This window comes from Urocitellus parryii, chromosome 9 (assembly GCF_045843805.1).
Source record: "Urocitellus parryii isolate mUroPar1 chromosome 9, mUroPar1.hap1, whole genome shotgun sequence".
In the NCBI taxonomy this organism is placed as follows: Eukaryota; Metazoa; Chordata; class Mammalia; order Rodentia; family Sciuridae; genus Urocitellus; species Urocitellus parryii.
The window spans coordinates 31,826,200-31,898,288 of record NC_135539.1 but is presented as its reverse complement, the minus strand read 5'-3'; the positions used below and the strand labels follow the sequence as shown (position 1 = coordinate 31,898,288).

Sequence of the window (72,089 nt, the reverse complement as noted above, 5' to 3'; positions counted from 1 at the left end):
ACAGTAAGACTTATACACTGTTTGTGGGATTGTAAACTAGTTCCATCACCATGGAGACCTGTATGGAGTGTTCCCCAAAAGACTAGAGATGGAACCACTGTATGAACCAGCTTATTATTTCTTGGTATTTATCCAAACAATTAAAGTCAGCATATTATAGTGATGCATGCATACCCATGATAGCACTACAATTCACAATTGTTCAATTATGTATGTATGTATTTACTTTTTGTGGTGCCTCACACATGCCAGGCAAATGCTTTACCACTGTGCCTCATCCCCAGTCCTACAATAGCCAAGTTATAGAATCACTCTAAGTGTCTTTCAACAGATAAAATGAATAAAGAAAATGTCACACACACACATACACACACACAATGAAGTTTTTAAAATGTTTTTTAATTGTGGATGAACACAATAACTTAATTTTGTTTATTTTTTATGTAGTGCTGAGGATCGAACCCAGGGCCTCACATGTACAAGTCAAGCATTCTACCACTGAGCCACAACCCCAACCCCACAATAGAGTTTTACTCAGCCCTAAAGAACAACAAAATTGTGTCATTTGGAGGAAAATGGAGGCAATTAAATCATATCATACTGAAATTATGGTTTTTTGAGACCATAGGTTTTTTGAGAGAAAAGAGGGGAAAAAAATCCCCTCATGGATAAACCAGCAGACTATTGGAAGGTGATCTGGGGATGGTGGGGAGAGAGGAAGAAAGTGAAGCAAAGGAGGGAAGGAGGGAGTATGAGACCAAACTGTTAGTTGTGCATGCATGAATGTATCACAACAAATTTTAATATTGTGCATAATTACTATGCATCATTAAAAATTGAAAATAAGTTGGACATGATGACACACCTTAATCCAGTGACTCAAGAAGCTGAGGCAGGAGGATAACAAGTTTAAGACCAGCCTCAGCAACTTAGACCCTGTTTCAAAGAGTAAAAGGACTGGTGATCTAGCTCAGTGGTAGAGTGCCCCAGGATTCAATCCCCAGCACCACAAAAAAGACACCCTCAATTTCCTCCAAAATTCAAAATAAAGGTATAGGGGTAGGTGCTCTGATATCTGTTGCCCTAATGAAAAGGCTGAATCATATTTCCGGAGTCCTGGGTGCTATGTGTTCTCTCTGTAGTAATATCTGCCATGACACTTGTTGGTAAGGTGTTTCATTATATTTGGTCACACAGGTTGCTGTTATCTTCTTTCTTATTTAATTTTTTTAAAAAATTATTGGGCTGGGGATGTGGCTCAAGTGGAACACACTTGCCTGGCATGCGCAGGGCACTGGATTTGATTCTCAGCACCACATAAAAATAAAATAAAGATGTGTTCACTGAAAAATGAAAAATAAATATTAAAAATTCTCTCTCTCTTTAAAAAATCATTGTTAGAGTTATACATAGCAGTGGGGTTCATTTTGATATAATCATACATGCATTAAATATAATTTGCTTCATTTCATTCCCCAGTGCTTCTTCTTGCCCTCCCCTCCTCCCTGCCCTCTTTCCCCTTCCTCTACTCTACTGGTCTTCCTTCTATTTTTTTAAAAATCGGTGCTTTATAGATATGCATAAAGGTGGAATTCACTGTGGTATATTAATATATGTACATAGCACATTTGAGTTATATCATGGGCCGGCCAGCACCTCTCCAGGGTAATTTTTCCTGCAGGTGGGGATAAACCACTTGAGAAAATAAACTCTGAAGTAATTAGTGAAGAAATAAAAGACAAAGTCAGAATTATAGTTTTAAGGGAGTGCCTGATAGATTCTTCCAGTCCTGGTACTAGCTAGAACAGAACAATTAGAAAATGCTTCTGGTGGTTTATTTAAGGGGGTACATCAAAGTCAGGGATAAGGTTTCAGGGGTGGAGTCTTGCAGTCAACAGGTTGATTGGCATCTTGGGAAGCTACACCCATGTCTGGGAGTCTGTGTGGCTAGGTGACTGCAGCAGGTTACCCCATCTTCTGCGCTGTATGGGATATAATTGAGCTGAATAGAAATTCACATGTATCTGGGTGGTCTTATCCAGCAGAATGCCATTGGAAGTTCCCAGATACAAGATTTTCCTATTCACTGGCTATGATGCAGGTTTGGTCCATACAAAGTCCACAAATGGTTCTTGACAGTGTCAATTTCATTCTATAGTTTCTCCCTTTTCCCATTCCTCATAGCGCCCCTTTAATCTCCTTCTTCTTCTCCACAGACTTCCCTTCTACCATGGGATTTCCTTATTTTAGTCTAGCTTCAACATATGAGAGAAAACATTAGACTCTTGACTTTCTGAGTCAGCCTTATTTTACTTCGCATGATGTTCTCCAGATCCATTCAATAGCTAGCAAATGTCATAATTGTATTCTTCTTTATATCTGAGTAAAACTCCATTGTGTATATATACCATATTTTCTTAATTCATTCATCTGTTGACAGGTGGCTGGACTGGTTCCATGACTTGATTATTGTGAATTGCACTACTATAAACATTGATGTGCCTAAATCTCTATACTATGCTGATTTTATTTCTTTTGGATAAATACCAAGGAGTGAGAAAGCTGGATCATGTGGTGGTTCCTTGTCTTTTGAGGAATCCCTATACTGCTTTTTAAAGTGATTGTACTGATTTGCAGTCTCACCAATAATGTATGAGTGTATCTTTCCCTCCAAGTCCCCTCCAGAAGATGTTTTTATTTGTATTCTTGATGGTTGCCATTCTAAACATAGATGAAATCTCAGTGTAGTTTTTATTCTCATTTCCCAGTTGATAGAAATGTTGAACATTTTTGTTAGCTATTTATATTTCTTCTTTTGAGAAATGTTTATTTAGTTATTTTCCCCATTTATTGATTACATTATTTATTTATTTTTGGTGTTAAGTTTTTTGAGTTTTTTCTACATTCTAGATATTAATTCTCTATCAGAGGAGTAGCAGAAAAAGATTTTTTCTCTTTCCGTAGGCTCTTCTTTCACATACTTAATTGTTTCCCTTGCTAAGTACAGAAGCTTTTTAATTTGATGCCATCTCACTGATTCTTGCTTTTATTTCTTGAACACTTAGAGTCTTGTTATGGGAGTTTATGCCTTCTCCAATATATCCAAATGTCACATCTGTTTACTTCCAGCCATTAAAAAGTTTATGGTCTTAATTCCTAGGTCTTTGGTCTGCTTTGATTTTGATTTTTATGTAGCATGAGAGATAGAGGTCAACTTTCATTCTTCTACATACGGGTATTTATTTTCCCCAGCACCATTTGTTAAAAGTCTATCTTTTCTCCAACATATATTTTGGGCAACTTTTTCAAGTATCAGATAACTGGAGTATATGAGTTTTTCTCTGTGCTTTCAGGTTTTTTCATTCAATGTGAATTTGGGCCAAGGACTAGATGGCAGTGTTGCATCCCTTTTAACTTCCTGGTTTTATGGCCATGATGTGGTAATGCAGTGCAACATCCCATTTACAGGCATATAAGGTATCAGATAATGGGTTGGCAGTTCAGTGTCAGAAGAGTCAGGATAATTGTTCTTTAAACAAACTTCTCTGTGATTTTTTTAAGGGAGGAAAAGGAATACAGGCCTTTGTTGGTTGACACAGCTTGCCCCTGTCTCTCAATTTTACTGATTTTGTTCCTTTAGCACAAGGAAACAGCACCACATAGTGATTGAGGGTGTGGGTCCTGAAGCTGGAGATCCTGGGTTTTGAATCTCAGCCAAGTCCTGACTAATCACTGGCTTTTGTCCCTGAGAAAAGGGTGCTCATCCACATGATGTGGTCTGCTGAGTTTGGGCTGAATTTGAGCTCCTAAATGCCAGTGAATGCTAGCATGCACCAATTAGCACTTGATAAGCCACTGCCAGAGGTCAGGGTCCCTAAAAGCAGAGCCTGTTATGGGGGTTCTGGTGTACATGGTTTCTTGAAAGAATACTCATAGGAGAAATGAAATGAGGGGAGCTGGGCAGGATGGGAGGGAAAGCTGAATAAAACTGTGGTCTCAGGGGAGATTCACTTCAGTCTAACCCTATGGGGAGCTCTGAAGTCAGGCTTGTATTACAGAGTTGAACTCACTTTGAGTTAAGGGGATGCTTTGTACCTATTTGATCTGTCATAGGTTGTGTTTTAGATAGCCTTTTCACCACTCTGATCAAAAGACCTGACCAGAACAATGTAGAGGAGGGAAAGTGTATTTGGGGCTTATGGTTTCAGAGGTCTCAGTCTATAGATGGCCAAATCTGTTGCTCTGGCCCCTGAGGTGGGGCAGAACAACATGGTAAAAACAAAATAAAGCAACTCAAGTTGTGGCACCAGGATCCAGAGTGAGAGGTCCATTCACCAGGGACAAAATATATACCCCAGAGACATACCTCCTCCAACCACACCTGCCTACAGTTACCATCAAGTTAATACATTTGAGTGGATTAATGCACTGATTAGGTTAAGTTTCTAATAACCCCATTATTTCACCTCTATTTTTCTTGTATTTTCTTACAGCCTTTTGAGGGACTTCTATTTGGCCATCTATGGACTCAATGGGGAGCAACCACATTTCAAGAGCTCAATCATGAGGTCCTACTGCATCAGACAGTGCAGGACTAATTTTAACTTGGAAATGAGAGGAATCCTAAGGAGAGTTGAGAATTGACCAGGGATAGGACAAGCAGTGATAGGGTAGAAAAATCTTGGAGGTTAATTTCAAGTGACTATGGCCACAGATTGAAAGTGAGTGTAGTAAGAGACTGTGTACAGATTTCAACTACTGCAAATATTGTCACAAGGGACATCTTTACATAGATGATTTTGAGGTCACATCTATTGCTCTGGCATCTGATACCCTGAATTTGAATCATGTTCCAACATGAACCAGCTGTGTGACATGGGAGCAGTTTATTTACTCTTCTGGGCCTTGGTTTCCTCATCTGGAACATGAGGATGGTAATAGTATCTACCTCATAGAATTATTTGGGGACTCAGTGAATTAAACACAAAAAGTATATAAAATGCTTCCTGTTGTGTAGTTGATGTGGCCATTGTGTGTTTTTCTTTGCTAAATTATTCCTGAGAATGCATTCCCTGAAGGGAGGTACTGGACTGATTTTCTACAAGAGTGTGGTATGGACGGTGTTTCTGTCCTTGAACACTGCTAATATTTCACTTCTGTTAGGTTGTCCTCCTAAAGAAGAAAATGGTGCTGAATCAAAAGAAAATTATTCCAGTTTTTGCAGAGAGACCTTGCAGTCACCTGAGCAGCCCACCCATCTGGAGCGAAAGAAGGCATTATTCTTGAAAGAAATCTGCCTGTGCCAGGTATGCATTCCTCTTGGAAGTAATAGATTCTGTGAAAACAGACTGGCACCATCTGGAGTATCTTGCATGTTTTCCTTAGAATTCCAGAATTTGATTTATTCAACCCATATCTGTAAAGTTCTACTGTGTGTCAGGTGCTTTGTCCATGTTGAAGACCCAAAGGTAAAATAGATAAAAGATCCCTGACTCAAAAGGGTCACATGCTAGCGTTGAGAGATAGCCAATAGGCAGGAACACAAATTCAGTAACTAATTATTGCTTAATTGCCAGGAAGGAAATGAATAGGATGTTGAGAGAGCAAAAAATAGGGCATCTAGTTGCCTGGGAGAGTCAGCGGAGTCTTTCTGAGTACAAGGTATTTTAAGGTGAGACATTAAGTATTAGGCATCTGTCCCATTAGCAGTCAGGGAAAGAGCATTCCAGAAAGCAGAATCAGCAATGCAAAGGGCTGTGTTTTTTCTCTGTGTTTCTTTCTCTGGAACAGGGTTGAATCCAGTTTGTCATGGTGTATATTATCTTTAGATAGTGCTACTGGGTTTGGTTTGTTATTTTGTTTAAAAATTTTGCACTGAGCCTCATGTCAGAGACAGGCAATTAGTCTGAATTTGTTGTTATGTTTTTTTTATTTTGTTTTGTTTGTGATTTTGATCTAGTTTCTGTTTCCCCTAGGATGAGTTGGTCACAGTGCCCTCTTTTTCAAGTCTCTGAGTTGATTGACACTGTGGTGTCTCTTGGCTTCACCTGTGTATTCATAGCCTCTAGATGGTTGCCCATGGCACTGTGTCCTAGGACTTATGCCCCTGTGCAATTGCTTCTCCTTTGCTGTAACCTGGTGGTCCCTAAATTCTGTATTTTTTTTGAAATATAGAAACCCATGTACATTGAGTTTAATGTGAATCGTGAGTTGACTGTCACTAATAGGACCTGTGGATGAGCAGAAGTGGGACTCTCCCTATCAGCTGCCTGCTGAGGCAGTGGAAGTGGGTGTTGGAGGAGATGATGTCCTGCTTCACTCCTGAAGGAAGAACAGGAATTCCCCAGATAGAAAACTGTTTGGGTCCAAGTCAGGCTCTAGAACCATCTGTGCAGACATAAAGAGACAGGGACATGCCACTTTTGGGGACTGTTGCAATTGGCAAAATGTGCCAGTTTCTTAAAACATCACATATCTCTGAAGAAACCAGTTGTTGCCAGTTGTTGCCAGTTGGAGAGGGGTCTGGTGCTATGATTCTGAGGTATTTACATTTTATCTCATGGGTTTGGGGAGCAGTTGGAAGGATTTGAGCAAATAAGGAATGTTATAAGATTCTATATTTCATGAGGCTCTGACTGCAGACCGAGCAGAGAATTCCCTGGATATCTCATCCTGGGGTCAGAAAAAAACTGATTAGGAGGTTACTGTCAGAATGATTGCAACCAGAGTTTTGAGATGAGACTGGATTCCCCATTTCACCAATTTTCTTCTGGGTTCTTTTCTCACAAATTTATTATTATTTTTTTTTTAAAATTTTTTATTTTATTTTATTTTATTTTATTTTTTTATTGGTCGTTCATAACATTACATAGTTCTTAATACATCATATTACACAGTTTGATTCACGTTTTTTTTGTTTTTTTTAATTTTTTATTTTATTTTTTTTTATTGGTCATTCATAACATTACATAGTTCTTAATACATCTCACAAATTTAAAGAATAAAATCCATGGACAGTAATGGAAGGGAAAAGTAAATGGTGTGAGATTTATTGAAGTGAGAAGAGATAGAACTCCTGATGTGGGAGGGTGCAAGAGAGCAGGAAAACCCATTTTAGAGTGCTAGCTTAGGGGTTACAAGCATCAATCAAAATCTATGTTAAAAAGGCATTGAAAAAATATCAAGGCTATTGGTTGTGATCTTTAGCTTGAGTTTTAATCCTTCCTGTAAATCCCATCAGGGTTCACTCCCACCTTCCATTCCCACCCACCACCTCTCTGGGAAAAAGGAGTTGACTGGAGTGTTCTCACAGGTGATCTTCATAGTCTTTTCCATTTGAAATAGGCCTTGATGGTGCCTAGTAATATTTCTACTGGTTAGCCTCCTGGTAGAGACTCTGCCTTTGAATAAGACCTTAATATGAGCCGAGTCTGACCATTATCTATCCTTATTCATTATATGGGGAGGGGGCACATACCTTAATGCTCATCTTTTTCTTCAAATATTGCCTATTTATTTCCATGTGGTTTTCTGAAATTGACCAACACTCCGTTTTTTCTTTGACTTGTTGATTTCATCACCTTTTATTTTATGCTCTCCTGGCACCCTAAATGATTCTGGTTGGGAAATATAACTGTTTGCGATGTCTGTTTTTCTCCCGATACCAGGAGTTCAGGGAATATGCAAGTTCATAGTGGGTTTATGTTTATGTTTGTAACATCTCGGTAACATTTTGTAACTACATTGGATGTATTCTGTGAGGTGCATAAGGAAATATTTATCCAGTTGGGGAGAGAGGTAACTTGCCAGGTTATTCAGGAGGCTGCTTCATATGCAAACAAGCATAATAGCAGCACAATTTGGAATCACAAGGTCTGGTTCCAGGACCTGGATTCTTGCTTTAGTTCATTGGCAGGTCTATCTCCCATTTCTCTGTTTCCACAACTGTAGGTGCTCTTTAAAATAATCCCAGTTCTATTCATGATGTAGGACAAAAGAGGCTGAATACCCAAGGAATTTTCAGTTAGCAGGTTTATTGGCTACAGGGTTCAGAGAGGCTATCACCTGTAAAATTCTCTGGACCTTGAGTCTGGAAATTCTTGGAACTTTGTATGAGAGAGAGGTTGGCGGTGTACATGAAAAGTGCTTTTGGTCCCATTTTTTAAGATTAGTCAGAGATTTTCCAAGTTTTATCACAAAAGCAGAAGTAACACCATCAAGTCTTTAGCCAAACTTAACTTTTCAAGACAGAGCAATTTAGTCCTCAAAAAAATAGGAAGTTCTTTCCCAAATTCAGTTTTTTCAGATTTTTTTGTTTATGTTTTGTTAATAAGAACAGTTATGGTAAGGGTCTCTGGAGAAGCTTAAGATTCTTTGGTGGAAGAGGGGGAAACACCATATTTAGCTCATGGAACCACCATCAGGATCCATGAAGGGAGATGTGAAAGCACTTTGTAAACTGTGAAGTGCTGTGGAGGTGTTAGCAGATAGTTTATCAGAATAGACACTGGATGGAGTAGGAGGTGAGCAGCCATGAACTTCTCTTTTTATTTCTGTTGGCTGCTTGGCAGCTACTTTTAGAGGGAATCACCTATGCTTGTGGGGACAGGGGAATCTACCGCTCTTTGAGTAATTGTTAATAAGCTTTCTGTGTTGTTCTGCATTAGGCCCTACAGTAGAAAATCACAAAGAACCTGCCAAACCAGCCAAGGCAGTTCAGCTCCTCTTTCAGGTGAAGTGAAGTAAACTTTTCTCATTATAATCTCCTTATAAAGCTTCCTTCCACCACATCTTGAAATTTGATGCATGAATAGGCAGGTATGTCACTAAGCCTGTGCAGGACTGTGCCCTGCTCTGTGATGAGGAGTCTTCCAATATGAACAGACATTCACTTCCCCAATAAAAGACCCTCTCTTTTTGTTAGGGGAGACATTGCTTTGGGATTTGTCCGTATCCAGGATGCTCTCCATACTTGCTGCAAGTAATGAACTTTTCTTTACCATTTCATCTCTGCATTGTGCTTATCAGTTTTCCAACACCAAAGTCCAAAGCCATTAGGTTTGGTTCCATTTTTTTGACAGAAAATCAATAGAAGTGCTTACCCTCCAGGGCAAGGGGGTCAGAAAGGACAACCCTCTCACTCACTCCATCCCTAATTAGTGAACATACTGTAGTTCTTCACGCTGACCTGTGTATGGGCAGAGGTTAGTTCATAACCCATTCAGAAGGCATGGGCTAAGGTGCTAATCATCCACTAATTCTGGGTGGCCTTGGGCAAGTCTGAGCTGGTGTTAAAAGATCAAGACAGGGCATTCTAAAACTAGACTATATAAATTTGAATTGTGACTCTGTTTGGAATTACCTATATGTCCTTGCAAGGATCAGGTGATATTACTGGAACTTCATTTCCTTGTCTGTGAGTTCTTAATAGTACCTGTCTTTTATGGTTGTCAGATGGATTGCCTCAGTGAATTAAGGTAAATTTTTTAGACACAAATTTCACCTATTGTAACAGTGATCCACCTCATGCTTTGAATACAGCCTTTGGCTGCTCTGCCACTAAGGCTTACTTTAAAATGGACATGATTTTATTTTCCTCTCCTCCCTCTCTCCCTCTATAACCTGGGAGTGGGAAACTATCTTTTTCCCATCCTAGGTGGAGTGATCTGTCTTTAAGCACACACCCACCACAGGAAACAAGTAATTCATACCAGAAGAATGACTCTCTCCCATTAACAGGTGAATTGAACCTCTCACAGGGAAGACCTGGAATGGATAATTTCTTTAAAAACCCTCTTTTCTTGGACTGGGGCTGTAACTCAGTGACAGAGCACTTGCCTAGCATATATGAGGCACTGGGTTCAATCGTTACCACCACATAAAAATAAACAAACAAAATAACATCATTCTGACTATCTATAACCACAAAAATAAATAAAATCCCTCTGTTTTCCCTGATGGGCAGAATCATAGCCTCTGTGATAGGAGTCCCCTTTGCTTCTTTCCTAGTAGAGCAATAAAGCTTCCTCCTTTGTCTAAAATCCATCCTTGTTATTGAATTGGCATCAGGAACAAGACTGAGCTTTTGGTAACACTGTTGTTACTTGAGATAAATTCTGTGAGTGTACTGGGCACAGTGGTGCACATCTATAATCCCAAGGGCTCTGGAGGCTGAGGCAGGAGGATTGCATGTTCAAAGGTTTAAGCAACTTAGTAAGGCTGTAAGCAACCTAGTGGGACCCTGTCTCAAAATAAAAAATAAAAAGGGCTGGGGATGTGGCTCAGTTTTTAAGCACCCTTAGGTTCAAAAATTGATACTAAAAAAATTCTCTGTGTGTTTGTGTGCAAGTGTGTGTGTGTGTGTGTGTGTGTGTGTGTGTTGCCCTTTCCTCTGTACTCCTAGTTGAGAAACCAGTCTAGAATTTTAAAATTAGGACCTCCTTAGCAGATGTCTTCTCCAAGGTACAGTCTATTCCATCTTTATGCTTGATCCTGCTCCCAAGAGCTCTTGATTCCTGGCTGTACTAGAGGGCCTGGGGAATTCTCAGTGATATGCAAGATAAAGAGAATAATGAGAAGATGGTGTGTTTTTGAAAGTTCAAGAGAATTATAGAGTAGAAAGAGGCCGGCAGTCCTGTGGGGTCCTATGACTTGAAGGACCTTGACTGAGCCTCTTCCAAAGATGAGAAAACAGAGCTAGGCACACCCAAGTGCTGACACACCCCATCCCTCAAGTCCTGTGGATTCTGCTTTCATAACTTTCAAAGTAGGAGAGAGTTAAGGGGTAAAGTAAAAGTCATGATATGATTTTGATCTGGTATGTTCCTAAAGGCTCAAGTGTTAAAAACTCAGTTTCTAATGCAGCAGTGTACAGGTGGAGGTGGAGCTTTTGGGAAGGTTATTGGATTATCAGCTTCTCTAACCTTATCTGTGAATTGATCCATAGATGGATTCATAATTTTATGGCATTATCAGTAGGTGGTAGAGAGGACAGGGTCTAGGGCCTAGATGGAGTTAGGTCACTGGGTGCATATCCTGGAAGAGTTTATCACATCCCTGGCCCCTACCTTGCCCTCCCTATGCTTCCCATTCACCATGAGTGGAGTGACTTTGCTCCGTGGTGCACTTCCGCCATGATGATCTGCCTCAGTACAGTTCAGAATCAATAGATCCAAGTGATTATGGACTGAAATCTCTTAAACTGTGAGTCCAAATATATCTTTCCTTCTTTACTTAGTATTTCTCCGTTATTTTTTCTCTTGTGGTTTTAAAATTTTATATTGTGCGTTATGATTATACATAATAGTGGCTTTCATTGTGATCTATTCTTACATTCACATAGCATACATTGGTTTATTTCATTCTCATGTACCCCCTTCTTTTTGCACCACCTTCTCCCTCCTCTGATCCCAATTCTCTACTCTATTGTTCTCTCATATTTTCATTTTCTTTCTCTAGCTTCCCCATATAATAAAAAGGTTTAACCCTTGACTTTCTGAATCTGGCTTTCACTTAGTATGATGCTCTCTGTTATGGTTTTGATGTATGGTGTCCTCCAAAAGTTCAGGTGTGAGGCAATGCAAGAAGGTTTGGATGAGAAATGATTGGATTACATAGCATAGCCTTAACCCAGTCAGACAATTAGTTCTTGATGAGTTTAGCTGAGTGGTAACTGGAGGGAGGTGGGGTATGGCTGGTGGATATGGTTCACTGGGGATTTGGCATATATATTTGTATGTGGCAAGTGAACACCTCTCTCTGCTTTCTGATCATCATGTGAGCTGGGTCCCTCTGCCACACTCTTCTGCCATGATATTCTGCCTCATCTTGTACCCTGAGAAATGGAGCTGGCCTTCTATGGACTAAGACCTATAAAACCATGAGCCCTTAAATAAAAATTTTCTCCCCATACAATTGTGCTGGTTGGGTCCTTTAGTCACAGAAGCAAAAAAGCAACTAAAACATTCTCCATTTGTATTAATTTTCCTGCAAATGACATAATTCCATTTGTGTTTATGGCTGATAAAAATGTGGGTATATATACCACATTTTATTTATTCAATAATCTGTTGATGGACACCTAGGTTGGTTCTATAACTTTGTTATTGTGAAGTATGCTGTTATAAACATGTATATGCATGTGTTGCTATCATGTGCTAATTCTGTTGGACAAATATGGAGGATGGTATAGCTGGGTCATATATTGGTTTCATTCCTAATCTCTTATCACAGCAACAAAAACCTGACAATAGAGGTCACCTGTGTCAAACACTGCTGGGAACTTCAGCAAAGTTTCTTTTATTTCAAAATAATTATCTCAATTTGTAATTTAATATTATTTTTGTCTTTATTTGGTTAGCATCCCTCACCATTAATCAAGGTTGAGACCCATAAGGGCAAAGATTCTGACTGGCTTGTCAGTAGTATTTGGCACATGTCCTGAACACAGCAGACAGGCAACCCTGCCAATCCACAGTGACACTGAGGTGTAGCACACATCTCCTCCAATGCCATGAGGAACTGTCTCTGGACCCAACATGTTCCTTGGCACTCCCAACCATGAGACCCCATAATTCATCCACCAAAGCTTAGATACCACCTGGTTCCCAAAATTAGCAAGATCAAGTTTTACCCAACTGAGAAGAATGTGCACTTAGCTAAGTTAGACAAGTAATCTTTTTTTTTTAGTAGCTTTATTGGAATATAATTCACCTATCATAAAATTCACCCATTTAAAGTATACATATCAGTGGTTTTTAATATATTCACAGAGATGTACAATCATCATCACTGTCTAATTTTAGAACATTTTCATTACCCCTCCCAATGAAATCCCATACCCATTAGCAGTTATCCCCAATCCTCAACCGCAGCCCTAAGCAACCACTAACCTACTTTCTACCTCCAAAGATTTATCTCTTCTGGATGTTTTATATTGTAGGAACCCTAAGCTATATGATCTTTTGCAACTGCATTCTTTCATTCAGAATAATATTTTCAAGATTCATCCATGTTATAACATGAATCAGTACTTTGTTCCTTTTTATTGCCAGACAGTATTCCATTGTATCATTATACCACATCTTAATTATCTATTTTTCCACTGATGAACATTTGGGTTATCCCCACATTGTAGATACTATTAATAATAGCGTGTGTGGAAACATGTTTTTCATCTCTCATGGATATATACTTAGAATTTCTGGGTCATATGGTAACTCTCTGTTCACTTTTTTAAGGAACTGTCAAAGTGTAAAATGGCTGCACCATTTTACATTTCCACCAGCAATGTATGAGGGTTCCAATTTCTCCAGGTCCCCACAAATGTTTGTTATTGTCTATATTTTTTATTATAACCATCATAATGGTAGAAATGGTGTAGTTGTATCCTAGGCTGTTGTAACATTACCATGATATGAGAACTTAAAGCAATAGAAATTTATTCTCAGTGTTTCTGGGACCTAAAAGTCTGAAATCAAGGTATCAGCCTGAAGGCTCTGAGTAAAAGCTGTTCCAAGGTTTCTCTTGGTTTCTTCTGTCATCAAAAATCCTAACCATCTTTGGTTTAATCAGGCATGTTTCCAGTCCCTACCTTTATCACCATTTAGTGTTCTCCTTTATGTCTCTGAGCTTATTCTCCGGTCATTTTGGGTTAGGGTCCACCCTAATCCAGTATCACCTCATCCTGACTTGATTATATCTGAAAAGACTCTGTTTTCAAATAAGGTCATAATCACAGGTACAGAAATAAAGCCTTCAAAATATTTATTTAGGAGACAATTCAACTCAAGGCAAGAAGTATTATCTCACTGTGGCTTTATTCACACTTCCCTATTAGCTAATGCACATCTTTTCAAATAATTATTGGCTATTTGTATATCTTCTTTGGATAAATGTCTATTTAAATGCTTTGCCTTTTGGTGGTGGGGGGCTGTAGGTACCAGGGATTGAACTCAGGGGCACTCAACCACTGAGCCACATCCCCGACCTATTTTTTTTAATTTTTATTTAGAGACAGGGTCTCACTGAGTTGCTTAGTGCCTCACTTTTGCTGAGGCTGGCTTTGAACTTGAGATCCTCCTGCTTCAGCCTCCAAAGCTGCTGGGATTATAGGCGTGTACCACCCACCTAACTACTTTGTCCATTTTTAATTGAGCTATTTATCTTTTTATTCATGAATTGCAAGAATTCTTTATATAGTCTGGTCTTTTATCAGATACATGATTTGCAAATATGTTCTGTTCTGTGAGTTTATTTTTCACTTTCTGTTAGAGCACCTTGAAACACACATAAAAATTTCATCCTTTATTTTATTTTTGAAATGTACAGTAGTACATAGTTGTTATCTATAATCACCCTACTGTGAAATAGCACACTGGTACTTCTTGCTTTTTTTTTTTAAGATTTTTTTTATTGGTTGTTCACAACATTACAAAGCTCTTGACATATCATATTTCATACATTAGATTGAAGTGGGTTATGAACTCCCAATTTTACCCCAAATGCAGATTGCAGAATCACGTCCGTTACACATCCACAATTTTACATAATACCCAATTAGTAATTGTTGTATTCTGCTACCTTTCCTATCCCCTACTATCCCCCCTCCTCTCCCCTCCCATCTTCTCTCTCTACCCCATCTACTGTAATTCATTTCTCTCCTTAGACAAGTAATCTTGCTTGCATTTTTCCATAATCACAATTATGAATTGTGGAATTTGAACCTCATACACAAATTATTCCAGAGCACTACTGTGCCTCTCTATACCCAGAGAAATTTACTCAGTGCAAGTCAAGATAGGCTTCCCATGAGAGGAACCACCTGGGCCACCATTATGAAAGAATGGAAATGCCATAATGATTGTACACCTTACATTACTGAGCTGGTGGATCACCTGTTCATTTACACTTATATCAGCCTGATGCCTCCCTGAATGTTATCTGAGATGGAACTTTTACCTGTTATCAATGAGAACAAGAAAAGAGATAAACCATTCATATTGATAAGGACTGTATGTTTCTAATACCTGTATGATTCATTTTATGTGGCTGGACTGTCCTTATTTATGCTACATCCTCATTTGTCTCTATCTGTAATCAGAATAATAACTGGGCATTAGTCATCTGAGTACTTAAATATTTAGAACAGACCTTTTAAGGTATGTGGTAAGTGTTTAACTAAATATGTGTGAGGAAGAGAGGCCAGAGGTCATGAGGGCACTCTTGTGGCACATAATGCTTTCCTGTCTTGGTGCAGCACAAATTTAGTATGCAAATCATTTCGTGTTTGAAGATATTACCCTCTATGGAATTAAGTTCATGAGGAATCTCTCTCTCTCTCTCTCTCTCTCTCTCTCTCTCTCAGTGTGTGTGTGTGTGTGTGTGTGTGTGTGTGTGTGTGATAACTTCTCCCTTCTCCCTGTGTTGCCTGGCCTTGAACTTCTGGGCTCAAGTGATCCTCCGGCCTCAGCCTCTTGAACAACTAGGACTACAGATGTTTGCCATCCCTCCTGGCTAGAGCATGGCTTCTTTGATTGCCTTTGCAGAACAAGAACCTTTGCATAGGTTGGGCCCCAGCACTGGATGTGTTTTTCATCTCAAGGAATGACTAACCCATCCTTGTTGGTAGAAATTCCAACCAGTCCAACCAGGACCAGAACTAAGCAGGACAGGGGGAAAATCATATTAGCCGTGGTTATTTCATCATCTTAGCCAAATATGTGTCTTGAAAAAAGATGAAATTATATAATTCCATAGAGATTTTACATACAAAAAGTATAAAAAAGATTTTGGGTTATGGTGAGATTGTTACTGACAGCCTAACCCTGGGACCTGCCTTGATCCTAGCTGGTTGGATTTGGCTGTCCGCCCACCTAATAAATAGACAGAAGATGGTAAAATGAGTATTGAACTTGATGCTGTTTGATCAACCTGGGAGGAAGCAGTTAGATTGCTTCTCCTTACCTATCCCACAACACAATTATAATTTACAGAAACAAAAGCCAGGTGATATACATGTGTAGATTCGGTTGATCTGAAGAGGGAGCAATCTGGAAAAAAAAAAGCAAGAAATACACACATACAGATTTAGTTAGTCTGTGTTAGTCCCAGAAGGAAGGAAATCCCCACTTCCATCTTCTTTGGTGCCTGTCAGGGTGGGAGGTGGAAGCCCCATGGCCCCCAGCTTCTATTCTCAGCATGAGGAAGTCATTCCCAATGTCAGATGGAGTGCCTCCAAATTCAGTCTGTTTCAAGATTATTAATTGTCAATAGTTCTCAAATGACACTGTAATCTCTCCTTGTTTGAATGCACGCCAGAGATGTAGGAAAGGTTGGTGAAGGGTGAGTATCAGTTGGCACAGAGTCAGAAGAAATAGAGAAGGAAGCACACAAGCACGGCTTAAATGTCTTCTCATTTTGTTATGTTTTGAGAACTTGGAGACTTTGTTACCTAATCCTCAGTTTCTCAGCCTAATCAGACAAAGAATTTAACTCAGAGTTGAATTGATGGCTGGTATGCTGGGGTCCTGCCCTAGTGGGGTCCAGGGAGTCCTGAAGATGTGTGGCATTGGTGAAAAGATGAGACAGGCATCGTTCCATTGGAGCAATCTCCAGAGAGAGAGAGAGAGAGAGAGAGAGAGAGAGAGAGAGAGAGAGCTAATGCAACTTTCTCTGGGTCATCTTTTATTACAATTTTTCTCATCATTATAGATTCAGAATATGTCATTGATTATATAATTTAAAACTTTGCCAAGACATGACATTTCCTTAACCATGATTGGGGGTACAAAAAATGTAACATTAATTTACATTTTTCCATGATATGACCTTTAGTTATTTAATTATTAAAAGTACAGAATCATTATTAAAATACATCACTAATTTACATTTTTTAGATTTTCCCAAGATTTACTATTTTCCCCAAGTTATGCTATTTTCTTATTAACTAATGCCAAACTATGTAGCCAGAATCTAAGTCTCCTAACCAATCATTAACCTTTAAGTTTAAAGTACACTTGTACTTTATTTCTAATCTAAAATTCCTATCTAAAAAAGTCCCCTTAAATCTTATACTTAAAACATCTTAAAGTTTATAAATCATTCTTAAAACATATCAGAAACCCATACAACTAAAAACTTAAGAATTTCTAAACTTAAGAATCTAAATAAAATAATATTTCTAGCATTATTCTAAAACTGTATCATAAAGCTATTTTAATTAATTCTTAAATTTATCCTCATAAAACTGGTTGAGCTGCTTTCTCAAAGAGTTTCTTTGTTTCTCAGTCAAGGTGCACTAGTTTTCATATCTTTATAATCTTTCTCAATAGAAAGTAAGTTCTAAACATCAATCCACTTTCCACCAATATTAACTATGCTCATCATAATCCCTATGTAAAGTAAAAAAGGGTTTATAAAAAGAGAAGAATATATCTTTATTTGTTTTAACTTTCCTAAGTGTATAATATAACTTTCCTTAATAAAAAATGAGACTATATGTGGTGAACTTTGTAAAATAAGCATAGGTTCTAGTTGATATAATCAATGTGGTGCCTAAAATTCTCATGACCTTTCAGAGGATGATTGTTGTCTATTATCAGATTTGTCCACAATGTACTGAGATAGAAGAACAGCCTTCTACTTTGTCCTTGATATGCTGAGGAGTAGTAGAATAGCCTTCAAGGAATGAACTACATATTTTGTTCTAGCCATCTGAAATTTAATTTGTTTGGCTTTTAACATGCTCATGTCTCCTGTCAGAAACATAAGCATGAAAATGAAAAGTCCCAATTACATAAAAAAGGGTCTCATGGTTTCGGTTTCCCACCAACCAGTGTGGCTTTGCCAGAATTCATCCTCACTGTGACCCTGTCAAGACATTGGGAGAGCGGCTTTGCCAGCACTTTTTCTCACTGTGACCCTGTCAAGACAGTGAGTGGGGGATCGCCTTCACCAATTCCCCCTTTTTTATTTTTTAAATGAAGTATTTTTAGTTCCAGATGGGCTGAACGAATTCCATGACTCAGCAATTTGAACAGGACTGGAAGGACAAAAATAAGGACAAGAATAATTAAAATACTTACACCACTATTGATTAAAATAGAAAATAAGGTTTTGCTGGAGACTAAAGAATTCAATTTGGAAACAAAAGTGTCAGCTAATTCTGGAATGGTTGTTTCTGAAATATGTGCCTGGCTAATGTCTTTAATCTTTTCCTGTAATTCCTCTATATCTAGAGTTAAATTAGTGTTTTTCCATAATCCCCATAAATGACATTGTATCTGGGACCATGTTTTTTCAGAATAGTGCCTTCACCACTGGTATAATTTCCAAACACTCAGACCTAGCATCACTCACATCAGGAATCTGCTGAGGGTCTCACAATGACAATTGTTCTAAGTCTCCTCCTAAACCAGCTCCCAGGGTTTGCTCTCCACCCACAACCACCCATTTACCAAAAAGCAGGAAGCCACCTGCTCAGACACCTCTTGGCATAATGAAAAATCTGGGATAATCTTTTTGGAGTTCTGGTGCTGGATGTGCTCTCTGTGGTGATATCTGCCATGAGATGGGTGGGTAGAGATTTGTGGTTCACCTGGCCATGCAGACTGCTATTCTTCTCTTCTGTCCTTTCACACCCATTGGTCATGGACATGCATTATTTTCAGAGACAGAGGCTATTCTTTGCTCTAAAATCTGTCTAACTTGCTGATTCCTGCAGGGATCTCTTAATGGTGGCACAGGAAGTAGCCTGGATTGATATTACTCAGTGCATCCATCAGCTTCATCTTGTCTCTGCCCACTATTTTTTTCTAGAGGACTTCTGGCCATCAGGGTACTAGCACAACAGCCTGATGTTCCGGGAAGGTGGCTGTGGCCCAAACAAACCAAATCATCTTCCTGTATTAATAAACCAGGAAGAAAAAATGGTCAGCAAAAACTCACAAGTAAAGAACCTGCAGAGGCCCAGCAATCTCACCTGACTCAATGACCAAACGTCCCAGATACCAGCTCTTTATGAAGAACTCTGATAGAGACTAGGGGCGTAATAGTGGATAGTACAGAGACCCTGCTCCAGAGAAGTTCACATTCTGGAAAGTTAAACAAAGGTGGAATCCAACAATGTTGTAGGACAGTAAAGAGAACAACAACAAGAGAAATGTATTCCAGGGAAAATAGAGGTTGTCCAGGGGAGGAAGTGGCTCCGTGTGAAGAGGTGGTATTAAAAGCCTTTACCAGATGAAGTTTTGACTGAGCTGGGTTTTGAAGGATGATTAAGAGTCTTCTGGGCTGGGGCTGTGACTCAGTGGTAGAGGGCTTGCCTAGCATGTGTGAAGCCCTGGGTTTGATTCTCAGCACTGCATAGAAATAAATAAATAAATAAGAAGGAAAGATAAAGAAAGGAAGAAAGAAACTCAAAAATATTAAAAAAAAGTCTTCTATGGAGCAAGAGGGCATTGTAAGCAGAGAAAAGTGCATTATTTAAATATAACCTTTTTGGGTGGAATTTAAGGATTTTGTAAAGAGAACATCCAAGGAGACAAAAACTGATTAGAGGACATTTAATTCCAATGTTTCCCTTGAGTTTCTGATAAGAAGCAATAATTTTTTGGCAAAGTTTTTATTGATAATTTTTATAAACCTGAGCTCAAAGATCAAAATAGGCATGTCTCATGATTCACTGCCCACTGCCAAGGTGGAGGGGCATCTGGCTTCTGCAATAGTGGGTAGGGCACAGGTGATTTTTTCTACTGGCAACCCAGCCCCACCTCCTTTCCCAGTATAAAAATATGCTGGAATGACTTCATTGACTCACAGCTGTTCACAGAAGACAAGCTTGGCACCTTCCCCTGTGAAAAGATAGCTCACATAGCTGGAAGTAAAACTCAGAGAAGAAAATTTTAGAAGGAAAGTAGTGATGGACCTGATCCCAAACTTTTCCATGGAAACCTGGGTTCTCCTGGGAATCAGCCTGGTGCTCCTCTGTCTGTGAGTAACTGTCCCAGTTCCTCTCCTCTTCAAACCTCCCATTTCTGTGAATAGGGGGTTTAGTGATATAATTTGATTTGGGGGATGAACTTCTGATTGAGTCTCAGTTTGGACATAGATTAATCAGCCAGAGTTCTGTAGAGGCAGATTACAAACAATTGGACACCTTCTGAAAAGTGATGCACCTTCTGCAAACTTTCAGAATTCTGGGGGTAAAGAGGGGTCTTCACAAGTTTCTGTGCCATTGTTTATCTTTTGTGTTCTATGTGCAGTATAAGAGATGTGCAGAAGGCTTGTATCCCGTGGAACAGGTGGTTCCTGCTCCTTCTCCCCACGTCCCAGCACCATTTGTAAAATGTACCAAGTGCACCTCAGGTGCTACCACAGCTCAGACTCAGTTCTTCCCTCTGTTCTGTTTTCCTTCCCTGGAATAGCTCTCTCTCCAAAAACTCAAATCCTTCACCCTGTAATATGCAACTACTGCTGAATGATGAAATTATTGAGCAAAGACCTGGGAGAAATTTTGAACTTTTATTCCTTAAGTTAGCATCAGTGTAGAGTTTTGTTTCTTCCTTGATTTGAAATCTAATTGGAGGTTCAAGAGACAAAAGTTAACAAGCCAATTTTGTATTTTAAACATTTTCCCATGATATTCCAGTACAGGAGCATGAATAAAATGATCTAGTAGAAGAATTCCTTTAAATAGTGGGATTCCTGGTCTGGGATTGTGGCTCAGTGGTAGAGAGCTTGTCTGGCATGTGCAAGGCACTGAGTTTAATCCTCAGCACCACATAAAAATAGATAAATAAAATAAATGTATTGTGACCGCCTACAACTAAAAAATATTTAAAAAATAGTGGGATTCCTGGCTTCATGGAGCAGGTGAAAAAAGCAGTTATTTCTGACTGAGGGTAGAAGACATTGCCCCAAGGAGACCTTTGACTTCTATCTTAAATCCACTTTTATAAGAGTAGGCATTCATAATGAGGTGAAAATAGAAAATATAAACCTGGTTGTAACAGTTGAAGGAAAGGGTAATATTCAGGCTTTTGTTGCATCTATTTTCCCTCCAGTGGCATTTTAAAATTAATGGAAATGTTTTAATTTCATTCTGTTCAATAGTACAATTTCTTTAAGGTAAGTTCCTCACATTCCTTCTGAAGGTCAAAATAGGACCCTTGGATTCTGTATTTGTGAAAACCAACCTGTTTAAAAATGACCTCACCTTTTTTGAACAATTGAAGGAATATTAATCTAATACATACATCCATGACATAGATTGCACATGTCTTTAAATGTACCTGCCCAGCAGGTTATTCTTACTCAACAGTTTCCCATATGCCAGTGTTCTTAATCTCTTACAGCAGATGAGTAAGGGGGAATGTGAACCAGGGATGCAATAAAAGGCATCCAGATAGGTGTTATGAAAAAGTGGGAGATTATTCCTCTCTGCCCAGGGAAGAAGGCCCAGAGTGGGGACAGCCCCCACTGGAGGCCACTAGAGGGGCCAACATGATGGTATCAAGTCAGCTTCCTAAACTGACACCAGTGAATGAGGTGACCTGGAAGAAATCTAGTCTGAATTTTTCAGGAATTTTCAAGATCATGTTTGTGGACTTATATCAGATATTCAGTGTAGCATTGGGAGCCTAATGATGAAATTAGCTGTTTTGAGGTTATTATTATGATTTTGGGTTTCTCTCAGGGAATGTGAGAGAGGAGATGATGAGCAGATGTAATTAGGGCCATTGGAGTTTTTCTTGTTATTTATGGCCTACATGTTACCTGCCTGGCTTCACTGTTCCCATTCTTGAATCAGTGACTCATGAGCCACTATATACCCACAGTCCCAATCCCTTGACCTGGATTTCTCTTCCACTTTGTAGATATGGGATCTATTCACATGGATATTTTAAGAAGCTAGGAATTCCTGGGCCAACACCTCTGCCCTTTTTGGGAAATCTTCATAATTATCGCCGGGTGAGTATCATTTGAGCTCTCTGTTTTGCCTCTTATGGTTGCAAACATCTGCTTAGTTACTTCAGTAGAAATTCAGCTCCATGAGAACTGTGTGAGGGCCCCATCCAAAGCACAGTCAGGTTTACCCTGAGGCTCTGTTTACAACTCCTCCTGGCCTCAGGTTCACTTCTGTTGATGAGCTCAGGACTCTGGCACATCCACACTGTAAGCTGTGGAATTTATGTTCAGCAGACTGTGAGCATTCTCACATTGTTTTCATTTTTCTCAGTGCAGATTCTAGGAAGACACACTTAAATCTCTGGGATGTTTTATTTGCACAGTTAAAATATTACAAATGAAACTTAGCATGAGGAAGATTGATTGCTTAGTTTCTATGATGAAAACTCAGAGCCAGTGTCTACCTATCTGTGTCCTATGTGCAGAGAGGTAGCATCTCCTCTTTTCCTAAGTTGAGCTACAACACAGGAAGGAAGTCCACTTTTTATTTTCTCACTATCTTGCTTACTTACTCAACAATATGATTGTGATAACATAAATCTCCTAGGGTAGAAGAGGTTGCTGGTGTCTTTAACTCCCTAATTCTATCAGAATTCTAGAGAAAACATGAGATAAATTAAAATGGTACTGGATTAGGAGACAAAAGATGGCCCTGGGAAACACTCATTTTCCCTCAGCCTGGGTTTCCTCATGTGCCCATGGAGGTGATAATTTAGAAGGGTCCCAGTATTTCTGAGACAACACAAGCAGAAGAAGAAGTACTGCAGAAGAGAAAGATGTCATATTCATAGACAAGTATTGGATAAGTATGTGTAATACTTAGTGAAAATTCAAGTGACTTTACATATTTCATTTCAAATATTGCATATTTTCTCTTTTCTCCTCAGAAGAATCTGAGTAAGAGCTTCTCTCTAACCACCTGTTAGGAACATCAAGCCTGATTTCATGGGATTTGGGTCATTTGATGTGATGTCAGTATATTTACAACAATAATGGAATTTCATATTGTTCTTTTTACTAGGGTTTTTTAAAATTTTGATGCAGAATGTTATAAAAAGTATGGAAAAACATGGGGTTGAGTATTCTGGAAATTTCTCTTTAGTAGACTTGTTATGATGTGGTGCCCCAACGCGTGAGGACAACCTCAGTCCAGAGCTTTTGGGATGAAACCCTCTGTGCTGCAAAGTCCTTGGAGGCTTGTCCTGCCAAGGGTCCTGCATTTCACCAGGAGTCTGGGTCTATAGTCCGACTTAGGTTGAGAATGTTGCATGTTTTGGCTTTTCTCCTGCTTTTGATGACCCAGATCTCCTAGCCTTAGTTTATGTCCAATGTGTAGTTATTCCAATCTTCCCCATTTTTGTTTGTTTTTGAGTCCTTTAATTGAATGATATGTATTATTTGAGAACTTTTTTTTATCATGAGCTTATAAGTCTATGGCATCATCTTTTTCCTCCATTGACTTCCATTTAGTTTAAAAGCAAAATTTCTTATTTAAATTTCAGATTTAATGTATGCTTTTGAACAAAAGGCTGGGAGGTCCTGGGAAGCCATTTCTGTTCGGCTTTCTTCATTTCCTTTACTTTCTTTCTTCTTTTTTATTGTCATCATTATTGTTGCTCATTTGCCATTTTTAAGTTTTTAGCATTGACTTTTCAATGAAGTAGACCTAAGCATTTCTTTCTCTCCTTCATGCATTTACCTACATTACCCTTTATGCTATGAAGACTCCAGTGGTCTCTGTGGTCAGAATCCCCAACCAGAACTTCATGTTGCTATGTATTGTAGGACTAGGCAGGTGGAATAGGTAACATCAGGATTAAAGTCTGGATTTTTGCTGTAGAATCTGGGCTGTTAGATTTAACCAGCCCTATTTTCCTAACACAGCCTATATGATGGTCGACAGCCTGTGTTGGTTATTACGGAGCCAAGCATTATCAAAACAGTTCTCATCAAAGAATGTTATTCTGCCTTCACTAACAGGCGGGTAAGCATTCACTTTTCAACATTTTAACATTTATTTAGTTATTTTTAAGTTTTTATTTATTCTTTTCAGTTATACATGACACTAGAATGTATTTTGACATATTATACATACATAAAGTACAACTTCCCAAGCCTGTGTTTGGACATAATGTGGAGTTTCACTAGTTGTGTATTCATATATGAAGATAGGAAAGTTATGTCTAATTCTTTCTAAAGTCTTTCCTATTACTATCCCCTCACCCTTCCTTTTGTTTCCCTTTGTCTAATCCAAAGTAACATTTATTTATTAAGTCAATTTTTATCCTGAGATATTTATAAGTTCAGAGGGCATTCCTTGCCAAAAAATTACCAGGGAGTTGCATGTATAAATTATTCCGTTTTACCCAATGATAATTTCTTACATGACTATAAATTTATTAAGTTCCTATTTCTATAGTAACAGGAAATTGATACAATATAAGCTTTTTATATTCATTTTTCCTATTTTGTGTGCCTATATGAATGAATGTGCAGCTCTGTGCAAATGTATCACATGCCTACATTTGTGTAGATTTAGATTGTGTTTTTAAAGTGTTTTCACAAATTCTTCATTAACCTTAGAAATGTGACTGATTTCTTGTGTGTTGACCACATTGGACAAAGATTGCACATATAAATAGGGAAAATCCTATCTGTATGCCTTTTATTTATTTGTTTTTCTTTTCCTCTGACATCAGCTGGGAGTTCCAGTATGAGGTTGAATAAGAGCCAGGAGAGTCAACATTTCTTTTGAAGGATATAGACTTTAATCTTCCAAAGATTACCCCAATTTTAGATGAGGCTGCTGTATGTGTGGATTCCCATACAATCCCTGTCTTCACTTTTTAAAAACTTTGGGGGATGGGTTTAGGTCTGTTGGTAGAGTGCTTGCCTCACAGGCACAAAGTCTGGGGTTCAAAACTCAGCATCACAAAAAATTTTAAAAAAAACTTTGATTAGTGCATGATAATTGTGCATGATAATAGGATTTGCTGCTATGTTCAATACATACATATATTCCACACTGCTCGAATCCAGCCTCTATTTACTTCCCAACATGTCCAAATCACTAATCTACACTCAGATGAACGTTTTTACTTGTTTTTCTGTATAATGACTGAACAGACATTGTAGAATTATTCCTCATGCTTGGGAGAAAGCATTCAGTTTGCCACCAGTAAGTATATTGTTAGCAGAAAATGGATTTTTATAGAATCTCTTTGTCAAGTTGAAGAAGCTTCCCTCTGTTCCTAATCTCCTAAATTTTCACAGTGAATGAATTGCTTAGCACCTCACCATTACTTACGTACTCAAGTTTATCAACGAGTAAGTAACACCATTGCCGAGGCTGGCCTTGAACTTGTGATCATCCTGTCTCGGACTCCTGAGCTGTTGGGATTACAGGCATGTACCACTGTATGCCTGGCTGGAAGCATACATTTTAATACAAAAATATATTTTAGATGATGGAATTAAATTTCAAGGGTTTTGCTTTGGTGGGCTAGCACCCAGGTGAAAAACAGAATTATCTTCCTTTCCCCCTCTGCCCTTGTAGAAAATATTGGAAGAACTTCCATTAATAACTTGTGTTTTTTTTCTGTATTACACTTATATTCCAAATACTTTAAGTTTCAAATATTATTATTTTAAAAATTATTGTATCTAAGCACCCCTTTATCAAGATCTTATGCTGTAAATGAATGTAAAGACAAAACTGGTCTTAGGTAACATACAGTTGACCAAGAACATCTGGTATCTGTCACTAACCCATTTCTGCTCTGCATAGCCTGGGGGTTGTATTAGGTCTTCTTAGGTCTTCTTCCTGTCTATTCTCCTGGAAAAAGCTTCCAACCAAGGGAAATTTTCATCTAAACAAGGGTTGGAATATAAAGTCTAATGTGGTGTTAGGTACCTGGGTGTCTCTTCCAAACTCTCAGGAGGTTAGGCACTTGGAATAAATACTATTGAGTGTCTGACTAGCTACCTAGTAGGCAGTCACTAAACATTTTTTTTAAATAAATAATGCTTGTTTAACAAACTTTTGCAACTGTGGAGACCTCCACATTTATGTAGACAAAATCTCTTTTCCTTTGGACTCTAGAATTTTGGTCCAGTGGGATTTATGAAAAAAGCCATCTCCTTGTCTGAGGATGAAGAGTGGAAGAGAATAAGAACACTGCTGTCTCCAACCTTCACCAGTGGAAAACTCAAGGAGGTAATAAAATTAGAGGCTTTTCATTGGAAACTGAAAGAATTAATCTGGGCATGGGTAGAAAGTGAGATAGATAATAGTCCCTTTCCAAGAGATAGTCCTCTGAATTTGAAATTCCTAAAAGCATTCTCTTGTCTTTTTGTTTTAGAAGAGATATAGTGAGATTCATTATAAATGTCTCATACTTCTTCATTCCGGGAAAGCCATAGCCTTGGGGACTGAGTCTCCTCACTGAACTATGGGTGATCTTGTGTTTTGTGCATAGATGTTCCCCATCATTAACCAGTATAGAGATGTGTTGGTGAAAAACATGAGATTGGAATCAGAGAAGGGCAAGTTTATCAACTTGAAAGAGTAAGTAGCAGGGCAGCTCTGGCATTCTGAGCTCCACCAGGAGCCCCATCCAACTCCCTGCCACAGAACTGAATTCTAAATGTTGAGCTAGTGAAATGAGCAGACAAAGCAAGAGTTTGGAGTCAGAACTCCAACTGTTCATCCAAAAAGGAGGTGCTCCCAGGAGGAGACAAGGAAGCTGGGGGAGAAAGGATCTCTCCTGTATCCACCAAGGTTTGTTTGGCTTCTATTTGTGACTTTGGATATACTAGAAGATAAAGTACTGTCAAGGTCAAGATCACCTTTTGTGAGTCCTTTAGTTATTCCACCCTGTCCTGCTGAAGCTCAGTTTGTATACAACTGTCATCATCCACATTCTATTTGTGCTACTGTAGTGTGTCTGATTATGGATCTGATTCCTGTGTGGGTGAGCTTCTTGAGTGCAGAGGTGAGTCTAAGTCACTTCACTGTCTCCATCACTCCTGGCATGAGGGCAGTACCTCATTTGCAACTCATAAAGGCCTCATAGTCAGTGTGAAGGGATCATGGACTCATCTGATAGTTCAGCAGATAACTGAGTGTGTGGCTCTCTGCTTGTCTTGCCTGGGTATGTGAACTTCCTCCTACTTCTTGCTGCATGTATATAGTAGAAGGATTGGGAAGAGGCACTGGTTTTAACTTTCCATGTCTTTCTCTATTCAGCATCTTGGGGGCCTGCAGCATGGATGTGATCACTGCTACTTCATTTGGAGTGAACATCGATTCCCTGAACAACCCACAAGATCCCTTTGTGGAGAAAGTCAAGAAGCTCTTAAAATTTGATTTCTTTGACCCTTTGCTTCTCTCAATAAGTATGTGGACTACCATGTTATTTGTTCCCTTTCTCTATTTAAATAAAATAATTATTGATACATAATTAACATACATTTTAATTACCTCACTTAATTTATACAATTCAATGGTTTTCAGTACAAAGATATACTCAGCTATCACTAGTGACCATTTATCAACTCAGAAGCAGGCTAACATTTCGTTATCAACTCTCTATTCCCCAAGCCTAAGCAATCATGGGTCTATTTTTTGACTCTATAGATTTGCTGATAGTGTGAATTTTCTATTAATGAATCCCACAATATGTGGCTTTGCATGTCTGACTTCTTCCATTTATGATTGTATTTTCAAATTCTTTCATCCTGAAGCATGTGTGAGTTCTTAATTTCTTTTTTTATTGGTTGTTCAAAACATTACAAAGCTCCTGACATATCATGTTTCATACATTAGATTCAAGTTGGTTATGAACTCCATTTTTACCCCAAATACAGATTGCAGAATCACATCTGTTACACATCCACCCTTTTACATAATGCCCTATTAGTAACTGTTGTATTCTGCTACCTTTCCTATCCTCCACTATCCCCCCTCCCCTCCCCTCCCATCTTCTCTCTCTACCCCATCTACTGTATTTCATTTCTCTCCTTTTTTATTTTCTCGTTCCCCTCACAACCTCTTATGTGTAATTTTGTATAACATTGAGGGTCTCCCTCCATTACCATGCAATTTCCCTTTTCTCTCCCTTTCCCTCCCACCTAGTGTATCTGTTTAATGTTCATCTTTTCTTCCTGCTCTTCCTCCCTGCTCTGTTCTTAGTTGTTCTCATTATATCAAAGAAGACATTTGGTATTTGTTTTTTAGGGATTGGCTAGCTTCACTAAGCATAATCTGCTCTAGTGCCATCCATTTCCCTGCGAATTCCATGATTTTGTCATTTTTTAGTGCTGAGTAATATTCCATGGTGTATAAATGCCACATTTTTTTTTATCCATTCATCTATTGAAGGGCATCTGGGTTGGTTCCACAGTCTAGCAATTGTGAATTGTGCTGCTATGAACATCCATGTGGCAGTATCCCTGTAGCATGCTCTTTTAAGGTCTTCAGGGAATAGTCTGAGAAGGGCAATAGCTGGGTCAAATGGTGGTTCCATTCCCAGCTTTCCCAGGAATCTCCATACTGCTTTCCAAATTGGCCACACCAGTTTGCAGTCCCACCAGCAATGTACAAGAGAACGCTTTTCCCCACATCCTCGCCAGCACTTGTTGTTGTTTGACTTCATAATGGCTGCCAATCTTACTGGAGTGAGATGGTATCTTAGGGTGGTTTTGATTTGCATTTCTCTGACTGCTAGAAAAGGTGAGCATTTTTTCATGTACTTGTTGATTGATTGTATGTCCTCCTCTGAGAAGTGTCTGTTCAGGTCTTTGGCCCATTTGTTGATTGGGTTATTTGTTTTCTTATTGTTTAATTTTTTGAGTTCTTTGTATACTCTGGATATTAGGGCTCTATCTGAAGTGTGAGGAGTAAAGATTTGTTCCCAGGATGTAGGCTCCCTATTTACCTCTCTTATTGTTTCTCTTGCTGAGAAAAAACTTTTCAGTTTAAGTAAGTCCCATTTATTGATTCTTGTTATTAAATCTTGTGCTATGGGTGTCCTATTAAGGAATTTGGAAACCGACCCCACAATATGTAGATTGGAGCCAACTTTTTCTTCTATCAGACGCAGAGTCTCTGATTTGATATCTAGCTCCTTGATCCACTTTGTGTTAATTTTTGTGCATGGCGAGAGGAGGGGATTCAGTTTCATTTTGTTGCAAATGGATTTCCAGTTTTCCCAGCACCATTTGTTGAAGATGCTATCCTTCCTCCATTGCATGCTTTTAGCCCCTTTATCAAATATAAGATAGTTGTAGCTTTGTGGATTAGTCTCTGTGTCCTCTATTCTGTACCATTGGTCCACCCGCCTGTTTTGGTACCAGTACCATGCTGTCTTTGTTACTATTGCTCTGTAATATAGTTTGAAATCTGGTATCACTATACCGCCTGATTCACGCTTCCTGCTCAGTATTTCTTTTGCTATTCTGGGTCTTTTATTTTTCCATATGAATTTCATGATTGCTTTATCTATTTCTACAAGAAATGCCGTTGGGATTTTGATTGGGATTGCATTAAACCTATAGAGAACTTTTGGTAATATCGCCATTTTGATGATGTTAGTTCTGCCTATCCATGAACAGTTTATATTTTTACATCTTCTAAGATCTTCTTCTACTTCTCTTTTTAGGGTTTTGTAGTTTTCTTTTTATAAATCTTTCACCTCTTCTGTTAGGTTGATTCCCAAGTATTTTTTTTTGAGGATATTGTGAATGGAGTGTTTTTCCTCATTTTCAATTCAGAAGTTTTGTCGCTGATATGCAGAAATGCCTTTGATTTATGCGTGTTGATTTTATATCCTGCCACTTTGCTGAATTCATTTATTAGTTCTAGTAGTTTTTTTGTAGACACTTTTGGGTCTTCTAGGTATAGAATCACGTCATCCACAAATAGTGATAATTTAAGTTCTTCTTTTCCTATTTTTATGCCTTTAGTTTCTTTCATCTATCTAATTGCTCTGGCCAGTGTTTCGAGAACTATATTGAATAGAAGTGGTGATAGAGGGCATCCCTGTCTTGTTCCAGATTTTAGGGGGAATGCCTTCAATTTTTCTCCATTGAGAATGATGCTAGCCTGAGGTTTGGCATAAATAGCTTTTACAATGTCGAGGTAAATTCCTGTTATCCCTAGTTTTTCTAGTGTTTTGAACATAAAGGGATGCTGTACTTTGTCGAGTGCTTTTTCTGCGTCTTTTGAGATGATCATATGGTTCTTATCTTTAAGTCTATTGATGTGGTGAATAACATTTATTGATTTCTGTATATTGAACCATCCTTACATCCCAGGGATGAATCTTACTTGATCATGGTGTACAATTTTTTTGATGTGCCTCTGTATCCAATTTGCCAGAATTTTATTGAGGATTTTTGCATCTAGGTTCATCAGAGATATTGGTCTGTAGTTTTCTTTCTTTGAGGTGTGTTTGTCTGGTTTCAGAATCAGGGTGATGTTGGCCTCATAGAATGAATTTGGAAGAGCTCCCTCTTTTTCTATTTCTTGAAATAACTTGAAAAGTATTGGTATTAATTCTTCTTTAAAGGTTTTTGTAAAACTCCGTGTATACCCATCCGGTCCTGGGCTTTTCTTGGTTGGAAGTCTTTTGATTGCTTCTTCTATTTCATCTATTGATATTGGTCTGTTTAAGTTGTGGGTATCCTCTTGACTCAGTCTGGGCAAATCATATGACTTAAGGAATTTATCGATGTCTTCACTATCTTCTATTTTATTGGAATATACGTTTTCAAAATAATTTCTAATTGTCTTTTGTATTTCTGTAGCGTCTGTTGTAACATTGCCTTTTTCATCCTGTATGTTAGTAATTTGAGTTCTCTCTCTTCTTCTCTTCATTAGCATGGCTAGGGGTCTGTTGATCTTATTTATTTTTTCAAAGAACCAACTTTTAGTTTTGTTAATTTTTTCAATAGTTTCTTTTGTTTCAATTTCGTTGATTTCCGCTCTGATTTTAATTATTTCTTGCCTTCTGCTACATTTGCTGTTGTTTTGCTCTTCCTTTTCTAGGTCTTTGAGATGAAGTGTGAGCTCATTTATTTGTTGGTTTTTCCTTTTTTTGAGGAATAACCTCCAGGTGATGAATTTCCCTCTTAAAACTGCTTTCATTGTGTCCCATAGATTCTGATATGTTGTGTCTGTATTTTCATTTATCTCTAAGAATTTTTTGATTTCCTCCTTTATGTCTTCTGTAACCCAGTGATCATTCAGTAACATATTGTTCATTTTACATGTGATGTGGGATTTTTCCTTCCTTCTTTTATCATTGATTTCCATTTTCATTCCATTATGATCAGATAAAAATGCACGGTATTATCTCCACCCCTGTATATTTACTGAGGGATGCCCTATGGCATAATATATGGTCTATTTTTGAGAAGGATCCATGTGCTATTGAGAAAAAAGTATAGCCACTTGATGTTGGATGATATATTCTATATATGTCAGTTAAGTCTAGGTTGTTGATTGTGATATTGAGTTCTATAGTTTCTTTATTCAACTTTTGTTTGGAAGATCTGTCCAATGGTGAGAGAGGTGTGTTGAAGTCACCCATAATTATTGTGTTGTGGTCTATTTGATTCTTGAACTTGAGGAGAATTTCTTTTATGAATGTTGCAGCACCATTATTTGGTGCATAAATATTGATAATTGTTATGTCTTGTTGGTGAATGGTTCCTTTTAACCTTCCTTTAATGGTTTCTTTTAACCTTCCTTATTCCTTTTGATTAATTTAGTCTTGAAGTCAATTTTATTCGATATGAGGATGGCCACTCCTGCCTGCTTACGAGGACCGTGTGTGTGGTATATTTTTTCCCAACCTTTCACCTTCAGCCTGTGTATGTCTTTTCCAATCAGATGTGTCTCCTGGAGGCAGCATATTGTTGGATTTGTTTTTTTTAATCCATGTTACCAGCCTATGTCGCTTTATTGGAGAGTTTAAGTCATTAACATTTAGAGTTACTATTGATATATGGTTTGTACTTCCAGCTATGTTTGATTATTTATCTCCTTTTAGTTTATTTCTCCAAGATTAGCTTTCCCCCCGCCCTTTGGCTTTATAGAGGCACTTCCCACTGATGGTTTTGGTCATTGTTTTTCATTTCTTCCTCATGTAATGTTTTGCTCAAGATGCTTTGCAATGCTGGTTTTCTGGCTACAAATTCTTTTAGCTTTTGTTTATCATGAAAGATTTTTATTTCGTTGTCATACCTGAAGCTTAATTTTGCTGGATACAGAATTCTTGATGGCATCCATTGTCTTTCAGTGTTTGAAATACGTTGTTCCAGGATCTTCTCGCTTTCAGCGTCTGTGATGAAAAATCCGTTGTTAACCTTATTGGTTTACCCCTAAATGTAATCTGCCTCTTTTCTCTTGTAGCTTTTGATATTTTCTCTTTGTTCTGTATATTGGATATCTTCATAACAATGTGTCTTGGCATTGGTCTACTGTGATTTTGTGTGCTCGGTGTCCTGTATGCATCTACAACTTGTATATCTGTTTCCTTTTTTATTTCTGGAAAGTTTTCTGTAATTATTTCATTCAGCAGGTTACTCATTCCCTTGGTATGAATCTCTGTGCCTTGTGTGTGTGTGTGTGTGTGTGTGTGTGTGTTTTGGTGTTAAGTTTTTTGATTCTTTATATATCCTGGAGATTAGTGCTCTATATGATGTGCATGTTGTAAAAATTTGCTCCCATTCATTAGGCTCTCTGTTTACCTTATTGGTTGTTTCTTTTGTTGATAATAAGCTTTTCAGTTTGAATCCATTCCATTTATTGTTTCTTGATTTTATTTTTTATACTTTAGGAGTCTTGTTAAGGAAGTCGGAGTCTAATGTGACATAATGAAAGTTTGAGCCTAGTTTTTCTTCTATTACGTGCAAGGTCCCTGGCCTAATTCCTTGGTTCTTGATTCACTGTGAGTTAAGTTTTGTGCATGGTGAGAGATAGAGACTTAATTTCATTTTGCTACATATGGATTTCCAGTTTTCCCAGAATCATTTGTTATAGAGGCTTTTTTTTCCCCAGTGAATGTTTTTGGCACCTTTGTCTAGTATGAGATAACTATATTTGTGTAGGTTTGTCTCTGTATCTTCTGTTCTGTCCCATTGGTCTATGAGTCTGTTTTGGTGCCAATATGGATTTCCAGTTTTGCCAGCACCATTTGTTGAATAGGCTCTTTTCTCCAGTGAATGTTTTTGACACCTTTGTCTAGTATGATATATTCATATTCATGTGGGTTTGTCTCTGTGTCCTCTATCCTGTACCATTAGTCTACAAGTCTATTTTGATGCAGATACAATGCAGTTTTTGTTACTATAGCTCTGTAGTATAGTTTAAGGTCTGATATAGTGATAATACTTCCTGCTTTCTTTCTTGCTAAGGATTGCTAGCTATTCTGGGTCTCTTATTTTTTCCAAATACATTTTATGATTGCCTTTTTTATTTCTATGAAGAATGTCACTAGGATTTTAATAGGGATTACATTAAATCTGCATAACATTTTTGGTAGTATGGATTTTCCAGAATTTAATTGAGACTTTTTGCATCTATGTTCATTAAAGATGTTGGTCTGAAATTTTCTTTTGTTGATGTGTCTTTGGCTGGTTTAGGGATCAGGGTGATACTGGCTTCATAGAATGAGTTTGGAAGTGTTCCTTCTTTTGCTTTTTCGTGGAATAATTTGAGGAGTATTGGTATTAGGTCTTCTTTGAAGGTCTTGTGAGAATCTGACTGGTCTGGGCTCTTCTTTGTATGTAGGCTTTAGATGGTGTCTTCTATTTCCTTGCTTTGAAATTTATCTGTTTAACTTGTGTATATTACCTTGATTCAGTTTGGGTAGATTATGACTGCAGAAATTTGTCATTGTCTTTGATATTTTCTATTTAATTGAAGTATAAATTTTCAAAATAGTTTCTAATTATCTTCTGTATTTTAGATATGTCCATCATGATACTTCCTTTATTATTACAGATTTTAGTAATTTAACTTTTCTCTCTCTTTAATTGTGTGGATAAGGCTTTATGAATTTTATTTATTTTTTCAAAGAACCAACTTTTTGATTTGTCAATTTTTTCAATTGTTTCTTTTGTTTCAGTTTCATTGATTTCAGCTCTGATTTTAATTATTTCCTGTCTTCTACTACTTTTGGTGTTGATTTTTCTTTTTTGGGGGGGCTTTGAAATGCAATGTTAAGTCCTTTATTTATTGACTTTTTCTTCTTTTAAGGAATGAATTACATGCAATGAACTTTCCTCTTAGAAGTGCCTTCATAGTGTCCCAGAGATTTTAATATGTTTTATTAGTGTTCTCATTTACCTCTAAGAATTTTTTAAACTCCTCTCTGATGTTTTCTGCTATCCCTTGCTCATTCAGTAGCATATTATTTAGTCTCCAGGTGTTGGAGTAGCTTCTATTTTTCATTTTATCATTAATTTCTAATTTCATTCCATTATAATCTGATGGCATACAGGATAGTATCTCTATTTGAATTTGCTAAGAATTGTTTTGTGGCATATTATATGGTCTATTTTAGAGAAGGATCTGTGTGCTGCCGAGAAGAAAGTCTCTTCACTCATTGATGGATGAAATATTCTCTATGTTAAGTCTAAGTTATTGATTATATTATTGAGTTCTATAGTTTCTTTGTTTGGAAGATCTCTCCAGTGGTGAATGAGGTGTGTTAAAGTCACCCAGTATTATTGTGTTGTGTTTCATTTTACTCTTGAAATTGAGAAGAGTTTGATGAATGTAGATGGCCTTTACATTTGGCCTTTTCATGTTATCCCATAATTCATTTTGGGGGGAATAAGTATTTATAATTATAATTTCTTGTTGATGAACGGTTTTCTTAAGCATGAAATGTCCTTCTTTATTCCTTTTGATTAACTTTGGCTTGAAGTATACTTTATTTGATATGAGGATGGAAACCTGTGCTTGTTCACACAGTCCATGTGAGTGCTATATTTATTCCCAATCTTTCACCTTCAGTTTGTGGATATCTTTTCCTATAAGTCTCTTGAAGGTAGCATATTGTTGGTTTTTTAAAAAATCCAATCTTCCAGTCTATATCTTTTGATTGATGAGTTTAGGCCATTAACATTCAGGGTTATTATTGAAACATGGTTCATATTTCCAGTCATTCTGCTTTATTTTTGGTTTTTAACTTGACTTGGTTTCTCCTTTGATTGGCTTTTCCTTTAGTGTATTTCTTCCCTTTGCTGATTTTCATTGTTGTTTTTTATTTTTTTCTTCATGGAATATTTTGCTAAGGATGTTCTGTAGTCCAGGCTTTCTAGTTGTAAATTCTTTTAATTTTTGTTTATCATGGAAGGTTTTTATTTTATCATGAAATCTAAAGCTTAATTTTGCTGGATGTAAGATTCTTGATTGGCATCCATTTTTTTTCAGAGTTTGGTATATATTGTTCCCGGACCCTCTAGCTTTGAAAGTCTGGGTTTAGAAATCTGAAGAGATCCTAATAGATTTCCTCTTATATGTAATCTGATTCCTTTCTATTGTGGCTTTTAAATTTCTTTCCTTATTCTGTATGTTAGGCATTTTCATTGTTATGTGCCTTGGTGTAGATCTGTTGTGATTTTGTACACTTGGTGTCCTGTAAGCCTTTTGTATTTGATTTTCCAATTCATTATTCAGGTTTGGAGAAATTACTGATATTATTTCATTTGTTCATTCCTTTGTTTTGGAACTCTATGCCTTCTTCTATCCCAATAATTCATACATTTGGCTTTTTCATAATTCAGAAATGTTCTGCTCATGGTTTCATACCATTTTCACTGTGTGGTCAACTTTACTTTCAAGATTATATATTTTTGTGTTCATTGTCTGAAGTCCTATCTTTAAGTGATCTAGTCTGTTTGTGATGATTTCTATTGAATTTTAATTTGGTTTATTCTTTCCTTCATTTCAAGGATTTCTTTTCCTTTTTTTTTTTGGTAGAATCTCTATCTCCTTATTGAAGTAACCTTTTGCTTCCTGTATTTGGCTATGTAGCTCTTTATTGAAATGACCTTTTGTTGCCTGTGTTTGCTTTCTTATATCATCCTTTAATTCACAGAACATTTTAATTACATACATCCTGAACTCCTTCTTGGACATCTCTTCTTCTGTGATGGCCATTGGTTCTAGTAATGTATCTTGGTTTGTTTGGGGCACTTTCTTCCCTTGTTTTTTCATGTTGTTTGTGTGTCTTTCCCTTTAGCAGTATAGATCCAAGGTATTACAGTTTTTTCCAATAGACTTATAGTGTCCCTGCAGAATTCCATGATCTCTCCTTTAAGGAGGAGATTAATATTAACTTATCCCAATGCAAACAATATGCAGGCTTTATTAAACCATATAGCTTCTATTGAGATGTTTACAGTTTTGTCACAATAGATAGAATTGGTGCATTTAATTATTATCAACAATGTAAACAGTAGGTTGCAAAAGGATCTACAGTTTATAATGGTGGACAAAGAGAGAACTTTAGGGGGTTAGGATGAGATGTTACGGAGGTAGGAGATGAGGATATAGAGTTATTAGATCTTAGTAAGCATAAAAAAGGAATCAAACTATGTTGGCTAGTAGCAGGAGAAAAGAGAGAAAGAGACTTTGGGAAGACAGATAAGTGGGAAGAAGAGAGAGAAAGGGGGGAGAGAGAAGAGAACAATAAATTATTTCATTTTTAATATTCTGTTGAGATTTTGCATCCATAATTATAAGATATATAATTTTTTAGGTCTCCTGTGTTATCTTTGTGTTAAGTCTTAGGATCAGGTTAACATGGGAATTTTAGGATCTTTTTACAAATGTTCACTGTATTCTATATTTAGAAAATACCAAATATTTCTATGAATGTTTGTAAAGTGGTAAAGAATTGGTATTAGTTCTTTTAATGTTTGGTAGAATTGTCCATGGAACATCTGGACCTGAACTTCACTTTGTAGAGAAGTTCTTAATTTCTAATTTAGTCTCATCACGTGATGTATGTCAATATATATTTTGTATTACTTTTTGTGTCAGTTTCTGTTGTTTGTGTCTTTTTAGGAATTTGTCCATTTCATTTATGTAATTTGTATAATTGTTGTGATAATCTGATTGTTACAACATCTTTATATTTCTTTCTATGTTTATAATGTCAGTATTTCCCCAGTTTTTATTTTGAATCCTACTAACTGTAGCCTTTCTATTTCTTGGTCAGTGTAGCTATTGTTTTGTGAATTTTTTTTTTCAAAGAATTGCATTTTTTAAATTAATTTCTTCTATTGATTTTATTTTTTATTTGATTAGTTTCCACTTTGGTCCTTAATATTTTCTTCATTCTGTTTCCTTTAAGTTTAATTTACTCTTCTTTTTTTCTGTGATTTATTGTGTAAAATTTGATCATTCATTTGTGATCTTTGTTTTTATTTAATAGATCAGAATTACCCTCTGCACAATGATGGCTTTTTATCCATTCCACAATATATATATTAGTTTGATATATTATGTATCCTTTTTTCCCTTTCAATACTTTATTTTATTTCACTTTATTTTCTTCTTTCAACCAGCGTTTATTTAGGTGTATATTGATCAATTTGCCTATACTTTGAGTTTCCCAATTTTCTTTCTAATAATGCCTTCTGGATTCCTCCTGTGGTGCTTGAAGAACACATGCTCTGTTGGTCCCATTCTGACTGCTCTTTCTTGAACAGCATGATTAACCGCAGCCTCAGACTGAAGCCTAGTTTTATCCAAAGACACTCTATTCCAGTACATGAAGGGGAAAGGGGTCAGGGTTTTCATCTTGCTTCTTTGGTCACTCCACAGAGAAAGAAGGGGGCACTGATCTCACTGTTATGATGGTGGCCCTATATATGGCATCCTCTTGCTCAGCCAGTGTCCTGGAGCCCAATCAGTGGTCCCAGCAGGAACAGTTCCTCTTTAGGAACCCTTGTGACTTCCACTTTTCTGATTGGTAGAAAAGATGTAATTGCTCTAGTTAAATTTTACATTTTTCACTGAAGTGTCCTTTGTTTTTTCTTTCCCTTGCAGTAATCTTTCCATTCCTTACTCCAATTTATGAGGCAATGAATATCTCTATGTTTCCAAAGATGTCACAATTTTTTTAAAGAAAGCTATAAACAGAATGAAAGAAAGTTGCCTTCAAGAGAAACAGCAGGTAAAATCTGGTGGTGGTTACAGAGGAAGTTCATTTTTGATAATTTATTTGCCTATGGGTATTTGACTTCCATACTTCTTTGTATATTTTTAAAAGGTAGATGAAGTACTCTTAGTTGAGAGTAATAGAGGGTTCCCATTTTGGGAGAATAAAGAATTTAGCATCTGGTAATTGAGATACAAGAATAAATCAGAGAGATAACTGAATTAGAGTAAGATGTATTCCATGCTTTTATAATTATGTCAAAATAGACTCTACTCTCATATAACTAAAAAGAACTAATATAAAAGACTTAAATAAATAAAATTATATATTCCAAATACTGAACAAATCGTGAACCAAAGAAAAAGCATTTACATTTAAATAATGGGAATGGAATTTAGTTTGTCAATTCATAAATATTGCTGATAGGAAAAAGTCCCAAATACTCTAAAAAGGAATCCTTGTACAATGTTGTCTAGAATGCAAATTAGGACAGCCTTTATGGAAAACTGTGTGGAAGACCCTCAGAAATCAAATATAGACCCACCGTATGATCCAACAATCTCACTACTGGGTATATAACCACAGGAAATGAAATCAGTATGTCAAAGAGACATCTGCACTCCCATGTTTATTGCAGCACTATGTTAAAATAGTTCTTATTAATTCAGCCAAAAAGATTTTGAAAACATCTACCATCAGGAAATGATAAATGCAGTTAAAGATGTGTTTAAACTGACATAAACATCAAACAGCATATATATATATATATATTTGATATATATCAAAGTAATCAGGTACCTTACTTAATGTTTTAATATGTATAGCTTAATGTTTTTATATATCAGTTGAAATGATTTTTTAAAATAGAGGAAAAGCATTTTATTATATCCCTTCTCTCAATAGATAAAATTTCAACATAAAATTATTTTTTCCTGGTGCTTTAATTTAATCATATTTTATATTGGCAAAGAGACATTGCATTTCCAAACCTCTCACTTTACAAACTCTCCACAGAAGGCATTCTCAGGGTAGCTGGCACTGTCTGGCCCTTGGAGCAGGCCTGGGGTTCTTTAGATGAAGGTTTTGTTTCATGTGTGCAGGCTAGGGAGCCAGGATGGGCCCTCCAGGTTTCAGGACAAAGTTCATAGCTTTAAGCATGGTGGGATCTTTTAAGAAGCTTGCCCAAAATATGATGACGAGTTCTAAAAATGTCAGGAGATTAATCTGTGGCATCTTTGGTGAAGAATTAAGGCAGTAAAACAAAATATTGCGGTCCAGCACTTCTCCCTGAGCAAACAAATGTAACAGGAGACAAAGCCAGCCACTCTCCGGCCAGGAGGCTGTGTTCAGAATCCATAGAAGCTCACAAGCAGGGAGAGCAAAGACCAGTAGCTGTTGGACACCATAGCCTGTTTTCACTCAGGGAAATGTCCTACTCTCCAAAGTTTGTAGATGGATACTTTTCTTCACTGATGGCTTAGGAAACTCCAGCTGGACTTCTGTACTTAAAGGTAAGTCATAGTCTCAGAAGGAAAGATAAGTTCTGTACTCTTAATTTTTTTCTGACTTCATAATTAACCTTCTATCTTTGAAATTACTCTGTTTCTAGCATTGGGTGGATTTTCTTCAGCTTATGATAAATTCTCAGAATTCCAAAGATGTGGAGTCTCATAAAGGTAAACAAGGTTGCTATCTCGTCTACTGATGGGGAAACTCAGAGGGAAGTGTATTCTGGAAATGTGCAGGAGATTCTCAAGGAAGAAGGGCATTTCTACGAAGTTGCAGAAAGGCCATGCTTGGATATTATATACAATAGCCTGAGGAACTTTCTAGAGAAACACATCTAGAACCATGTTCAAATGTTGAAGCTGATATAAACAAGAATTTCTTTCACTAGCATGGTATTTTTATTAAACTTATTTTCTTACTATTTTTATTTTGATGCTCAATTTCTCTCGTATTTGTCCACTTGAATCCCTTTCATGTAGGCTCCTGAGTCCTCTATTATTCTTGTCACCTTTTAATGATTGTTTTAAAAAGTAGCTTCTGTTTATTCAATTAGCAATATTGAGCTGAAAACATAGAGGTTCTCCATGTAGTCTTGAATATAATGCTTCCCTATTAATATCCACCACCAGCGAGTTATATTTATCATAGTTCAGGAACCTGTATTGACACACTTTTATCATTCAAAGTCTGCAGATTTCATTAGGGTTTGCTGTTGGTCTTTTACATTCTATGACATGTATCCACATTATAGTAACATACAGTGTATTATGTGCCCCTTTAATTTATTTTCCAAGTATTTTCTTGCTTTCTGCTCCGTTTCTCCTGACAGCTTTGTTTTTTTGTTTTTGTTTTTGCAATTAATGGAACTTAGAAATCCAAATCTGTGATCATCTTGTGGATTTTTGCTTTTAGATACTCTCAGCAGACAAGATTATTAACATGAAATACTTCTACATGGAGCAGAGGAAAGAAATATTTCTGTACCTACTCACATCCAGTGATAATAAACTATTTTTCTCTCTCTTTCAAATTTTTCCCCCTTATTTACTGTAATAGACAAATACTCCCATTGCAGTTCTAATTCATGGTACCCAATGCCTTGACAACCATCTGAAAAAATTCCTGAATGTTGAACAATTAATTCTAGATATGAGGACTGGGCTTATGCATTTTTTTAAAATATATTTTTATTTTTTAGTTGTAGGTGCACACAATAATTTTATTGTATTTTTATGTGGTGCTGAGGACCAAACCCAGTGCCTCTCATGTGCTAAGTGAGTGCTCTACCACTGAGCCACAACCCCAGCCCCAGTACACATATTTTTGTTCACATATACATATTATCTATCTATCTATCTATCTATCTATCCCTCCATCCATCGATCTATGCTGTATGTATCTACCCAGTTCTATTCAGCTTTCTATGATGAAGAAAACAATCTATATTTAACTTGTCAATAAAATAACGACTGAACACATGTGCTACTGAGCACTTGACATGTGGCTAGTGCCACTGAGGAAAAGAAGTGTATTGACTTTTAATTATTTAAAATTTAAACACCCACATGTGGCAGGTAGTTACGAATGCAAACATCCAAGCTATAAACCTTGACTTTTTGTTGGTGTGGGGGGAGAGGGTTACTAGAAATTGAACTCAGGGGCACTCAACCACTGAGCCACATTCCCAGCCCTACTTTGTATTTTATTTAGAGTCACGGTCTCACTGAGTTGAGTAGTGCCTCGCTGTTCTAAGGTTGGCTTTGAACTCATGATTCTCTTGCCTCAGCCTCCCACAGGGATTACAGTATGTGCAACTGCACCTGGCCCACACCTTGACTTTATAGTCCTATTTAATGGGGTTCATACTCACTGGGATAAAAGATTTGATAATTAAATATTCCCATGACATCATAATAGAAAATCATTATCAGTAACTCTGAACTCTATAGACCTTTCAAACACTTGTTTTGTGTTTTCTTTTTTATCTTGAATTGCATGTTTGGCACAGAGATCATGTTTTTTTTTTCAGGACCCAGGTATCTAAAAGTCCATATTGATCATACTGTGTATCTTAGATAGAAATGGTGTCTCTTGAAATTACCTATCTTTGCTGGTTCTGAGAATGGCACAGCTAGAAGCCAAGTCTAAGAGTGGTGTAGACCTCAGGAAAACTGGATTAAAATTAGTTTTCCTTTGGCTCCCCTATCTGATAGACATGAGAATGAAAACCACTCTGAGAATGACCCTGAATTGCTTTTCCATGGTCCTGTCTAGTTATCTGTGGGTTTTAATGGGATTTCTCTTCATCTAAACCCTGATGTTGTGATTTGTTGGATTTACCTAAATTTTGTTTCCTCTTCCATTAGCCCTGTCTGATCTGGAGCTTGTGGCCCAATCAATTATCTTCATTTTTGCTGGCTATGAGACCACTAGTAGTGCTCTTTCCTTCATTTTGTATGAACTGGCCACCCATCCTGATGCCCAGACCAAACTGCAGCAGGAGATTGATGCGGATTTGCCCAATAAGGTGAGAAGATGGTACCTGGAGAGGGAGGAGAGAGGCGGAGCCTCAACAAGACTCCCTCCTTTTCACTTCCTAGGAGGCTTTGACAAAAATATAGTCATTGATTCTTTTCACCAGCTCTATCTGGAAAGGATCTGAAGAGAAAAATGAAGAAGAAAACAGTATTTTGGGGAAAATGTTATTCCCAAAACTACAAGGAATTTTTAAGAGTGTAATTTCAATTGTATCCATTACCAGTTATCATGATGACACCTAGGAAGTGTAAGCATGTGTCACTCAAGTGTCCAGATCATTGTCTCTGCTGAACTGTGGCATGAGCTCCTGCCTGGCTGTCTGCTGAGTGAGCCTGGACTTGGTGGGCAGGCCGACTCTGCTCTGCTCCACACTCTAGTCATGTATTAGAGAGAAGCAGTCAGGGGATGAGTCAGGTTTTCTGGCTCCTGAGCCAAACTCTTTACTTCTGCCTTGTGTCCTCTCCAATGTCTCACCAGGCATTAGGCACATGTTGTGCCTGCTTTTCTGACACCTCTGCCTAAACAGGGAGTCTATTGCATATGAAGACACCTGGTCTCTGGGGCTGGCATGGCTGGTTTGGCAGTGAAGTGGGCACAAAGCCTCTTCTTCAGAGCTCACAGTGAAGCCCTGAAGAACTACCAGGAGACTGGTCCAGCAACAGAGCGTGGGGCTGAGAGTGGCTTCCTGTCCTTATAATGTTCTCTGAAACTAAAATTGTTTGACATGGTGCCATCCAATCTTAGACTTCTTTTGGCTGTGTTAGGGTGGAAGTTACCAATTTTTCCCAACATTTTTTACATGATGTAGTGTTATTTCTAAGATATATATATATATATATATATACACACACACACACACACACACACACTCAAAGTAGAATTATTCAAGAAAAATGGATGTATAATGGGTTATTTCCTCTTTTCTATGTTCTATTTCCTTGAAATAGACCTGTGACTTTTCTAGTGAAATGTTATATTGACTTTCACATATTTTGCCTGAGTGTAATTGTCATATTCTATTAGTTACTTTTCCTCACATGAGAAAAAGTAGTACATGATGCTGCTGAAGATATTACACACTGAATTTGGGATTGTCCCAAAGGTCTCTTATGCTCATAACTACTCTGTACTTTTCAATGGGCCATGGACGTGGTTGTCAAATGGACATGATTGTTATTACAGTGCTTAGTCAATTGTAAGAACTACTCTACTTCTCCATTCTGTTATTCTTGGGACCTCTTAACTTTTTAATAAAACTATGTAGATTGTGTTTAAAGTTAGTTCTAAACATGAATTTTCAAAAATCTCTTTTTTTCTCTTCAGGCAGCTGCTACCTATGATACCGTGTTGCAGATGGAGTACCTGGACATGGTGGTGAATGAAACTCTCAGGTTGTACCCAATTGCTGGCAGACTTGAGAGGGTCTGTAAGAAAGATGTTGAAATCAATGGAGTGCCCATTAGGAAGGGGACAGTGGTGATGATGTCAAGCTATGTTCTTCATCGAGACCCACAGCACTGGCCAGAGCCTGAGGAGTTCTGCCCTGAAAGGTACAGGGCCTCTGGGAAAGGGAATCGCCCTGGGCTAGGGTTGTCCAAGCATGTCCTTGTATTTCTTATCATAGATGACGTACAGGTAGCTATGTAATCATTTTTATATATGTCTTTTCATTTTAAGCAGTTTTCCTGTTATAAATATAACATTTTCTTGCAAAATGATATGAATTTGTGACAAGGAACAAAATAAATGCTATGTCCATTCACTATCCTAAATTCTTTTTTTTTTGATTTTTAATTGATTTTTTAAAAATAAATGACAACGGAATGCATTACAATTCTTATTACTCATATATAACACAATTTCTCATATCTCTGTTTGTATATAAATTATGTTGACACCAATTCGTGTCTTCATACATGAACTTTGGATAATGATGTCTATCATATTCCACCATCCTTGCTAACCCCCTGCCCTCTTCCTTTCCCTTCCACACCTCTGCCCTATTTAGAGTTCGTCTATTCCTCCCATGCTCCCCCTCCCTACCCCACTATGAGTCAGCCTCCTTATATCAGAGAAAACATTCAGCATTTGTTTTTTTTTGGAATTGGCGAACTTCACTTAGCATTATCTTCTCCAACACCATCCATTTACCTGCAAATCCCATGATTATATTCTCTTTTAATGCTAGTAAAATTCCATTGTGTATATATGCCACATATTTTAATCCATTCATCTACTGAAGGGCATCTAGGTTGGCTCCACAGTTTATCTATTGTGAATTGTGCTGCTATATACATTGATGTGGTTGTGTCCCTGTAGCATGCTGTTTTTAAGTCTTTTGGGTATAAACCGAGGAGAGGGATAGCTGGGTCAAATGGTGGTTCCATTCCCAGATTTCCAAGGAATCTCCATACTGCTTTCCATATTGGCTGCACCAATTTACAGTCCCGCCAGCAATGTATGAGTGTACTTTTTTCTCTATATCCTCACCAACACTTATTGTTGTCTTCATAATATCTGCCATTCTGAACTGCAGTGAGATAATATCTTAGAGTAGTTTTGATGTTCATTTCTCTAATTGCTAGAGACGATGAGCATTTTCTCATATATTTGTTGATTGATTGTATATCTTCTTCTGAGAAGTGTCTCTTCAGATTCTTGGCTCATTTATTGATTGGGTTATTTGTTTTTTTGGTGCTTTGCTTTTGAGTTCTTTATATACCCTAGAGATTGGTGTTCTATCTAATGTGTGAGGAATAAAAATTTACTCCCAAGCTGTAACCTCTTTATTCACCTCACAAATTGTTTCTTTAGCTGAGAAGAAACTTTTTAGTTTGTTAAATTCTTTAAATAATTATTAATGAATAATATGATCATGTTTTCATAAACATATTTCCATGCATATATAGATATTTTTGCAAAACTATATTGTATCATATTTTATTTGATTTTTGATAGTACTTGATAATATATATTCAACCTCTGCATGTATGATTTTTTGGGACGTACCAGGAATTGAACTCAGGGAGGATGACCACTGAGCCACATCCATAGCCCTATTTTGTATTTTATTAGAGACAGGGTCTCACTGAGTTACTTAGAGCCTCACTAAATTGCTAAAGCTGGCTTTGAACTTGGGATCCTACTGTCTCTGCATCCCAAGTCGCTGGGATTACAGGAGTGTGCCACTGTGCTCAGTCTGTATGTATGGTTTTTGGATCTATATTTTCAACTAACTAAATAAACTTTTTTTCTTGTCAGTTTTCCCTAAACAGTCTAATACAATAAGTATTTATATAGTATTTATATATTATTAGTTATTATAAGCAATCCAGAGGTGATTTAAAATATATTTCAGGATGTGCATAGGTTATACAAGTATTTCCCTATTATTTTTATAAGAGACTTGATCACCCACGATTTTGTTTATTCTGATGCTAAAACTAAATCTCCTCAGATATTGCACAATGACTCTGTATGTATGCATATGTGTGTGTGTGTGTGTGTGTCTGTGTTTTCAAATTTTATAGCATGTGCCATAACCTACATAACCACTATCTCATTTCATTTTATGTATTTATTGTTATACTGCTTATATTTTATGAGTGTTTTGTTTTCTTTTCTGTCTCAATTTACCATTATTTCCTTTGAAACATCATTTATCTCATCTTAAAAATACTGAAAGATCCTATAGGCTAAGGGAGAGAAAGGTGGAAAATCTTCTATAGGCTAAGGGGGAGAAAGTTGGAAAAACTCAATAACTTAACAATTCTCATAGCAAAACCACAGCTGGATTTCAATGACAAGCCCAGAAATCATCTTTTACATCATTGCTTGGGGGTGTCTAAGGCACAAACTGAAACAAGTAACTGTTGTGGTTTTAATGTTTTGTTGACTTGTCATCTATTGTGGAACCAGGTTCAGTAAGAAAAACAAGGACAGCATTGATCCGTACATATACATGCCCTTTGGAAATGGCCCTCGAAACTGCATTGGCATGAGGTTTGTTCTCATGAACATGAAAGTTGCTCTTGTCAAAGTAATGCAGAACTTCTCCTTCCAAACTTGTAAGGAAACATAGGTCAGTAAATTTTCATATAAATAATATTTATTTGAAGATGTTTTTCCAAACTGAGGAGCCTAGTCACAGAAAAACATATGCTCATTCATCATCTAATTCTTCTATAGTCCAGTGAGTCTCTTTTGCACCATCTTTGAGATTTTAGAGTTCTTTACTGTGGGGGGCTCTAAGTCCATGGCTTTATGAGGAACAAAGTGTAAAAAACATATGGACTCAATGCAGATTAGTGTGACGTGTGTATGTGTGGACTGTGAACTTGAGCACAGTGTAAATTCATCTCCAAGTCTCCTGTAGGGACCCTGTGCACAGTCGTGAGGGGTGGTGACCACAGGGTTCTGATGTTTGAGTGAAGCTCTCCTCACCAGATCTTAGAGAACCTCCCTGTCTCCGGCCTTCTACAGGATAAATGTTTATGAAATAATTTTTCAGATAAATGAATATTTTTACTATCCAATCATGACACATCTTAGAGAATAAGTAGGACAAATTCAAAGTACATGATACTAAAAGTAGTTTTATGTTTGTGGGACATCACTGGGCATAATGAATCTTCTCTACTTTGCTGCTTTGGTTTCTGGTGTTTCATTCATTGCTTCTCCATGTACTTGTCTATATGTTATAGATTCCCCCAAAATTAAGAGATCGAGGTCTTCTTCAACCTAAAAAGCCCATTATTCTGAAGGCTGTGTGCAGAGATGGGACAATAAGTGGAGCCTGAACTTCCCTAAGAATTTGTGCATTGTTGTCCTTAGAGCCTGGGACCCAGAACCTTAGAGAACAAAAATTTATTTTGTGAAGAAAACTCAAAATGAAGATAGACTCTATATTCCTTAATTGATGAATGATAAGAGATGCCAGAGACCTTTGCTGACCTTGCTCAGGGTCTGTGCAGAGTATTATCTATTTTCTGATGGAAAGGAGGTGATCACCTTAGAGCCAGACACGAAGACTCACCCTTTCTGGGTCTAATGGGGTCTCTCCTCTCACCACCAGTTAGTCCTGGCAGCTCCTCATGAGCTCTGATTAGAGAATCAACAATTATCACCAAATTTGTCAACAATTTTTAATGGAAATGAGGGTGGTTGTGGTGGCTTTTGTAGTGACACTGATATATGATGTGTTCTTTGAAATATGCTGTGATAAGTTTTATAATGAGAAAGTAAATAAACATATCCTTATAAAATTTATCTGAAGCCTTTATGTCCATATAAGGGGATATAGAGTACTGAATCAGTGAGAGTCAAAACTAAATCTTTGATCATTACAATCAGTGAATACATGGAATTTTTCAGAAATTCAAATTAAATTGTAAGATATAGTTAACCCATTGTTAATTTTCCCATTGCTAGAAAAGTATATTCATAATGCCCTTGTACAATTTTTGAAGCACATAATTTGTAATGCTTTACTGAGGTAGTTATTACTATACCTCTAGTTTAGATTTAATACTCCTATCCCACTCCCTCTGTTGATACTGGAAAGCAAGAAACATCTGTAGTCCACCTTCAACTCCCAACTTGATAACAAGCATGATGAGCATTGAATTAGAAAGTGGTTGATAGACAATTGTTTTACAGCAGTGCTCCTCAGATTCAACTGGTATGAGGAGCTACACAGGATTTTTTCCATCTTATTCCTGTCCCTTCTCTTCCTTCCCTTTACTTCCCTTTCCCTTCTTGAATAATTCACTCCTAATGCCATTAAATGTGGTCCAGCAATGTGAGGGAACACTTTGTGGTGGAGGAGGGAATAATGGTGGCTTCAAGTCTGATATGAGATACAATTGGGAAGGTGTCCTCAGAAGGGACAACCTGGCCTGGGTATGAAAGCCCAAGCAACCTGAGATGGGCTCCAAGCAAAGGGATGGCCTATCATAAACACTCGTCAACTAAATAGGGTAAAGAACACACACGTGAGCTAAGGAGGGCTTGTGGGGTTCTAATTAGATAAATGGAAGTTAGCTGTAAGAAGAGAGATTGTTTAAATAAGTAAATCCATCAAGGATAATGAAATTCAGCTTTCATAGGAAATGCTGGTGAAGGAACTCACTGGTTCAGGAAAGAAAATTCGGATGAGACCTGTGAAGTAAAACTGGATGGAACGTATCACTGTGAATTCATGCTCTTCCAGATAGGAAAATAGAGAAACAAATGGATATGGGGTGTGCATGTGTTTGTGTAGGTTTGAATGTAGAAATGTAAATTCCCTACTTGCCTGCACTGATGGGACTGGGTAACAGTAACATTTTCATAGCAAGGAGCAGCCTTGATGACCAGATGCTGGAACAAAAATATCATATTTCACTATAGGAAGCAGGGCTGGTTAGAGAAAAGGCTAATTTTATGGTAAGGGCTTGGCAAGTCCAAAGTAAGGCTGGAACATCTTTTTGTACAGAATGCAAGAAAACATTCCAGAAAAACTAGAGACATATTGAAAACACACTGAAGCCAGCCTGAGGGGCTGCCACTGACCAAAAAGTGACCATTTGGTTCACATCATAAATAATTATATGAAAATATTATCATCCATGGAAATAAAAAGTAAGACATTAGTACAAACAGGTATATAAATAAATAGCTAACGTTGATAAATATATTTACACAGTTTTTTTGAACATAGGTCAGAATACAATTTAATTGCAAAGGATAAAGTGTAACATTACAGTAGAGAGACCTGGAAGACACATCCTGAAACAAGGAACCAGAGAGAACAACCTTGGAAATGAATTAAATCAATCATGGTATACCTGATAGTGTTGGGAGTGGTGAATAAATTATAGATTTCTGTCCCGTTCCATGACTAAACACTCAGGATCACTCCAGGTGAATTGGGCTGGCACAAAATAATCACACAGAGACAGAGAAGTACCTTTTTCTTTGGATCCTGTGATGGCTCCTCTGACCTTAGGGGTCTATGGAAAGAGAGAGAAGAGCACGTGCTGAACCCTCTTATTGAGGAGAAGCCATTCAAATGAGGCAAGGGGTAGGATTACAAAGGAACAGGTGAGTGTAGCTCAACCCTTCTGAGTGCCACCTACTCCCAGGGTCATGCCTTGTTATTTGAGCAAGGGAAAAGCCCTAGCCACAAGTCACGGCACTACTGCACCAGACTACAGTGATCTTTCAGATCCTCTTGGTGCATCAAACTTAAAGCTGCATGCATTTGGAGTGGCTCTCCACAGATTTCTTTGAACAATACCAAGGCAGACGTGATGACCTTCTGTGAACTCTCCATGGAATCAGGATTGAGACTGCTCTGTTGCTGGTGACACCCTGTTCAAAGAAGGTTCTGTTCCTTACAGAATTTATTGGTTCAAATAGTCCTGAGTTTAAGTGCCAGTGGCCCAGAGATGAAAGAGATATGGGAGAACTTAATATCCTTGAGATATTCACTGCCTGGAGGTAGAAAAGGTATGGGTGCAAGCTGATAAGTTTTTAATATTCCTGCTCACAGCCTTGTTTTTGCTTATCTTGAAGGAGCTTCTCACATTAAATACTTTTTGATATTTAAACCTATATAATAAATGTACAGAGCCCACTCTGATGTGAGTCAAGGCCCATCAGAGTTTGGTTTTCCAACCAAACCGTACTTTCCTATACTTCTATATCTATGTGTCTTTATTTCCAATCCTCTCACCTTCTGACATTCCAGGAACTGATAAAACATGCTGGACCATAACATGATGAAACAGAGAAGGAAGGACACAGTGTCGACTCTGTCATCAGGAGGGAGCTCTGATCAAAACCATAAAGAAACATTAGAGAAACCCAATCTAGAAATATTTCATTCCTAGCAGTTTACTGTTTCTAGTCTGGCTGGTGGAACTCATGAGAACCAATGAATTGTAATGCAGAGTTGAGCTCATATTAAGCATTGAAAAGTGACCTGGACCCAAAGAGGCTAAGGAGACAACAAAACTCAGCACTTGGGTGGATCCTTCTTCTGTAAAGAACATGGTTGTGACAACTTGAGAAATGCAGTGGAGGCCTCTGGACTACATGGAAGCAATGTGTCATGGGACCCAGTGCCTTCCTCTATTTAAAGGCTCTTACAAGGATCATGACTTTGAACAATCCACTCAGTACCTTAGCAACATAATGCATTATGATGTTCACACTGCAGTAATGTAGGAGAGTGTTCCCATTAAGGAATACAATGGGTTTTAAATATGAGCTTGATAATTTACTTCCATTTAATTCAGAAAAATAGATCTTTGGACAAATTTCTCTTTTAGTTTCCCATAGTTTTGTGGGAAAAGTCACACACCACTTTCTGATTGACACAGCTTTATTCTTTCTTTCAGCTATTTTAACTGGTGTTGTTCATTTAATTCAATATAGGGAGGCAGTACCACACAGAGAATGAGGATGTTGGCTCTCAGTCTGGGACCCCTGAGCTTTGAATCCCACTGGGAGCTCTGGGCCAGGATTGTAATGCAGAGTTGAGCTCATGTTAGGCAGAGATGCCAGTTTTTTAGACCCCTTCAGTCTGTTCTAGACTGGCTCACAGAGGAGACAAACTCCATAGTGAAATTACTTAGATTTGTACAAGGGTAATTCTCAAGAATGTGTGGAATTTGTGAGCTATTGGCAGGCAATCTTCAGGGTGACTGTGGGGTGGGTCTCAGCTAAGTCCTTTCTCCACTCCAGACCCCTACCAGCTTCATGCCTTGAAAAATTCACTCAGTACCTTTGTGTCCTAGTGCAGTGTTGAGAGCCACAGCTGAAAGGGCTCTAGCAAACTTCCAGCTGCCAGCTGATGATTGGCTCACAGCGACCCCAGCAAACTTCTAGCTGCCAACTGATTGGCTCCTCTGTGGTGATGCTCATTGGGTTGTTTCCCCACCCTTTCAGACCACAGAGCTGCTCATTGGGGGACTTTTTTGGCTCTGCCCACGTGACCCAGCCAATCAGCCTCAAGAGAAGGAGGAGTGGGAGAGGTTGAGAGGCTTGTGGGAAGCTGGTGATGGCAGTTGGGCTCTGAAGGTTTTTCTGAAGAGCTGTGTATTTTGGTGTGTGTGTTCTAAAAATAAAGTTCATTTCTTTTGACAAGTGGCTCCTGAATTGTGCCCAGCCAGACTGCGGCATTTGGTGGGCCACACAGGGAACGACTGAGGGGTAAGTGATAAGGTAAACTGCTCGCCCCTGAGGGCAGGGCGAGAGGATGGGTAGCCATTTTAAGATTCTTCTTTTGTTTTGTTTTGCTTTTGTTTTAAGTTGCCTGTCCCTGGAGATGAGTGAGACCAAAGAAAAACCGCTCACATCTGAGGAAAAATTATTTGCATCTGAGGAACAGATAGGGAGAAAGGACGGATGGATATTTCAGGAGGATTGAAAGGCTGATATAATGATTTTGTGTTGTTCCATTTTTGTTTCATTCTGCCTCAGTTTTGTTTGGTGTTATCTTGTTGGGTTGTATTATAGTAGAAATATGGGATCAGAAATTAGTAAAAAACAAACTGAAAGAGTGTTAAGTAAATTGTTAGAGGAAGGAGGCATCCCAGTAAAATCAAGAGCAGTCAGCGCATACATTGATACAACACAAAAATGTAGCCCATGGCTTTTTAAGAAGAAGTTGTTAAATATATCACAATGGAACAATCATGGTGAAGATTTAAAAAGAATATAAAAGAAAAGCCCAGGGACTCTGCCATTGTGGACACATTGCCATTGTGGACGTTTGTATCTTGTTTGCTTAGTCCAAAGCCTTCAGTTCAGACAATGGTAGAGGAAGGAGAAGAAATATTGATTCAAGTAAAAGAGAAGGTCTCTCAAGTTAGTCAGACAGAGGAAAAGATTCAAGTAAAAGAGAAGGTCTCTCGAGCTAGTCAGACAGAGGAAGAAAGTTTAGAGCAGAAAAAGCCATCAGGGGAAAAGTTACAACAGGAGACTGCTACTAACACCTTTCTATCACCAGAGGGTGTAAATGTCCAACCAACAGCACCACCTCTACAGGAGACTGCTACTAACACCTTTCTATCACCAGAAGGCATAAGTGTCCAACCAAAAGTGCCACCTCCATATGCTGGGAGGCCCCCAACCCCCACAGTTGATAGTTGGGATCCTGAAACAGGATCTCAAATATTAACATGCCCTGTATTTGAGAAGGTAGGAGGGCAGCAAATTCACCATGCTTTAAATTTCAAAACAGTGAAGCAGCTAAAAGAGGCTGTAACAACCTATGGTCCTCAAGAACCCTTCACTGTAAGCATGGTTGAATCCATTACCAACTTGAACATGATGCCAGCAGATTGGGCTAATATGTGTAAAGCTGTGCTAAATGGAGAACAATACCTGTTACGGAAGGTTGCCAATGAGGAATTTTTCAAGGAGTCGGCTAGGCGAAATGCAGCAGCTGGTTATCCTCAGAGAAATCTGGATATGTTGTTAGGAAAGGGACCTTATGAGGATCAGCAGCAACAAATTGCATATGATCCTGGTGTATACTTACAAATTGCTGTATGCGGTTAGGGCATGGAAGACTTTACAAGGACATGGAGGTTTACAAGGTCAATTATCTAAGGTAATACAAGGAGCTAATGAACCTTACACTGAATTTGTAGATAGGCTTATTCAAACAGCTACCAGAGTTGGGAATACAGAACAAGCAATGCCATTAATAAAACAACTGGCTTATGAGCAAGCAAATCATTAGTGCAGAGAAGTCATTAGACCATGGAAACATGAAGATTTAAACACATAAATTATGTAGAGACATTAATGAACAAGGGCAAGTCGTGGCAGCTGCAATACAACAGGTTTTAGATGCCAGGCCAAAAACATGCTACAATTGTGAACAAACAGTACATTTTAAAAGGAATTGCCCCATAGGAAGAGGGTTTAACAAAACTAGATATCAAAGGAGTAGAATACTGGGTATTTGCCCACGATGCCATAGAGGGAGACATTGGGCTAATGAGTGCCATTCTCAAACCACCATAGAGGGTACCTCATTATCAAAAAACGAACAAGGACCAGGTGTCTATCCACGATATCATGGAGAAAGGCATCGGGCTCCATTGCCAAAAAATGTACAGGGAGGCCCAATGCTCCAGGGCCCAAGACCACAAATATATGGAGCACTGGAGGAACCCAGCAACCCCATCAGTGTAGTGCCCAGTACACATTGTCCATTAAATCCCTCACTAGACCAACCAGAGGAAGCGCAGGATTGGACATCTGCGCCTCCACCAGAACAGTACTAACTCCAGAGATGGGATTTCAAATCATTCCCACAGGGGTAAAAGGACCTCTTCCCAAAGGAACAGTAGGCTTATTATTGGGATGCAGTTCTTCTACTCTAAAAGGATTTATGATAAGTCCTGGGGTAATTGATCCCAATTATGAAGGTGAAATAAAAATTATAGCCAGTTCTCCAAAGGGTATATCAGTAATTTCACCAGGAGATAGAATAGCACAGTTACTAATAATACCCAGCCTACATGATAAATTTTCCAGTCATACTGTAGAAAGAGGTTCCAGGGGATTAGGCTCCACAGGTGTAGATTGGGCTATGCTGTCTTTAAATTTAGATTGTTGCCCCATGCTAAAACTAAATATTCAAGGACATGAATTTAATGGGCTAGTGGATATAGGTGCAGACCCCTGCATCATCTCTCGTCAAAAATGGCCAAAACATTGGCCGTTACAACAAGCCACTCAAATGCTTCAAGGCCTAGGAGTGGCGACTAATCCCCATAGAAGTGCAATGGTATTAGATTGGAAGGATCCTGAAGGATGTGAAGGAACTATACAACCATATGTATTGGATCATCTTCCCGTAAATTTATGGGGACAAGATGTCCTAGATCAATTAGGTTTGACATTAACAAATAACATCAATCAAAATGCACCCACTATTATGGCTAGACAAGGTTTTAGGAAAGGAAAAAGATTAGAAAAACAAGAACAAGGTATAGCAGCACCAATAAAAATAGATCAAGGAACAGGCAGACATTGGTTGGATTTTCAGAAGGGGCCACTGAGACAATAAAAATTACTCGGAAATCAGAAAGATCAGTATGGGTTCCTCAGTGGCCCCTGACTAAAGAAAAGATACAAGAAGCCCATAACCTGGTCAAAAACAATTAGCAGAGGGACATATACAACCTTCTGTATCTCCCTATAATACTCCCATTTTTGTCATCAAAAATAAATCTGGTAAATGGAGATTATTGCAAGATTTAAAAGCTATTAATAACGAGATGGTTATTATGAGACCTGCTCAATCAGGGATTCCCCAATTGTCTGCTTTGCCAAAAACCTGGTATGTTTTAGTTATAGATATTAAAGATTTTTTTTTCAATTCCAATTCATCCTGAGGATAGTCCACGTTTTGCATTTACTATCCCTGCGCTGAATCATGGAGATCCTGATCAGAGATATGATTGGAAAGTACTCCCTCAAGGGATGGCTAACAGCCCAACTATGTGTCAAATTTATGTTAAAAAAGCAATCCAGCCACTTAGAAATCAAAATCCTGAACTACAAATATTTCACTATATGGATGATGTATTATTAGCACACAAAGATAAAAACACATTGCTAAAATGTTATGCCACACTTACAAACTTATTAAAAATTATAATCTAGAGATAGAAATAGATAAAGTACAATTAAATTTTCCAATTAATTATTTAGAAGTACTATTATCCTCGACCGTGGTCCATCCACCAAAAATTCAAATACTAGTAGATCAATTCAAATCATTTAACGACTTTCAAAAGTTATTAGGAGACATAAATTGGATAAGGCCTTATCTAGGCATACCAACAGGAGAGTTGGGACCTTTATTTGATATCCTAAAAGGTCCATCATTCACCCTGCATGTTAATGCCTGTAGCAAGAAAGACATTAAAAATCATTGAAACATATATGGAAAATATGCATTTGGATAGAATTGATATAAGTTTGCCTTTGTTATTTATTGTACTACCAATAAAAAATATTCCTACAGGAGTATTTTGGCAAGAAAGTCCATTATTATGGATACATTTATCTTATTCTCCTAACACTATTCTTACTAGGTATCCTGAGGCTGTAGGACAATTAATACTCAAAGGAATCAAAGCAGCAAAGGGAGTGTTTGGAATTTCTCCCAATAAAATTATTACTCCATATACTATGAATCAAATTGATGAATTAGCTAATGAGTTAAATACTTGGGCAATAATCATGTGCAAATCTATTGTTTCATTTGATAACCACTTATCATCTAATCCTTTATTGTCTTTTTGGTCATTGCATCCTGTAATTTTTCCAAAAATGACAAGAAAAACCCCTATCATGAATGCTCCAAATATATTCAATGATGGGTGAAATAATGGTACAGCAGCAATAGTTACATCTGATCAAACTTTTACATTTTTAGTACCCAAACAATCAGCTCAAAAGGTAGAGCTTAATGCAGTATTACAAGCTTTTGTGATGTTTAAAGATTCTGTATTTAATTTATTTTCTGATAGTCAGTATATAGTTAATGCTATAGTATCCCTTGAAGTTGCTGGTAGGTTTTGCCCTTCCTCTACTGTTTTCTTTTTGCTTTCCACTATACAAAATCTAATCTGGGACAGAAAAGATCCATTTTTTATAGGACATATCAGGGCACATACAAGATTGCCTGGAGCCCTTAGTTTGGGCAATGATTTAGCAGATAAAACTACACATGACATACATATTTTCTCTACACTAGAAGAAGCTACAAATTTTCATAAAAAGTTCCATGTTAATGCTAATATTTTACAAAAGCATTTTAAAATAACTAAGGAACAAGCTAGACAAATAACAAAACAGTGTCAAAATTGTGTAACCTTTTAACCACAAGTTAATCTTGGAGTGAATCCTAGAGGACTGATACCTATCCATATTTGGCAGATGGAAGTCACACACTTGACAGAATTTGGAAAATTAAAATATTTGCAGTTACATTTGATACTTCTTCCAGATTTTTGATGGGCTCCCTTCATGCCAGAGAAAAAAACTAAAGATATTATAGCTCATTGCTTACAAAATTTTGCCACTGTGGGCGTTCCAAAACAGTTAAAAACAGATAATGCTCCTGGTTAAACTTCTACCTCTTTTAAACAATTTTGCTCATCATTTGGCATTACTTATAATGCAGGAATCCCATACAATCCACAGGGACAAGGAATAGTTGAAAGAGCTCATCAAACTATTAAAATGTACTTATTAAAGCAAAAAGAGGGAATTGGGAAGGGGTATATATTCCCCAAAGATAAACTTAAAATAACACTTTTTACTCTAAACTTTTTGAATTTGGATTCATCAGGGCTTAGTGCTGCGGAAAGGCATATGTGTCCAAAAAATGTACATAAGCCCAAGGTATTTTGGAAGGATATTCTAACAGGACAATGGAAAGGTCCTGACCCAGTGATTGTCTGGAGTCTGGGGTCTGTTTGTGTGTTTCCACAGAGAGAACAGCAGCCGATTTTGATTCCAGAGAGATTCCAAAGCGATTTCTACAGACCAAAAAGAAGATGATTTTGCTCAAATCCATAACAACTGATATCCAGAACTCCAGTTTGGCTATTCTTACATCTGTGACAGAACCAGGATGTTTTTTTTCAATATCTATTTTATTATTACCCTTTCCCACATCATGAAGTTCTTTTTTGTTTTTTGAGCTCATACAGACCTAGGTTAATGTTTTGCTGATCAGTTCTATTTTTTGACTATAGAGTTTTTAAACATTGCAATGGAGATTTCACCTGTAAAAAGTTATAAGGCCTTTACTATTATGTTATGTGTTGTATGTATTATATTATGTGTGCACACTTGTGTTTTGTGTTGTATGTTTGTATGTACGTATGACCATATATCATATATGATGAGCACTCATGAAAAAATGGATCCAAAAGTTTTTATTTTTATTCACGTGATTTAAATGGTTTAATTTAAATTGGGTAAACAGCTGTTGAGGATTGTTTTAATATGTGAACAAAATAGGAGGTTAACAGATCTGTTTGTTTACTTTCACCTTTCCTTTTCATTATATTTAATAATTCTGTTCAAGATAATGTAAATTGTTCAGAAAATTGTTTTCTTTTAGTGCCTTCTGGAATGTTACATAATTTTTTCCTTAGCCATTATTGCCAGAATTCCTATCTTCATCCCAGTGCTGGTGAAGACAAAGATAAAACCAATCTACATCTTCTGCAGAACTTGCCTGAACTATGTATCGCTTGTATGCATTGTGAACTCACTTGTATGCATTGTGAACTATCTGTTGGTGCAGCGACTTGTGGTAGTGTTGGGGTATTTTTGCTGATGGTGTCATCAGTGGTACAATTTTTCCAAAAGGAGCTGTCAATTGGCTTGGTGTATCTTCCTCCCTTCTGCTTGTGATGGTTGTTCAGCTAAACTTTGGGGGCCAACAGAGGTGAGGAAGAAGAACCTCACCCCCCCCCGCTGGTACAAAGACCTATCCACAGGTGTGGCTGTATGCTGGACTGGTAGTCAATGACGGGTAAGATCCAATTGCAATGGTACCAACCTAAGACAGGAGGCTGACGCCTTGAGGTCAGCTCATCCGAGATGGGTAAGGACCATATGTAGTATTGGACAACCAAAGGCAGGCATGGTCCCTAAGCAACATGCTTGTTGTTTAAACAGAGAGGGGGAGATGTTGAGAGCCACAGCCCAAGGGGCCCCAGCAAACTTCCAGCTGCCAGCTGATGATTGGCTCACAGCGGCCCCAGCAAACTTCTAGCTGCCAACTGATTGGCTCCTCTGCAGTGATGCTCATTGGGTTGTTTCCCCGCCCTTTCAGACCACAGAGCTGCTCATTGGGGGACTTTTTTGGCTCTGCCCACGTGACCCAGCCAATCAGCCTCAAGAGCAGGAGGAGTGGGGGAGGTTGAGAGGCTTGTGGGAAGCCAGTGGTGGCAGTTGGGCTCTGAAGGTTTTCCTGAAGAGCTGTGTATTTTGGTGTGTGTGTTCTAAAAATGAAGTTCATTTCTTTTGACAAGTGGCTCCTGAGTTGTGCCCAGCCAGACTGCGGCAGTGCAGGGTCCCTCAGAATCCCTAACAGCAGCACAGGGAGATAATGCCGACCTCTATCTCATGTGACAACAAAATAAGGTGATGGCTGTAAAGTGTCAGGACACAGACCAAAGAACACAGAGGGAGTGTTTAATCAGTGTCAACTGCTATTTTAGATCATTCATAGTCTTCAGTCTTCAGGAGAATGATATGGCTTTCGATGCTTAGATGCCACCTTTATCAAATCCAGAATCACCTAACATTTTAGAAAATAAAATTGCTGACACCCTTCACTGAGTTTTCTATTTGAAATCATTGATATCAAAGCTGATATCAGTCAATAATTTCCCCAAGGATCAATCAATATGAACATCCATTCTCTAGGAATTCCTCTGTGATAACAACTTAGTGGGAACCATCTTGGGAATATGGGCTTCAGTATTTAGTGGGAAAATTTCCTTCAGATTCAACATGAGCATTCTCCTGTCCTAAGAATCTGTTTTTTCTGGTCCCAGAATCAGGGCAAGTCCTTCCTGTCATGGCCAGGCTGTGTGGTGTCCAGAATAAATGGAAACCTGGGTTGAGACAGGTTGAATCCTTCAGGGTTCAAAGATCCATACATAGGACCAAGGAAGAGTCCAGTCAACCTTGGTTAACCCAAGGGATGCTCTTCCTGTCTTGTGGCAGATGGGCTGAGACCTTTATAAAGTTCTTTCTGGGTGATTGCTGACGGGCCCGAAGGGCTTGAGTTGATCTTTCATAATGTATATTCACTTTGTTTGACCAAGAGTTGTAGTCTCCATAAAATCCTGTTTGAATATGTAAAAACTACTCCAAAGTGTTCAGCTGTAGGTGTTTATATAGTTACACATCTACATTTGTTATTTATGTATCCATGTACTGATTTATGTAGCTATTATCTGTGTGTCATCTATTTCCATCTCTCCATCTACCAGTTCATTTATTTATCACTTGTATATCATCTATCTAACTTTCTGTCTTTCCAACCCAGGCATATGAACAGAGCAGTTGGGGTGGCCCTAGACCCAGCACTTCTACAACCATTGGAGAGACTCCACTGAGTCTCTTCCAGGTGAGCCCAATCAACTCCTAGATCCCTGAGCAAATTAAAGAATCTTCATTGGCCGCACTTTTGAGTGTGGCTTCTTATGACACAATAGATCATTGGGACATCTGTAGAGTGAGATGTATAATTCAGACAGCAGATGAGAAGTGGGGGGAATTGGAAGAAGAAATGATACCTTAGTTGTGAATGACTGGAGCAGCTGAGGTGCTAAAGTCCACTCAGAGGAAGGAGTGCTGATGTGTATGCAGGGGTGTTCTTTGACATCACAGGGTTTAGTACATGGATGTAGAAGGGACCATGCACCAACATTATGGAGACCCTACTATGTGCTAGTTCTACTTGACATCAAGTCTCCTATCCTTCAGTATGATCTTTGTTCAGCAGTATTGTGGTTAGAGGATGTGGTAACCACTTTTCAAGAGTCTCCACAATGCTCATTTCCTCTTGGTATTCACAGCATTGTGATTCCCTTCCTATGTGAAACCCCCAGGATAGGGAAGGACTTCTGAGACTGAGTTGTAAAACACATTAAGGTTTCCACTTTCCACCTTTTGGAGAATTTGCTCTGGTGGAAGCCAGCTGCAATGTTATGAAGACACTGAAATAGCTACCTGGCAATGAACTGAGACCTCCTGCCAACCATCAGTCCTGACTTGCCAGGCACGTGCATGAGCTACCTTTGAAGTAGATCATTTGGTCTAATTTTTACATGAGGGCTGCTCCTAGCCATCTTGGGTTCAGCCTCATGTAAGTCTCCCAGCCAAAACCACCAAGCAAAGCAACTTTGGAATTGTGTTAGACCAGTATGCAAAGAAAAGACCACTGACTCCAATTAAAATCAAATTAAAGCAAGCTTATTATTTCAATTGGCTGGGCTACCTCTCCCAACAAAAACTGCGGGACCAAAACAGCCCTGTAGATTTCTTGCAGCCTTGCTGTATAGCCCAGAAAGTTACACAAAGGGGAGTTACAGATAACAAAACAAAGGCTAGTTTATATTTTTGCTGGGCCTGATATCAGAATTTATGAAGGTCATTAGAGCCTCAGAGAGGGTTATCTGGCCAGCGAAGGCCAAGATTTATGAGGTGCCTCTGAAGTTTCAGAGAGGGCTGCCATCTGGTTAGAGAGAACCAGGCATGGTTGAATTCAAGGCAAAGGCAGGCATTCCAAGCAAGTTCAGAATTTGAAGTAATATATAGTAAAGCCAAAATTATCTTTTCATGGCTTTTGGTGAGATGGCTCCCAATTTTAAGAGGGAATCTGGCTGGGTCTATCAATTGCTACCCACAAAATCTAACGTACTATAGTTATTGTTTGAGCCCCTATATTGTAGGATAATTTGTAAAAGACATCAGATAACTAATACAGAAACAGAGGAGCTGAGAAAATAATTTTTGAGATCTACAATAAAAAAAAAATCTGAGGCTGTCCAGGGCCATGACATTTAGCTAGATTTGCAGGATAAGAAAAACTTGGTGTTAGTGGTGTGGGGTGGTGGTGGCATTTACACATATATATGTAGGCCTAAGAAAAATTGAAATAAATGTGCTAAAAAGGAAATAAAGACTTCATTCAAGTTTTTGGTAATAATGGAGAGTGCAGGAAGCCATCCATGAAATTTATGTGGACTATATCAGTATTGAAGCCATTGAGTGGGAAGATCTGGTATTTGGGAACTCACAGGAGCACTCCTGCTGGTAACATGGCCCAATACTTTGTGAACTCCCTCCCACTTCTGCTAAAAGGCCCTGCACAACACCAGAGATTGTTGTGACACATTAAGAACTGAACAGCCTGCCTACACCCACCTCTATCCTGTTTTTCCTGAAGAAGCAAGCACTGAGACAATACTCCTCCCAAACTAAAACTTTACATCTACCAATCCCCTTTGATCTGTACTGCTATAAACAAAACAATTGCAGGCTCCATCTTTGTTAGCAGCTGTACCCATCTGGTCAGCTTGGCCCGTCACTGACCCTGCTTGAAACTATATTTCTGTGACCTTTTGTACTACTTTCTTAGTTTTTTTTCCTCAGTTAGCCAATCTCTCCAGAGGGGAACCTGTTCCCTCCCCCATGTGTGAGAATTTGTGCCCAAATATGGGAACCCTTGCAAGGAAATCAAAAGAGAAAGGTTATCAGGTGGGTGGTTGGGCCCTCTCTTGCAGGAAGCATACATGTGACTAGCTTATTGAGAGAAAGAGGAGAGAGAAAGTTTCTTTGTAGCATGACATAAAGCATGGAGAACTCACTCTCTACACAGAGAGAAATTTACTTTGCTATTCTCAAGACTATCATGAAGCAAAAGAGAAAGTCTACAGAAAGAGTTCAACTTGCTCAGTCCCTAGAGGTGATTAGGAAAGTTTGTCCATGGTTTTGTGAGGAGAAATCACTTGATTTGCATACTTGGGAAAAACTCTGCAGGGAGCTGCATGCTGGCTATATTTCACCTAACATTCCTAGGAGTACAATTGAGAATGTAGAAAACATTTGGACTGTAATAGAGACTTGCTCATATTTGGGTGAAGATATTGGATGATGATCCTCTGGAGATTTAATCACAGGCCTTAGAAATGTGGTTAAAATTTTAGACCTACAAGAAAGGTCTTCTTTGCCTGCAGGGAATGTAACATGGGAAAAGCAGGGATAAGACCTAAGGGCAGAGCCAAAGCAGGCTCCATTCCTAGGGCACAGAAAGCAGGACAAGGAGCTAGAGGCAAATGCTCTTTTAGATAAAGAGATACAGGAGGATAGGGAGGGATTTCTTTGCAAGACCCTGAGGAATACCCTGAGAAGAATGATTTAGAGATCTCCATAATTTGAATTTGAATGGTGCTGTTCCATCAAGCTACCATGTCCATGAGGGAAGACTCAGACTCAGAGTCCCAAATATGGTGGCCACAAAAATTTTCCACTCCAGCAGGGTCTCAAAGCCACAGCTGCCCAAGGGACCAGTGAAGATATATTAAATTACCAATTTTTAAGCAGTTAGATCTACAAAATCAAGATGAAAATGTGTGAATTCATGCAGATATTTCTTTTAAAACATTAAAAGAATTAAAATTCGCCTTTTCCACGTATGGCCCAAACACAGCTTTTGTTCAAAGCTTGATAGAATCAGTGTGTATTGAGGACCTACTGCATTATAACTGGATTACCCTTGCCAAGACTTGTCTTTGGGAGGTGAATATTTGTTGTGAATGGAGTTTTGCTCTGAGCAGGCAGAAGCTAACAGAAGGCATGGAGTACAAATTACGTTAGAGATGTTGACTGGGATGGGAATATTTGCTGATTTGGAACAACATAAAATTGTGATTTGCAAACTTATACTCAGTGTGTATGCAATAAGAGCATAAAGAGAATTATCTACTAAGGGAGAGAAGACTCTATATTTCAGTCAGATCAGGCAAGGGCCTAGGAAATTTCTCAGATTGTGTAGCACATTTATATCAAGCTGTGAGCTGTTTGATTGGAGATCTAAATGACTCTGAGATATTAGTTAAACAGCTAGCTTTTGAAAATGCTAATAAAGTTTGCCAAGAAGTAATTCAGCCCCACTGCAAAAAGGGAATGATATCAGATTACATACATCTTTGTTCATATGTGGGACTGGCACAATACAGGGTGTAGGTGTGACAACTGCACTAAAAGTTTTACAACCTCTATTAAGGGAGACCAATCCTAAGAGGTAATGCTTTAATTGTGGCAAGAAGGGGCACATGGCTAGGGATTGCAAATTGTTGCAAGGACAAAAAAATGTACCAGGTCTTTGTTTACGTTGTCAGAAAGGTATACACTGGGTACCGGAATGCCGTGTCCAGAATATCATAAAGGGAACACTTCCATTAATGCAGCAGGGAAATTGGAGGCAGACTCAGCTCCAGCCCTGCCAAATAGTGGGGGCATCACAATTTGCTCTGAAGAAGCTATTGGCTCTGGGTCAATCATCACCCACTCCCTCTGTGCAGGCTCAGTCTCGTGATATATTGGGGACATTTTTTGCTCAGGAACGGGAAGCTTGGAGCCCCATTTTTTCTTAGAAGTCATTCTGAATCTGAGATGGGTCCACAAATGGTCCCTATGGGAATTTATAGTCCTTTATCAGCAGATGCAATAGGTTTAATATTAGGTAGAAGCATTTTAACTCAAAAAGGAATTCGGGTTTTACAGAGTGTTCTTGATGTAAATTTTAGTGGGGAAATTAAAGTTGTTGTTCAAACAAATTCCATCATTCAGCTTTCTACAAAGGACACCATGCTTCAAATTGTTTTCTTGCCTTGTCTTTCCACAGGGAAAGATTTAGAGGAGGGATGCTGTGAAGTTCAAACGTTTGGGTCCTCAAATAGAGTAAATTGGGCTCAATTAGTTCAGCAAGAGCCCCCCTCTATTGGATCTTAAAATTAATTGCAAAACTTTCAAGGGAATTATAGATTCTGGAAGAGAAGACTTTGTGATCTCCAGTAAATTCTGGCCCCAGGATTGGGCTTTATACATATCACCTGCCCACTTAGAAGGCATTGGACAGATCTCTCAGCCTGCTCAAAGTGCTTAATACCTCCAATGAAAGATGGCAATATGGGACTTTTGAAACCTTACATCCTTGATACTTTACCAGTAAATTTATGGGGGTGAGATATTTTGAGCATCCTAGGAGTTTTGTTAATAGCCCCTAATTCCATGGTGTCATCTCAGCTGCTTAATCAAGGATCTATTTCTACTAAAGTACTAAAAGAAATCAACAGGAAAGACCTATGCCCTAGTCTTCTCAACAAAGACAAATTAAATTATTTAATTCACCTAATCAAAAAATTTAATGGGGGCATTGATCTGTTCCTGGCCAGAAAACAGCAGAAAATATTAATTGGATATCTGATGGGTTAACAAATGGCTCCTTCTAGGGAAAAACTCCAAATAGCTCATAATTTAGTTCAAAAACAGCTTCTAGGTGGTCATACTGATCCTACTTTTAGCCCTTGGAATACTTCAATTATTTTTGGTAAAGAAAAAAATCTGACAAATCGATTTTGTCATAAGATTTCAGATCCATTAATTGAACTATGGAACCAATGGGAGCTTTACAGTCTGGACTTCCTTCCCCTACAGATATCCCTTTTCATTATCAATTAATAGTAATAGATATGAAAGATTGTTTTTTTCACTATATCATTACATCCAGATTGGCTTTTGGCATCCCAGCTATAAATTTCAAAGAACCAGTTAAGAGGTTTCACTGGAATTTTACCTGAAGGTATGACCAAAAGCCCCCCATTATGTCAGAATTTTGTAGCACAGGCTGTGGCTCCAGTATGAGAACAATTCTCTGATGTATATATAATCCATTACATGGATGACATTCTTTTGGCTCATGATAGTTCAAATATGTTTTAATTTTTTTTTTGCTCAATTATAAACCTCACTTCAATGGGTTTATGCATAGCACCTGAAAAGGTGCAAAAGGCTTCTCCTTTTCAACAGTTAGGCAATTTAATCAAAGGACACATGATTCATCCACAAAAATCTACAAATCAGAGTTGATGGTTTGCATACTCTTAATACGTTTCAAAAATTACTGGGTGATATTAGCTGACTGCAGCCAAGTTTAAAAATTAACCACTGCAGATTTGAGTCCTTTATTTCAAATTTTACAGGGAGATACTTCTCCAACTTCTTCTCGACAATGTATAGCAGAAGCAAAGACTGCCTTGTCTGCCCAGCTTACTAGAATTAATCCACCTGAACCTATGTACTTATTAACATTTTCCTCTATTCATACTCCCACAGGAGAAATTTGGCATTCATTGTGAGTTATTGAATGGCTTCACCTAGCTCACTCTTCTCAAAAGTTGTTGAATCTGGGCTGGGGTTGTGGCTCAGTGGTAGAGCACTTTCCTGGCATGTGTGAGGCCCTGAGATGATCCTCAGCACTGCCGCAGTCTGGCTGGGCACAATTCAGGAGCCACTTGTCAAAAGAAACTAACTTTATTTTTAGAACTACAAACGCCAAACAAAACAGCTCCTCAGGAAAAAACCCTCAGAGCCCAACTGCCTAGGAGGAGGAGCCAATCCGCTAGATGTTGCTGGGGCCGCTGTGAGCCAATCATCAGCTGGCAGCTGGAAGTTTGCTGGCAGCTGGAAGTTTGCTGGGGCCCCTTTGGCTGTGGCTCTCAACACAGCACCACATATAAATAAATAATTAAAATAAAAGATCCATTGGCAACTAAAACATATTAAAAAAGAAAGTCATTGAATCCATTCCATGATTTTATTGCTCAGTTATTAAAGGTAAAACACAATTCTTACAATTGGTTGGAAAAGAGCCTTCTATTATTGTAAACCCTTTTTCTACTTAACAGTCTAATTGGCTGTGGCAATCTTCCAATACTTGGGAAATAGTTTTTGCTAATTTTCCTGGTCAAAGAGAAAGTCACTATCCTCATGATAAGTTTATTCAGTTTGTTCTTGAAACTTCATTTATTTTCCCCCAAATCATATGTTCTCAGCCAATAGTCAGAACAATAATAGTGCTAACTGATGGCTCAAGTTCAGGAAAAGTAGGCTTCTATAGCCATGCTCATACTAAAATAATACAGACATTATATACTTCTGCACAATGAGCAGAACTTCATATTCTCCTACATGCTTCACTTTACTTCACTTGAACCTTGGCTCTAGGTCTATGTTTGATGGCACATTTAGGTACCCAAATAGGATGAAATGCACCTTCTGGGAAAACACAAGCATGATCTATATCCCACATTATCACTGGATCTGGTTCTTTACACTGGCCTGTTTGTAAATCTTTCCACCATTCTAGGCCCAATGGATGTGTTGCAGTTGCATTCATAAACAAATTAATGCCTATACTGATAGTGCATATATTGTTGGAGTTGCTAAAAATATTGAAACAGCTACTATTGGAAATATACCATCAAAAGAATTATTTCATTTGTTCCATACTTTACAAAAGACAACTCAAATGCATCAATATCCTTGTTTCATTGGTCATATGAGAGCACATTCTAATATTCCAAGTTATTTAGCATCAGGTAATGAAAAGATCCCTCAGTTTGGCAAAAATTGTTATGATCATGCTACTTTCAATACTTATTCTTGATTATCTTTGTCACTACCCATGTAAAAGAAAATACAATTGTTATGATCATGCTATTTTCAATACTTATTCTTGATTATCTTTGTCACTACCCATGTAAAAGAAAATACCCAACATGTCATTTCTTATTGCCTAGCTGCTTTGCAGCATTTCGCTGTACTTTACAGATTTAGACTGATGAAGTTTCAGCTTATACTAATTGTTCAATGGTTTTGCCACCAATTTTATATTGATCATAAAACAGGCATTCCTTATAATCCTCAAGGTCAAGCCATTGTAGAGCAAACTCACTTATCTATTAAGCAACATTCACATAAACAAAAAGGGGGACATAAGATCCCCCAAATAACCTTAATCATGCTTTCTTTGTTCTAAATTTTAAAATTTGTAACTCTGAATGTTGCACTGCTGCCAAGAGACACATGTCTTCCACTGCAACACATCCATTGGGCCTAGTTTGGTGGAAAGGTTTACAAGTAGGCCTTTGGAAAAGACCAGATCCAGTGATAATGTGGGGTATAGGTCATACTTGTGTTTTCCCAGAAGGTGCATTTCATCTTATTTGGGTACCTAAATGTGCCATCAAACATGGACCTAGAGCCAAGGTTCAAACAACTAAATCAATCCAAAGTTGTCAGCCCTGACCCCCAGCAAGAACAGGAAGGTAGTGAGGAGAAAAAGAATGAAGAATGCCCTGCGGGACCAAATGTCTGAACTGCCATCATAGAAACAATTGAAGAATCTGACACAACAGGCAAAGCAGATGGTTCAACAACAGGAGAAATTAAGTCTCCAACCACAATGTTTATAGCCATGATAGATCTATTGAGCTGTCAGGTAAGTGCGGTCCATGGAGAAACTTATTGGTCCTTTTCCCCAGATCCACCTTTATTAAAGCCAGTGATGTGGACAGGGGAATACATCCCAGTATTTACTAAAGATACTCATATGATGGGAGGTTTTACAGATACTCACAGTACACCCATCCATGTGACTGAATTTAATTATACTGGTTACAGTGGACAACTATCTATATGTTGGTCTCATGATAAAAATGCTTGTTGTTTAAAGGTATCGTTAAAGGAAAAGACAACATATGGCAGACCCAGACCAGCTAATCATACTGGCACCTGGGACTCAAGATTTTATGTCCAGACAGGTATTAAAATGGGACTTTCTCATAACAAGACAGTCATTTCCACAGAACATCCACCAATATCTTATTTCCCTAATCATTCTGCAATAGAATTTTGTATGTTTCCTTAATGAATGGAATGTGCAAATGTCTTGCCAATACAACATAAAATTTCTAGAAATAGTGCATATATTTTGGACTGGTCTCCAAGAATTGATAAGGGACAGCTACGTAAGGATGCCATGATCCCTGGAGATTTCATTGGTAATATTCTAATCTTCAGTGAATGTGATAATCAAAAAGCTCTCTGTTGTCTGATTGCAGCCTTAGATTTTCTACATTATACAGATGGCCCTATACCTGACTTAGTAGGCAGGAATTGCAAAGAGTGTTCCTGCTATGGCCTGTAAGCCTGTATTCAGTCTCCTTATGCTTTAATTACTGGAAATGTTAAGAGTTAAGAAAAAAGGTAACAAATATCTTGTAGACTGTAAAAGATGCAACCTAACTAATTGCATCACTAGATTTAATAGCGGGAAAGAAATATTAATCTCTTACCAACTTCCTTTGTCTTACTACTAGCCAATATTTCAGAACCATGGTATGCTGATGCTGGTGTTCAAGTTCTACAACAGATGCATGCTCAGTTAACAAGACCTAAATGAGGTCTTGGTCTTATATTTCTTGGAAGGACTGCTTTAATCTCATGTATGGCCTTTAGTGTAACAGGTTTGGTCTATATCTCAAAACATTCAACATGCAAATTTTCCCAATAGTTTAGCTCAAAATATTCCAAAGCCCTCCCATAATCATATAAATATTGATGAAAAGATTGAAACTAAATTGAACACTTTGGAAGCTACTGTCATAAACCAGTAATGAGCTCTCTGCTCTCAAATGTAAATGAAGGCTTAAATGTCATGCTGACTATAAATATGTCTGTGTTACTGCGGCCAAATATAGTACTTTCAATGGGATTGGGGAAAGGTTAAAAATCATATATTGGGTATATGGTATAGCAATAATAATAGCCTTGGTCTTACGAAGTTACATCATCAGATCTGGGATATTCAGAAAAAAAATCGATCTTATAGACACTACATCTCTAGTTGATCTAATACTTCATGAATTAAATGGCTTTAGTCCTGTAAATATGCTAAAATATTCTGCATTGAAATAATACATTGATAATTCTTATTTGTATCATAATCAGAACAGATACAGACTTCTTCCAGTAGGAAGAGGGTATCCAGGGTTGTTATCCATGGGAAGGTGTGAATTTTGTGTTTTTATAGTTTCCAGGTTTTTTACTTTTTATACCCCATCCTTTTACCCTGCCCATGTGGCAGCAAGGCAGGAAGGGGGCAATTCAGCGGTACCTCTCCCCAGTTTACATTGTCTGCAGGAAGGGAGCCATCCAGGGAATACTCATTAACAATTCCCTGCTGGTAGGGACAATCCCCTGGATGTAGTTGACCTTGGCCAAAGGTGAGGGCAATGACCCCTGGAGATATTAACATTTCATTTTCTTTGAATCAGCTTTCATCTTCCCGACCTGACCCAATCATCTACCTACACTAATAGATATATCTACACTACTGCCTGACTTTTATTCTTGCTTCACTCTGCCCTCCAATTTCTTTTATTTATTTTGGTATTGGGGATTGAACTCTTGGGCACTTGACCACTGAGTCATACTGTGAGCCTTTTTTTTTTGAGACAGGGTCTCACTGAGTTTCTTAGCACCTCACTTTTGCTTAGGCTGGCTTTGAACTCGTGATCCTCCTGCCTCAACCTCCTGAGCCACTGGGATTATAAACATGTGCCATCATTCCTAGCTCCCCCCTCTAATTTTAGGGAGTACTTTTTGCCATAAGAAAAGTGTATGATGACTGCTCTGGCTGCTTCGACCTGAAAGTGGGCAATTTGGGGCAAGCTGTTTGGATTTTCCTTTTAGAAATCAGGTGGGTTGAGGGGTCCTCCATAAAAATCTGCTTTGAAAGCAATAGATTGTAAGGTCATTGAGAGGCTGGTGATCTATGAGAGAAACAAGAAGACTACTGGAATAAGATTAATGCAAAAAATAAATGCCACACCAATGAGTATGATGATGATGACAGAGATTGAAATGTTTTTCTACCAGGAGGTGAAAGAAAAGTGAGGAACTGGGAGATGGGTAAGTGAGAAATGAAAGACAGGGACCATGCAGAGATACACATGAGAGTTTGTTTGTCAGAGCTGACAAATAAAGTCACATCTCTCCATAGACAGAAAGAGACAAAACAGGCTTGGGCTTCAAGACTTTTATGGGGCATGCTCAGGGATTAGAGCCAGGTTGGTCCTAATGTTGGTGGTTATGGGTGGGGTTGGTATAAGGGAGTGGTGATATGCCCTTGGGTGGGAAAGAATGCTGGTGGTAAAGGGTTGGATTGGTTGGGGTGGGGGGAGGGAGTGGTGAGCCTTTTTCAGAAATGCCCTGGGATAGGAAAGCAAAATTTTTCTTAAAATGGAGCTGTCACTTAAGATGGCCATCCAGATGCTACGTAAGGATCTTATAGGAGGTATCAGAGAACCAGGAACTAAGAAGCTGTTCCCATGACAAGGCTGATGAGAACATGGCTTCTATCTGGGAATGTAAATCTTTAAGGAGGTTAGTTACATTGCCAGAGTAGTAGGGAATGTAAACACAGCATTCAGTTCTAATAATGACACAAGTGCATCCTTGAGCTACAGTGAGAACCTCTAAATCCAACTTGTTTTGTGGAAGGCTTTCCTCATTAGTGTTATTTCTTTTCTAAGGAGAGAAAAGCTTTCCTCAAGCTTCTAGAGGCAGTTTGAGTATAACTGGTTAGGGTCTCTGTGTGCCACATTACATCTTTTATGCCAATTTGTGGAATAAACAGTGAAGCTAGATGATTATACCAATGAAAAACCTATCATTCCCACCCATGTCTGAGATTGGAGAGATTTGCTGGCTGTCCTATACTTGGGGTCCATCTCTCTTGCATCCAGAGATACCCAATAGTACATCCAGCTTGGGGGAAGCCAGGGTCATAAGTTTGTTCTAGACATCCACTGGGTCCCATTGGGTGCTGGCCATCTAATTTCAGGTCTAGAGTACCAATTAGTCCCAAACCAAGCATTGGCCTATCAAATCACAATGTTTTAACATAGTGACTCTGAGATATATCCTAATTCCCAAGTAGCATAGGCCATTTGTCATAGGCATGGTTGTGTTGTTCCCAACAGATCAGGACTTCTTAGTTTAGATTCCCTGTGGTGGGTGTAAGCCACACATATCCATCCCAAATCTGATAGTAACCATCTTTATACCTTGGACATGTTGGCAGTATGGTGGCAAGTGAGAAGTGGGTGAGCCTAAATGTGATTTAAGAGTTGTAGAGGTCTGAAGGTTGGTTTGTTCTAAAGTGAATTTTTTTCCATGATTGGTTTGTGATAAAGTTTTATTTATAGGCCATAATTTAGTATCAACATGAGTAACAGTTTGTAAAGAGTGCCTCTCTTCCTTTTGTTCTAACATTAAGAATTGTAATTTTATCTAGTCACTTCCTTGTAAGTGTGATACCCACTGAGGTAGTGCAGAAGTTCTGGAAAGAGGTATAGTTCACATATCTAGCAATTACCTTTTGGTAACCTAGTGGTATACTGTTGAGCCCAATATAGAAAAGAGTTTATTTCAGTGGACCTGTCTACAACAATAAAGAAAGAGATGAAAAAAGTTTACATATCACCATTGTCTTTGCAAAAGTGATATTTCAGGTCTTCTATTGAGTGCAGGAGTATCATTCCTCAGTTCCTTGGGAAGGAGAAGTTTCTCTGGAAGTTGATTGAAGGTGGCAGAATTTTACCCAAGAGTGGTGGATCCAGTTCTCCTGTCCAAGCCCTTTCACTGCAGAGGGGGTAGATAATATTATTGGAAAAATTGCCTTCCAAATAGGGTCTAAATTAGGGAAATTTGAAGGTATGGTCTGAACCATAATTAGACCCCCAGGATCATACAAAGGTGAAGTGAGTGACTCAGATATGGGATATTGTAAAGAAGGCCTCAGGCCTTAGCCTAAGCAACTCCAAAAACCTTCAGCCTCCCCAGGTGCAAGCCTACAAAGCCCTGCAATACATCATCATAGCCTGGTAAACAAGTCATAAACAAGCCACTTGATATAAACAAGTCACTTTCCACAACTCTGATAAGAGTCAGAGTAAAGTCACTTTGTATAAAACTGTCATTTGTCTTAACCCTGATAAGAGTCAGAAGTGTAAAATCAGGGCAAAAGCCACTAAACCATATGTCTTGGAAAACATCACTAAGAAACCTGGTAACGCTTGATAGATCCCTAAAGGATGTGCAGAAAGTTACTCCATTGTCACTTTAGAGGCTCTGAGGCAGTCAAAAGTGGGGAATTATTTCCTGTAATAAGGCTTTGACTACTTCTACCTGTACATTTTTTGGGTAGGCCTC

The 72,089-nt window shown here is 38.2% G+C and overlaps 1 pseudogene; it reads left to right on the top strand.

Moving 5' to 3' along the window:
* Positions 1 to 19,918: 19,918 nt before the first annotated feature.
* Positions 19,919 to 46,996, top strand: LOC113193534 (cytochrome P450 3A9-like; annotated as a pseudogene).
* The last annotated feature ends 25,093 nt before the right edge of the window (positions 46,997 to 72,089 follow it).